Raw genomic sequence first — 72089 nt, forward strand, 5'->3', positions numbered from 1 at the left:
TTGAAGAAGACCCAACTTCACCGCCATCAGCTCTCTGAAATTCGAAGAGCTGGTCATCATTTCCTGGCTCCAGGACCCCTGAACCTGAAATTTTGAGTAATGAGCTCCCCATCCCCACGAGCTGGCGTCTGTATAAACCCTTGCTGGTGTTGATTGGAACCATTGACGTCCTAGAGACAAACGACTCTGGCAAGTCCACCACTGTAGGGATAATCGAATCTGATCTGGGCAGAAAACCTGTCTGTCCAAACTTTTCTGACTCCTGTCCCATACTGAAAGAAACCACCTTTGAGTGTCCCTTGAATGGGCCTGAGACCATTCCACTGCTGGAAAGGTTGATGACATGTGACCCAGAAGAGACATAATGTCTCGCAGAGATACCCTTTCCTCCCTTCTGAACCATTCTACTTTCTGAATTAATTTTATTACTTTGTCCTCCGGAAGATACACCATCTGGGTAGTGGTGTCCCATAGAAGCCCCAGAAACACCAGCTTCTGGGTCGGCTCCAGCCGAGACCTTTCTGTGCTTACGATCCAGCCTAAACTTTTCAACACCTTTATTGAAAAATGTAGCTGCTGTTCTAAGGCCTCTCTGGAGTCTGCCAGGAACAGGAAGTCGTCCAGGTACGGCAGAACCCTTACATTGTGGAGGTGAAGGAAGGATATTACCTCTGCCAGAACCTTTGTGAAGATCCTTGGCGCGGAAGTAATACCAAATGGGAGGGCCCGATACTGGTAATGGCAGACCGATTCCCCGATCTGAACTGCAAACCTGAGGAATTTCTGACACGACGGGTGAATTGGCACATGAAGATACGCATCTACTAAATCTAACGTCGCCAGAAACGCTCCCGGATACATTGCACTTCTGACAGAGGCAACACTCTCCATGCGAAATTTTTTCTCCACAATGTAAGGGTTCAGGGGTTTTAGATTTAGAATCATCCGAAATTTTCCCGCCGGCTTGCGAATCAGAAAAACTCTTGAATAAAACCCCTGGAAATGCTCGTGTAACGGGACTCTTGATGACATTCTTTTGCAGAAGAGATATAACTGACTCTCTCAGAGCTTGTGATCTCTGCGGGTCCCATGGGACCCCTGTCACTAACTTGCTGGGAGGAGGATGAGAGCTGAATTCGATCTTGTAGCCGTACTGAATCAAATTCAGGATATAAGGACTTTTGGTTATTTCCTTCCAAGCCGGACGGAAATAACTTAGCCTCCCCCCAACCGCATCCTGATTGTCACTTCGTTGATTTTGCAGCAGGGGTCTGGGATTTATTGAATAGGAATGATCCTCTACCTCTACCTGCGTTGTACATCCATCTTCTGGACTGAAAAGAACCTCTGCTTGAAGCTTCACCTCGAAAGGGGCTTTTCCTGTTGGGAAATGGCTTTTTGGGGATCTTTTTCCTCTTATCCGGGAACTTTTTACCCCTATCCGATGACCTTTCTAACACTGAGTCAAGGTTTTTCCCAAATAATAATTCACCATGGAACTCCATAGAACATAAATTGTGTTTTGAAACCGAATCTCCCTCCCAGGCGTTTAGCCAAACAGCTCGCCTGGAGGAATTTATAAGCGCTGCAGCTTTAGCCGAAGACCTCAAACTTTGACGCGGCATCGGCCAGAAACACCATAGACTTAGTAATAACAGGTAAGCTCTCGAGAATCTTCTCATGCGGGGTACCCGCAATTAAGTGACTCTGTAGGCCTTCTATCCATCTAACCAGATTTCTGGCCAAGCAAATAGAAGCAATCGCTGGCTTAAAGGAAAACGACACCGCATCCCATGCACGCCTGAGTAAGGCCTCAGCCTTTCTATCCATGGGATCCTTAAGGGATCCTGCGTCTTCAAACGATAAATCTGAATTCTTCGAGTATTGGGCCAATGCAGCGTCCAATTTTGGACATTTAGCCCAAGGAGATTCCTCTTCCTCTTTGAAGGGGAACCTCCTTTTGAAAGATCTTGGAATAAACAATCTCTTTTCCGGATCTTTCCACTGTGACTTAATGAGTTCCTTAATTGAATCATGTATGGGAAAAACCTTAGCCGTTTGAATAAATAACCCCTTATAAATATCATCTCTAATAGAGGTGACTGGTAAATCGGACTTAATCTGTTTGGAATCATATACTGCTTTTAAAATCTCCTCTGTGTCCTCTGCCGAAAACAAATAACGAGAATTTTTAATAGCTTTAGATTGTTCAGAAACTTCTGAGTCTATAGCTTCATCCTCTTCCTCTGAACCCTCAGAAGAAACCTGTATCTGATTCAGAAGGGAAGGTTGAGAATGCAACGGCTGCGAACCTGACAGTTCCTGGATGACTGAAGATTGGGATACAGCCTGTGCATTAATCTGTTGATCTACTGAAAGAGTATTCAAAGCGGATGCAGCAGAACGCGATTCCTGCCTCAGACCCTGGCTGGAATCCTGAATTACAGACAATGCTGACCTGAAGGCAGTGAATGTATTAGATATTTCATCTTTAACAGTCTGCATTAATTGAAGCAAAGCATGAGCAGTCTGGGAGCCTTCCCCTGTTGGAGCAGGAGGCTGTTTAGATGCTATGTGACAATCTTTACATATATTTCTAGCTGCCCCCTCCTGAAGCCTAGCATTGCACACTCTACATCTGACTTTCAGCTTTGCAGTTGCTTTCTGTAGGGAAAAACACAAAGACAGAAACACAAAGTTCCTTAAAAAACCTGCTGTCTGCAAACTGTGTTTTAAAATATATGAAATATTTCTTCCTTACATACCCGTGGACCTGTAGCCGAGTTGTCCGGAATGGCCCCCAGGGTATCATCCGCCGCCGTACTGGAGGACTGCGACTGCTCCATAGTGCAAGCGGGAGCGGCGTTCCATGTGTGCCCCAGCGCGGACTTATAGCCGCACTTCATGGATGAGGACGCCGCCACGCCTGTCCCCGAACGGCCGGAAGCGGAATGACGTCACCGGCGGAAGTCCCGTTCACGCGAGACTTCGCTGCCGGCTACTGCGCTCCCGGCCCCGACATGGAAAAACGCCGAATGAAGGGCGGCAAACAGCAGCTGTTCAGACGTCCTCGTCCGAGTCACAGGAGAACAGGTAACCCACGGCCCCTTACCATCTCCCGCCAGGCTGAAACCTTCCAGTTACCAGCCCCAACCACTGTTTAGGTAACCCTACTCTGCCTTATCATACGGGCGCCCCAGGCATAAACCCATACGAAGCAAACAAAATAACAAACTGCTACCTAGCAGGTGTCCAGCTGAGAATGGGAAACAACAAAAAACTGGGGAAGTTCGGAGGGAGGAGTTCCTTTATGGGCTCAGACTCAATTAACTTTACAATTTATTTCAGGTGTTTCCAGTTGTGAGAGGAGACAGCAATGTCTCAGCAGCAGCCGTCCTGGAGGACGATGGGAGAAATAGCTTGTGCAAACAAGCAGGGCATATCTGCCCTAAAGGCACACTTTTGACCCAGGTACAGTGTCTTTCGGGGACACCAGGCCCTAAATGTAAGCACTTAAACAACAACTATTTGGACATGGCCCTCTGAGCCTTGGATGAAGGAGACAGGGCAGGGAAAGGCTTGGCTAGCCCTATCCCGGTCTCCTTCATCCAAGGTTCGAAAGGTTGAAGGCCATGTCAGAGGGTGAGGACGATCATCTGCTGCAGCTGTGCCACTGCTTGGTGATGTTCCGCACGCAGCTGATCGAACTGTGCCCTGTGCATCATTTTATACTCCTCTTGGTAATGACCGTGCACAGCCCGTAGCTCGTTTTGTAGGGAATCAATGTGTTGCCTGTATTGTTCGATTAAATGTCCCGTCCCCATCCTGCAGCTGCCTGGTGATAAGGGCCTCATGGCTTTGTAAAATGCCTAAACGTCCAGACACCGCACCAGACATTTCAGCCTCAGTCTCCCTTCGGGTGTGGGGGGGGGGGGGGCAGGGGGCACTCGACGCCTCACTGGGGAGGGGGGGGTAGGTTCATCACCCCGGCCTCTGCGTTGTGTTGGCGTTGCCCTGCGTGGCTGTTGTGGTTGAATGGACTCTGCCGTTCCTTGGACAGCTTGGTCACTAGGTCCTGGCACCTCTACATCTTGTGTGTCTTCCCCCACGTCAAGATCAATTGGTTGATTCTCTTCCAAAAGATCTAGCACGTCAGTGCTAGACGACCTCCTCCTGAGCGCTGGGACGTACGTGCTATCCATCACCTCATCATCGATCTCCTCCTCTCTGGTGTACTCTGCCGCAGGTTGCTCTTGCTCCTCCTCAAAATTGTCTTGAGTCCTGTAGATAATAAAAATAATATTATTGGTTTGACAACCGACATATACAATGTTTTGTCAATACATGGTCAAAGTCATGGTAGTCATCGGTCAACGTCATATACAATGCCTTCTCAGTTCATGGTCACCATAGTGGTACTTACTCTCTCGGTTCCACACCTGAACGTAGGAATGACAACTGTTGAGCGTATTGGTAATCTTTGCGTTGGGAGGCCCCACTTCCGCTTCTTTCTTCCTTGCCTTTGAGCCGTAGAAATTTCACATAGGCGTCCCTGATACTATGCCATCGAATTTTGTACTTTTGACCTGCAAAGACATAAAAAATGTATTTTGATCATTTCTCTTGTAGGTACATCACAACTGGGAAAAAAAAAACAAAAAACCCTTATGCATCGCTACATGTCACTTTTCGCATTGGGAAGAGCACGGTGGCAGGCATCGTCGTGAGGACCTCAAGAATCCTTTGGAGAAGACTGAGGGCCACATATGCCAGTGCCAGACACCCAGAAATGGGAGGAGATCGCCAAGGGCTTCTGGACCCAGTGCAAGTTTCCCAATTGTGTTGGCATGCTGGACGGCAAACACATCCGGAATCAGAAACCCTCGGCGAGTGGCAGCCATTATTTCAACTATAAAAAATACTTCAGCATTGTGCTAATGGCAGTGGCGGATGCGGACTATAAGTTTGTCTACGCGGATGTGGGGTTGTACGGAAGTTCCAATGACTCTGGAATCTTCCAACGTACAGCCCTTTGCCAGCGGATGGAGTAAGGCAGACTGTATCTCCCCTGTGACAGTCCCTGGCCTGGGACTAGGGCACCGGCCTATCCCTATGTGTTTGTGGGGGACGAGGCCTTCGCCTTGTCCAGCCATGTGATGCGGCCGTACCCAGACAGGGGCCTTGATGCCAGGCAGCTCCACTTCAACGCTCGGTTGAGCCGTGCAAGGAGAATGGTGGAATGCACGTTTGGGATCCTGGTGTCAAAAGTGGAGGGTGTTCCACACGCCGATGCTGTTGAAACTGGCCAACGCAGTCGACGTGGTGAAGGCAGCGTGCATCCTCCATTACTTTGTGCACCAGGAGGAAAAGGACACTCCAGAACCCCAAACGTGCTTTCACTACTGCCGATGAGGAGGTATGCCACCAGGCCAAGGACAGTGTCCCTCCGCAACAGGGACCAAATGAAAGACTATTTCCAGACCCGGCCAGGACGAGCCTGAATACTTTGTTTTTACCGTTTGTTATATTTTTTTGTTAACGTTTGTTAGTTAAAAAGTTATAAAATGTTAAAAAAAATTTTAATAAAAATGTTGTTTTAACTTTTCAATGGGCAATCTGGATGTTATATGTGCGCAGAGCATGCGTGTCTAGGCCACAGGATTGCACTTGCGGCCCAGACACGCATGCTACAAAAGGTGTGGCAGGGCAACAGGTGGGTGGGCCATGGCACAGGTGGGTGGGCCACAGCACAGGTGGGTGGGCCACGGGTGGATGGGCAACACGTGGGTGGGTGGGTTGGCAAGGTGACACATCAATATCAAAAGTGGAATACATCACAATCAAACTAAACACAAATGAAAAGCCACAAGCCCCCCCCTCCCCCCTAACACCACTTGAAGTCAACATACCCTCTTGCATTTTATTTTTGCGGTTCAGGTCATCAAACCCCTCGACGTACGACTTGGCTATCTCCTGCCACAGTGTTCTGCACAGCCTGATATTGCTGTGGTCTTGGTGCCCCTTGTCCCACAAGGCAGGTAACTGCTGCACCTGTAGAATCAGGTCCTCAGGTGTGTAGGGCCTCACCTCTTCGTCCGACATGCTGCCAAATATCTCCAGCCACAAGTCACTGCTGCGCCACTCCTCAAACGCTGGGCCCTTGTGTCTCCATCCAAAATGGCCACTATGACCATAGAAAGCGCATAAGAAGTGGGTAGAACGTCCAGATTCTATAGCCAGTGTGTTGCGTCCTGTTTCATTAGTTTCAGCTGTGCGGATGGTGCAGTCAGGATCCAGTCCTGGTGCGGCGGCCAGATCCTACGTCTGTGAAAAATAGAGCAAGTTGGAAAAGTGTCCGGAGTCTGTATCCAGTCCGCGTGGAACAGAGGAGTATGTACACATCCATAGACTATCATTGCATTGCCAAATGTCGGCTCCGTTTATACAGTATACGTTCCGGAAAATCCTGACTACCAACGCAAATGTGAACCGGGCCTAAAGTGGCAAGTATTGCTATAACAGAACAGGGAGGAACCAAGCAGAGAGGAAGCACAAAGTGGATCCAAGATGAAAAACTAAGTATAACAAGTAACTTGTCTATATATCTTATCTAAAGTTTAGATAGTTTATACAGCAAATTTATCTGCAAACAGCTTTAATAGAATATGATTATTTCTTCCTATGATACAATGACGGCAGCCATGTTGTTTGTAAACATTACACAGAGGCAGGCTTATCTGCATCTTGAGCAAAAAAAAATCCCAATTCCCCCTCCTCCCCTCTGCCTCTGAAATCTCTGGCTAGTAATACCTCCCCCTCCTTCTGTCCAGGCTGAGCTCCCATGAGCCCTTGCTACTGTCTGAAAGTGCCTTGGCTCTCTGAAAACCTGTGGGCGTGGTTTATTTAGTTTATAGGGAATTAGAGTATTAAAAACAAAAAAGTATTTGGCTTGAGGAATGCCCTATAAACAATAGCAAAGGAACACAATTATGAAATGTGAAAAAGTTAATCTCGGATCCACTTTAAAAGCTGAGTTCAGTGACGTGATTGACAGCTCTGAAGAAGAGGGGCATATCCCTCGAAACGTAAGTGTGTTCGCTCAAACACTGATGTCACTGCAGGATATCCTAAACCAGCTTGCAGCGCAGAACTGTCTGACAGCCGTGGGGGCGGAAGAGCCTGTTAAGGATCCGACCTGCTATTCCAGCATCCCACACCGCTTATGGCTTACAGCCTCTCCCTGCTTTGTCACTGGGCACACTAGCAGTGGATTATGGCGGCGGTGGCTGCAGACCATCACCGGACAGTGGAGGGTAATGTAAATGCCTCTGTGATTATACCAGTGTACCAATATCTATGCTCCAGTGCATCCAATTATTGGCATCACATTTATATTCGAGGAATTGGACATTAGAATACATCCATTGTGCATTGTATTTGCAAGTTACAGATTTGCATAGATCACATGGACACATGATTCCTTATAATCAGGAGATTTAATTTTTCTCAGCAATATTTTTCACAGTGAATTTTATTTGTTTTCTGAGATCCCATACATTTTAACCATTTTTTTTGCCCTATCAACTCACTGCAGTGAGGATTGCATGTGTGGTTGCATGTGTTTGTATGCATGGAGGTAATTTGTGGTTTTAAAGGGGACTGGTGCTAATAGTTTAAGGTCTGATTTTTGCTGTTGATTGCAAGCAACAACAAAAAAAAAAAAAAAAAAAAAAAAAAAAGTACTACTTTTCTATTTTAGCACTGTGGACATTTACTAGTCTTTTTCCAGGTATTGGAGGATTGCCTAGTCCACATAGCTGCTGACCAAGACAATTCAGGCGCAGTGTCTTATTTTATATATGTATCAAATGTGAACATTCGATATTTGCCTTCAGATTACTTACATTCAAAAATTGATAGATTGCATTTAGTGAAACATTGCACCATTAATGGGCATCTATGGGGAAACATGGACATTACCTTGTACATCATTTGCCCTTCCAATTGTAGCTGACAACAACTGATATATAAACTGATATCAACTGCTATGTTTCAGTTCTGACAATCTTTTCAGAACTGGGCGGACTCATTGTTAGAAGCAAATGGTGAGCTTCTGAGAGGAATGGATGGTGGAGTTAAAGTATAAAGTATTTGCAGGTACATAGTGTGTTTATTTGAAATAACTGCTTGGCTCAGGTCCAATTCTTATTCCTGATCGGACAATTGAACCCCATGGTTAGAAAGGTTTTCTTATAACCCACTGCAATTTGTATTGCTTCACATAAAACAAATCTAATAGTTTCTCCAGAGGTCAAACGCATAAAGCCGATCTCTCTACTTCACCTCAGATGTCCCATGTCGGAAATAAAGTCACGCCTTGTTTGTAGTACAGTTAAGATTTTTATTGGACTTTTAACTTACTGAACCACTTTTGGTTAATTTAAAAAAAGAACAAGTTATTAAATCATTACATACATTTTGCAAGATATGCTTTAAAATAGGTTAGGTCTAAGTTACTATACACAAAAACAAAGTATGTACAAAGATAGTTCTTAACAGAATGATTGGTGCTGTACAGAAGTTCCGTTACTTAGCAACGAGTTATTCCATTCCAGCAATTTGCTAGAATATGAAGCCTTCTGCAAGAAGGAGGACAAAGATTGAGACATGCCAAACCCCAGATAATAGGTGGAATTTACAGGGAGCCCCCCTCCCTCCCTAATGCTCAATCTGCACAAATATCAATGGCACACTTTATATAAAATAGAGGCTAGAGCACAACTTGGCAGACATGACTACAAATAGACAGGACTTACTAAAAGCACACTGAAACGTCAAACAAACCAGGCTTAATTCTATTGCAGATGTGAAGACTTGCTCTGACAACCCACCAGCAATGCAATCAGCAGCTAGCACAGCTTTGAACATATGTGCTGGTCTTAGCCAGGCAAGCATGCTGACTGCTATGCAGGAGGGAAAAGGGGCAACAGTAGAATAGAAAATTCAAGTCAGCCAATTCCCCCCCCCCCCCCCCCCCCACTTGAGCCTAAGAACTTAGGGAACAACTGTACAAATAGTTGCCCAGTGATGGTGTAAAAGATCAGGCTGAGGGACAAATCTGCTATCTAAATGCAACCCAAGGGATGCTGACGTCGGGTAGTTAGATTGGCAGGTGGTTGTTGCTAGTGCATAGCAGGATTAAAAAACAAACAAACAAACCAAAAAAACCCACAAACAAAACAAAAAAAAAAATACATGTGTTCAAGGGTATTAAACATGGGTCCTTGTAGGACCCATAGGGAGAACCTGGAATCCTACCTTTCACTTTCAGATCTGTTTTTAACATGGTAAAGGATTACCAGTTTGCAGTCAGATATCTGTGTTTAGTTGTATTCAGGTAGCTTTGTACTGCTTGAAGCTGCACAAGGCTTGCTCAAGTAGGTGGGGAGAGGGGCACTTTCCAGATCAATATACAACTGACATTATCAGATGCCTCAGAGTTTCAGGAGATTTTAGATTCAATTCCCTTCTTCTAAAAACCTAATGTCTCAAACTAAAAGATCTGACACTGTATGATGGCCTTAAAGGTCTCCATTCTTGGCAGAATGCCTGAAGCATAGCTGGTGTGTGAATCAATGGAGAACGAAGCATGAAGACAGAATGGAGTTTGAGGATTCTACATAGTTCGGTTGAGCAATTGAGGCTCACATTCCCACCTCTGAGTCCAAGGTGAGATTATACAGATCTTCTGCAAAGAAAAGATGGCCAGCAAGACTCAAATAACGGGCAATCTAATTCAAATCAGATGCAACTTGGAACTGGGCAAATCAATGTATTTACTGACATTGTAACAGGCTAACTTTCAAGCTACATACAAATTCGTCATTATTTCTCCAAATTGGAGATGGCTTGCATGTACCAATTCAGAGAATCCTTTGAGATTTGCAAGAAGCCTTCCATCATGCCGCTTGCAAGCCACATAAGAGTATGGTAGCATCCTAGTCTTCAATTAGAATTTTTTTGTGCGGTCCAAGCTCCAATATACTGAGTGTATACACAAAGCTTTACTGCACTAGCTTTGGAATGTACAGTATTAGATGCTTCTGATACACCATAGACCCACACACCACTTATTGCTGTAAACCAGAACACATTTTGGAGAGAAACTGTAAACATAGTAACTATATTAAACAGGAATCCAGATATTGAGTGTTATACTACTCTACAATTTGGCACACACCAGTGGATCCTGCGGCCTACACTGGGCAGTGGCCATCCCTGGTCAGGGATGACCAATATAGTTACTTGTAAGTTCATATAGTAAAGAAAATAAAGAGAAGTGTCCTTTACCAAGCAAGCCCACAGCAGTGCGGTAGAATTACAGAACCGGGTTAGCATGGGAACATTCTTAGCGGATCATAAAATGATCACTTGAGTGTGATGGATTGCATACCATATAGAATATCCAGACGGATTGTCAGGGCATAAAATGGGAAGCAACAGTAACCAGCTAGGGAATCCCATGCCTGAAATAAAGGTAAAAGCTATAACAAGGGAAGGAATAATGAAACAAAATCAGAAAGCGGGATTTTAGAGAAAAAGCAATAGTAAAAAAAGGCAAATTATTTTAGAGTGGTATATCTGTCTACACACAGTTTAGTTTTGGTTGCATGGTTTTGGAGCCTCAGGTTTTAAAAGCCTATATGTAAAGATACTCTGTTAATGAAACATAGTAAGGGCCCGTTCACACTTAGAACCGCAGAACGCTGGCAATTACTGCTGGCGTTTTGCGGGAGTGATTTTCCTGCGATTAGCGCAAAAAAAAAATCACTGGACACTGCGGCGGTTTTGGAGCGATCATGCTTAGTGTGCTATGCACGCTAATCACAATCGCTAATCGCGGGACGCTAGTCGCCGGCAAACCGCTGCATGCAGCGCGGTTGCGGTTATCGCTAACTGCAACCACGGCAGTGAGAACACTGCCACTCGCTACATTGTGTAGCGGTTCTTGAGGAACCGCTAGTGGTTTGCCGTGAGCGAAATCCGCTCAGGTGCGAATGGGCCCTTAAGGATATGGAAGCTGCCATCTTAAAGGGAACCTAAACTGAGAAGGATATGGATTTTTCCTTTTAAAATACCAGTTGCCTGACTCTCCTGCTGATCCTGTGTCTAATACTTTTAGCCACAGCCCCTCAACAAGCATGCAGATCAAGTGCTCTGACTGAAATCAGACTGGATTAGCTGCATGCTTGTTTCAGGTGTGTCATTCAGCCACATCTGCAGCCATAGAGATCAGCAGGACTGCCAGGCAACAGGTATTGTTTAAAAGGAAACCTCCATATCCCTCTCAGTTTAGGTTCCCTTTAATCCTCATAAAAGCTGTCTTGCTGGTCATCTTGTGAGTGACTGGCCATATACAGATCACATGACTCAAGTCAGATCACTGGCTGCTTTGATGTTCCAAGTTTTATTTTCCCCTACTACTGAAGCCAAACTAACCATTGAAATACCCCTGTTACAGAGTTGTCATACTTCAAGATGGCAGCCTTTATATTCCTTACGCTACATGTGTCTTAAATGTTATCGATCTGGCTCCCCGTGATTACCTATAAGACATCAATGACACTGTGGAAAGTGTGTCCTGCATTCTTAGCAAGAGATTGTGGTTCTGAAAGGAGGTTGAACATAGTACCACTTCACAGTAGATCTACAGAGATCCAGCCATTATTTTGCAAACTTGATTCTCTACCCATTGTAAACACCACCCCCCAGGGAAAGCGAAAAAAAAAAAAAAAAAGAGAAAGTTGGATACTTTAAGCAAATTCCCCTAGCTGGTTACGCATTCAAAAATAAATGTGCTGCATACAGTTCTCCCACAATGCAACAAGAAAATCCCAACAGCCATATCAGTCCACATACATGTTGAATCCACAGTGAGAGGAGAGCCACCATGGCCGTAGCACTGCAGTAGACTGCACACTATCCTCTTGCAGAGATGGTTACACCAGGTCCAGCTTGAGCAAAACAAGGAATACTCTGTTCACATGACACTGGCTTGCAAAAGGCCACATAGCTGAAACTGTTCCTGCCTTATATGTAGGTCACTTTGCTACAAGATTAGGTAGGCTCTTATTCCCTGGAAACCACAGCAGAACCTGATCCTTGAAGTTGCCATGCCAAGTCCCGGGAAGAGCATACTTTTGGTCTATAGTTAGCAATCAGTGGACTGGGCTCTGGGTAATTTCAGTCTCTTCATACTGAGGTGGTATGTCTGTGTCATTTGATGAGGTCTGCTGCCCTGCCTGTTGCTCTTGATCCTCTTCTGGGCCATCATGTTCAGTGATGTCCTCCAGTTTCGGACCAGGTACAGAAGTGCCAACATCCCCACTGGGCTTAGCCATCTTTATGGCTTCTTCATAGGCAGGAGGGAGCTCTAAAGCATACAGGCTGTAAGCAGGGGGTGACATTGCTGTTCTGTCAGGCTCGCCAAATGCAAACATATGAGGATACTGTACTGAGCTGTATGCTGCATAAGAACAAAAATGAAAAAGAAATTAGTAAGGTTTGTGGCAAATTTCAAAAACAAAAAACATACACACAGACGGCCTCTTGAACTGTGTGCTCAGCAAGCAGTTACCAGACAGCAGCAAGCAGTTGCGAGAGTTTGAGAGGCATTTCACTGCCTGTCAATAGTCGGTGGAAAAGAGGCCTGGTAGTGATCTGCACTCTATAGATTTCTGTTCAAAGGGTATGTGAAGTGGGGAGTGGGGGGGGGAAAAAATTGCACTGTTTAACTTGCATTGGGTTTTTTTTCGAGCCCCTTGTCATTCTGGTCCCTTCCTAACATTACACACTGCTCCCTTCAGCCACTGTGCCCTTCTGAAAAATGGCAAACTGGGCCAGTCACAGGCTACTGCGCATGCCTTAATCACGTTTGTTGCATGTGCAGTAGAAATTTTTACTATCTGTGCAAGCGCAGACTGCTACTGGCCATGGCAGTGACGCACAGCCTGGGGCTATGCATGCACCTTTTACAGGCACTTCGTGGAATGACGGAGAGGGACCAGAACAACTACAGTGGGCTAGAAGAAGCCATAAGTAAATAGTGCAAATTTTCTTCTTCAACATCACAGATTTCAAAAGTTTGCCTTCTTAAAGGAATACTATCGATACCCAAGTGTTCTAAAATGACAGTGTGCAAATAATGTCTAAGTAGCTGTGTAAACATTTTCCTACTTTTCATGTTAAATATCAGAGGCAAAAGATGTAATTTATTGAGGGTAGGATTTAGCTATATTGGGACAAATCAATTGCAGAAGAGGTGTCTGCTTCAATGCACAGCCAGAGTTGCATATCAGACTACAGAAAGCAAACATAGCAAACTCGGGGGGGGGGGGGGGGGGGGAAAGAAGTATGAAAAAGCTGAGAATTAGCATAGGATCTGACTGCAGCTGTTGGGAGCTCTCTTCTCTGTCACACACAGAGCTACACATAGAGTTAACTTATCAAGTGTAAGGGGAATTTCCCCTCTCCTCATGGCTCAGTCAGCGTCAGTTTTGGCGTCAGTAAAGTTTAAACGTATTTTGATAACAGTAAACAAGAAGAAGTTGCTACTAAAATGTATACACCAGTACTTAGCAGCACTTCCCAAATAATTCCTGTGTCAATGGATAAAAAAATATGTGAATTGATAGAATTTGCGATAATTCAGGTTGGAGTGAGTACCGAGATGTCTCCCAGCGCTTCACTGCTGAAAATATGCAAATCAACCATAAGCTTCTAAGGGCAACAATGGTTAATTTGCATATATTCATCAGTGATGCACTGGGAGACATCTCGGAGCTCACTCCAACCTGAATTATTGCAAATACTTTGTTTTAAAGAGACACTGAAGTGAGAATAATTCTCGCTTTAGAGCTCATAGTTAAATGCTAAAACGCTGCTATCCCTTGACCCCCCCCAAAATCAACGACCAAATTGGTCATAGATTTTGCTGCTCCTAGAGGCAGGGCTAACTGCTGCAGCCCTGCCTCTAGTCGCGTCTATCAGCGGCGCATCGCCGCCTCTCAGCGAAGGAAGACTGAGAGGGGTAGGGGAGAGGCGGAGATACACGCTGACAGACGCGCATGGGGCAGGGCTGCGGCGGTTAGCTCTGCCTCAATCCAGAAGAGATCCCCGGCTGCACGGAGGGGATTTCGGGGGGGGGGGGGGGGGTAAGGGACCCCCTTTTAGCCACACGATAGCGGCGGTTTAGCAGGGGCACACATGCCCCTGCTAACTATGAGCTCTGAAGCAAGATTTATTCTCGCTTCAGAGTCTCTTTAAGAAAGCAAACGTGTTTTTCCATAACATTTTAGTAAGGGGGCTTTTTGGACCATTGTAGCCCCATACACACTCCAATGAGGCTGCTGGTAAGTCTATATTTCAAAGTGAAACTCATAATAAATACAAAAAAAATTTGAAAAGTTACTGCTCCCCTCACCATCACTTTATGGTTTGCAAGATTTGAGAGTTGTTGACTGGAACAAAGCATGCATCCAGTAAAATTAGTCTTGGCTTCATCCCTGTTGCAAGGGATAGGATGAACATAATCATGGAATGGGAAGCACAAGCCCCTGCTAAAGTGCTTCCCAGGAACCAGTGTTAGCCGTTGCACTCACCATGGTAAACATAGTGGAAGATTGTAAAAAAAAACAAACAAAAAAAAAAACACCCCTCCCCTTTACATGGAAGGGAGAGGTGAATACAGACAACCTCAGCAAAATGTCAGTCACTAGAACTTGGGATCACCTTTATATTGGTGGGGGGGAATCTGACATCTAATCAAACAGCTCATGTGTGGATTATTATAACAAGCCCTGCTACAGAATGTCTCTGCAAGACCAGAAATATATCTGTGTCTAGAGCTGGGCTTTAAAAAGGACGATATTTAAGTAAAAACACGCCTCCAAACATTTTTCACAAAGGCCTCAACTTGTTGCAATAGCCAGCTTGAACACCTCATGTTGTTCACAAGATGAATCTGCTGAAAAAAAGAAAAAAAAAAACAAAAAAAAAAAAAAAAACCCACACTTCATACCAGAATATTTTCCTTGGCACAAGGAAAGGTTTCAGGAGCCACATCAGCCTGTCTGATTACTCTCGCATCATGGTAGAAGAGCAGAGAGCACAGAGTGTTCCTTACGATGCTGGGCAGGGAATGGTTCTATGTACTCTATACTGTGCTTACTTTGCACAGAGCTTTAAATACTGGAGGTGCTGGCTGCTAGTCTGAGTTTCCCCTGGATCCAGAAACCATCCTGTGCTTATCACGGTGATGACAATACTTTCCCATATGTGACTTGAATTATAACTCATCTGATCAGTTTTCTGATCTTATCTCCCGATATGTGGATTAGATCTGGGCATAAAAATGTCACAGGATAGGAAGCAGTTGGCAGAGGTGTTGGGGAAGCTGTCAGCAGATAATACAACAGCAGTATTTGTGCTTTGCTTTACCATCAGTCTATGTTCAACAAATAGGAAGCCATAAGGTTCTAAAACATTCAGATGGGGATAAGCAATCTTTTCTAAATAAGTACAGCATGGATTCTACAAGACAGCTACTTACATGTGACAGTGCTGTGAATAGTGCTGTCGTTATCTATTGCAATCACAGTCACTTCATAGGGGTGATTTGGCAACGTCTGCACTGGAGGTTTCTTCTTTTTGCAGCAGAACTTGATGCAGCTGGCTGTGGTCCCGCAGAGCAAGAGAAGAAATATGGTGACCAGAATCAGCCTGGGAAGGAAGAAAGGAGACTCTGGGTTAATACAAACACAGACAGAGTAATGCTTCTCACTCTGGCACCACTATTATACAAGGCTTTAACACAGGGGCCCATCTGCTACAGCAGAAAGGAAAGTCAGTGGACCAATCTAATCCAAAGCTGGCATAGAAACAGCTTGGCAAAGCATACATGCCAACCACAGCAAGAGAAAAAAAAAAAACAAAAAAAAAAAAAGTCAACTACAGTACACTAGACTAATGCTGGGTACACCACACGTTTTCCTGCTCGATTTGACCATTTCCGACGTGCTCGATTCGGGCTTCGACCGTTCCTGCCGTCGATTTGCATGTTAAGTATGCAAAAATCAACGGCAGGAACGATTGAAGCCCGAATCAAGCACGCCGGAAATAGTCGAATCTGTCCCGATAGACCCGTGGATCGAGCGGGAAAAATGCATGGTGTGTACCCAGCATTAGAGGTATAAGGAAAAAAAATAAATAAAAATAAAAAAAAAATAATAATAAACTCCTCAAACACAGATTTAGTTCAAGCATAAGCTAGGCCCTAACCAGCAGCTCTATGCAAATCCATAGCTGCATTCTTCTCTAATCCCCTCAGCCACCAGGGTTTCCCCTTCCATGCTTTCAGGCCTAGTGCACACCAGAGCGGTTCGGTCGCGTTTTCAGATCAGATTGCGGATGTGGAAACGCTAGGGTAATGTATTTCAATGGGGTGGTGCACACCAGAGCGGGAGGTGTTTTGCAGAAACGCATACTCCCGGGCTGCTGCAGATTTTGGATTGCGGAGGAGTTTCTGCCTCCAATGTAAAGTATAGGAAAACCGCTCTGAAAAAAAAAAAAAAAAAAAGGCAGTTCAGAGCTGTTTTGCAGGCGTTTTTTGTTACAGAAGCTGTTCAGTAACAGCTTCACTACAACAATATCTGAAATCTACTACGCAAAGCAAAAAATAAATAATTTACAAAAAATGCTAGCTGAAACGCTACAGAAAAGAAAAACCCTTTTCAAAATCTGCTAGCATTTTGCGGATCTGCTAGCGGTTTTTGGTGTGCACCAGGCCTCAGTGTCCCAAATGGGAACCATTCAGCTGATAGGGATGGGTTAAAGGGAAGGTCCAGCAAAAAAAGAAAAAAAAAAAAAAAAAAAAAAAAAAAAAAAGGAGTTTCACTTACCTGGGGCTTCTACCAGCCCCATGCAGCCATCCTGTGCCCTCGTAGTCACTCACTGCAGCTCCAGTCCCCCACTGCCAGCATGCCGACCTCGGAGGTCGGCGGGCCGCATTGCGTACTTTTTTTACGCATTCCCGCTAGTGCAGGAACATTAACACATCCATTTTTACGTGTTCGTGGTTCAATGCATACATTTTTACGCATTAAACCACTAATGTGTAAAAATGTATGTGTTAATGTTCCTGCACTAGCGGGAATGCATAAAAAAATTTACGCAATGCGGCCCGTCGACCTCAGAGGTCGGCATGCTGCCAGCGGGGGACTGGAGCTGCAGTGAGTGACTACGAGGGCACAAGATGGCTGCATGGGGCTGGTGAAACTCTTTATTTTGCTTGGACCTTCCCTTTAAGATGGACAAAAACTAGAAACCCAACAGTAACAAACAAACAGAACATTTATATTGCGCTTTTCTCCTGGCTAACTCAAAGCGCCAGAGCTGCAGCCACTAGGATGCGCTCTATAGGCAGTAGCAGTGTTAGGGAGACTTGCCCAAGGTCTCCTGCTGAATAGGTGCTGGCTTACTGAACAGGCCGTGGTTCTGTTTAAATGCCATGTCCCTGTTATTTCACTCGGGACAGGAAACATCCCAGTAAGGACAGACAATACAATCAAAGGGTTCTAAACCTTCTCTGTGCTACCCAAAATATACTCAGAGTTTAGGTTTAATTATAATTAAAAGAAAGCCACCAACTTGAACCTTTAATTAAAATAAATATATCTGGGATTCTATCCACACAAATCATAACCCCCATTCAGTGATCCTAATTTCACAACCCACATGTACCCCTCACAAGTTGAACATCAACAATCCACAGCATGGAATATGGAAGTCTGCAGTTTCCTGGCAATTTCTATAGGGCTACACAATGGATTTCCTAGGCTTATTTTTAGGACAAACCAGGAAACAAAAGCTTAACATCTGACACAATCCCATTTAGTTTGTGCAGGGGGTCAAGTTCCAACATTGTAAACTTCCTTGCAGTTGTCACTACCCAGTCCCTGACCTTACACTAATCTGTTCCTTCCAACAACCGCTTCCTCATCTAGAAAAGCAGTTACTGCAACAGCTCCAGGTGCCGGCCATATACAAACGCTTTTGTGACATATATAGGACTACCTTAGTAAAACAGGAACAACTTTGTTAGGCTACATGTGACCTTTTTGAAATAGTTTTTATGGATTCTAGGGCGCAAGAGAAAGGTGTCAGACCACCTGATAAATACTGGCTTAGTTATACAGAAAACTTGTGAGGCAGGGATCAGTACAGCAGTCAGGCATATAGCATCATAGTCCTATGCAGGGGCGCTCTGTTGGGATAACAGTGCATACACTTTAGTTACAGGATGATGTGCATGTTTAAAATGGTAAGTGAGGCATACTTTCATAGTACTACTATACGCCTCACCGTCAAAGCTGTGATGCAACATTTTGCATACTACAGCGGATTCACACCACAACAGAATCTACAGAGAGTGTAAGAAGTCAAATAGTGAATTAGGAATCTGGTTAATTAATCGTAAATGTGATCAGTTTCAGGGCTCGTTTCCACTATTGCGGAACCGCCTGGATTCCACCGCTGATGAAATCGCATGCGGATGCGATTCCGTATGATTTTTTTGCCGCGAATTCGCATAGGTGAGGGTATGAGATTTTAACCATGTCACTGCCTGTGTGAATTTACATTGGTACCTATGCGAATTTGTGGCAAAAAACGCATGGGGAAAACGCATGCGATTTCCCTATTAAATACATTGTGTGCGATTCGCCTGCATTCCACACGCAGGCAAATTATGCAGGGTGTTCCGTGCAGATTTTCTCTGCAAAATAAAACGCTCCCGCAGACGCATAAGTGGAAACAGGCCCATTCACTTATATTGTCTATGCGAATCTGCATACGCAAGACGCATGCGGATTCGCGATAGTGGAAACGGGGCCTAAATCTCTACACTGCGAGGTATTGCTGCAAGCATTACACCAAGCTCACCTGACTGCTCCAGAGTGTAAGGAGAGTCTGTATACCCACAGCTATGGTTCTCCCAAGATGAGAAGAGTTAGAATCAATGTTGAGCTTGCATATCCTGACTAGAACAGTTTTTTCCCCACAGGCCACCCAGAAACCACACAATTCCCCTATATTACCATGATGGAAGGCTCTGTTTGGGCCCATTTCCACTATCTCGAATTTGCATAGCAATACAAGTGAATGTGACGGTTTCCACTTGTCAGGATTCCTTTGCAGTTTTCTGTGCAGAAAAAAAAATTTGCATGGCAGAGCCATCAGAATTCGCATGCCGCTATGCAATCAAAAAAAAAAAAAAAAAAAAAAAAAAAATCGCATACAATGTATTTCATAGGAAATTCGCATGCGGTTTGGGTATGTGAATTTTTATGCGAATTCACATAGAAACAATGGAAAAGCAAACCCAGCACTGCCATGGTTAAATTCGCATACATAGTCATCCATGCGAATTCGCATGAAAATTTGCATAGACTCGCATGCGAAATTCACATCCGCATGCAAATTTTTACTGCGACGATTCGCACTGCACAAGTGGAAACGGCCCCTTTAGGTTTTCTACACTGAAGCAGGTTGTATAGCCCTTGGCACAGCAGAGATTCCAGTTAACATTATCTCATAAGCTACTCTGAGCTCTCAAATAAGAGCAAAGTAAACAGCATAGGTGCCAGCTTCTGATGTTTGCTGCATGTCATAGGACATACTGCTCACATGTGACAATAATCACATGGGCTGGTGGATATCAGAGCGAGGGCTCACACTAAAAGCCTGTATGCATTAAAGAGTAACTGTCGAGCATAAAATCAAAAATCAATTCACGCTTTATTTTTATCTGGTAAACAAGTAATAAGGATGCTAATTATGCAATCCAAAAGTTAAATCACTATTACTTTTGTTGATAAATGATCATTGCCAAGTTTACATGACTTATTTGGTACACTTAAAAAAAAAATTGGTACACAAAAGAGAAGTTGCAGGGCATGCTGGGTTGTCTTTTTTGCTTCTCTACTTCCCCTCAGACTTAACTAATGCAGCCTGATTGGCTGAAGCCTCTTTCCCTCCCGTTTCCCCTCCCACACCTCTGTTCCTCTCTAATTGGCCAAAATTTCTCAGGCTGAAACAATGCACTTTCTATAGTGAAGGGCTGGCAAATCAGGCAGAGGAGACTAAGGGTGGAGATTACATCACGACTGGCTTTAAAATAGCCACAGTAAATATGGAAACTGTCTAGAATAGGATGCTCTATTTTTCCCTTGTAAAAAAAAGTCACAGGAATCATAACATGGACAGTGCAATACATATGTTATATAAGTAGATAAATACTTGCTCTACTTGCATATTTGGTTTTCTTTCCTGAGATAGTATGGCTGACAGCTCCTCTTTAACCATTTACCGCCATCCTAACGTATTAAAACGTCATGCTTACCGCTATTAACAGCAACATGACGTTTTAATACGTTGCGCATTCCCGCCGCTGCTACCGCCGTGTGTCCGCCGCTACCGCCGCCATTACCGTCGGGATCCCGTGCTGGGCGATTGGGGAAGAGGACTGAACAGTCCTCTACCCAATCGCAGTGCCTGGAGTGAATGGACGTGACCGCGAACAGCGGCTACGTCCATTCACATAAACAGGAAATGTAACAGTTTAATAAAGTGTGTTAAAAAAAAAAAAAAAAAAAAAAGTGAACACGTCCTATGAGTGTTCACCAGCGCCATCTTGTGGCCAAAAAGTATATTACACTTACAAAATACATACATTTTCAAGTATATACACATCATTAATAAAATTACACTTCCAACCCTCCCCCCCAAAAAAAACACTTGTAAAAAAAAAAATCAGCTTAAAAAAAATAAATAAATAGTTACCTTAGGGACTCAGCTTTTTTTATTCTATATTTTATGGGGGAAAATTAATTTTAATTTATTACATAGGGGCTTGTAATTATGGCCAGAACAAACAGAAAAATAACCACTTATATTTCAAAATAATATACTGTCGCCATACATTGTGGTAGGGACATAATCTAAACGGTTTAATTATCGGGACCACTGGGCAAATAAAACGTGTTTGTTTTATCCACAGGAGAATGTTTAATTTTAAAACTATAAAGGCTGAACACTGAGAAATAATGATTTTTTTTCTTTTTTTTTCTGTTTTTCTCATTAAAATGCATTTAGAATAAAAAAATTCTTAGCAAAATGTACTATCCACAGAAAGCCTAATTGGTGGCGAAAAAAACGAGGTATAGATCATTTTCTTGTGATAAGTAGTAATAAAGTTATTAGGGAATAAAAGGGAGGAGCGCTGACAACTGAAAATTGCTCTGGTCCGTTAGGATAAAAACCCTTGGGGGTGAACTGGTTAACAGCTCATGTTGCCTCAGTTTTGGGCACCATTCCCAAGTGTTTACGGGTGTCCCACCGTCTGAGAACGGTTTAGCAATCACATGGACTGGAAAATCATGCCCAGTTGCTTTTTGTTCAGCACTAGGCACTGACAGCTTGTTCCAAATCATCCTTCCACAGCACCAAACATGTATGCAAGGCAATATCTGAAAAACTACTAGAGCCATTTACTGCGCTAAAATGGGTAGATTCCATTGTTGAGAACATCTGTTATTTGGGCTTACAGGCTCTTTAAGACATAGCTGGCTGCAAACTGCAATTAAACTTTAAATTTTTAAAGCCCAAATGCCAGTATTTTTAGTTTTAGATTCTGAATGAATAATGCAAGAGGGATTATTTAGTGACTATTTTAGCTCATTAGCATCTCCAGCATCATGGTATTCTGCTCTCATTACTCCAATCCCCTTTTTGGCAAAGCACAAACCTACTGCATTCACAGGTTATTGATGGAACTGTGTTTCTGCTCTATTACATTTGAGGGCCTTTTTACACCTACAGGTAATTCCTGTGGTGTTACCCTAATTTATCTCAAGGGGCTACAAAAGCAATGAAAGTCTATGGAAACCAACGCAAAGGGCACCAGCACGTTACACCAAGCACAGTGCTTAAAAGGGAACCTAAACTGAGAGGGATATGGACGTTTCCTTTTAAACAATACCAGTTGCCTGGTAGCCCTGCTGATCTCTTTGGCTTCTGTATCACAGACCTGAAACAAGCTAATTCAGTCTGATTTCAGTCAGAGCACCTGATCTGCATGCTTGCTCAGGGGCTGTGGCTGAAAGTATTAGAGACACAGGATCAGCAGGAGAGTCTGGCAACTGGTATTATTTTAGAAGGACAAATCCATAGCTTCTCAGTTTAGGTTCCCTTTATCGCATGGTGCTTGGGGTAATGGAACTATGGGCGACACATGTAGTTTACATGGTGTAGTACAGTGCATCATGCATGCACAGAATGACAGGAATCCCAGTGATGCGCTTCCTGCCCAGCAGGGAGAAAGTCACTGAGCAAGGCTATGCATATTACCCCATCGGCGCACTCTGCCACTGGTCATACGAGCAAGGTTTTTTTTATGCTGCGATGCAGCAGGAGCATCCCAACGCTAAAACAAAGTGTAAAACTGGCGAAAAAAGGGAACATGGATAAGGATAACTTTTGCGATTCATAACTTTCAGAATTAAGCTACTGAAGTCTTTAGGTTCTTTACATTCCCTCCCTACCCAGCTGAGAACTTGAGGTGGTAATGCGTGATTCAGTGAGTCGTTAAATCCATGTCCAGTCAGAGCCGCAGCACCACCTGCTGGACTGAATGTACTGCGTCAGTCCGGAAGCAGTTAAAGACAAACTTTTAGATAAAACGTACTGCAGGCAGTGTGTCACTCCGCCGGAACTAGTCACATCGCAAATAAGCCCAATAAAGAGCAAGCAATTTTAAACAATTATTTGATTCTCCTTTCACCTTTTTGCTTGTCCAACTTCTTCCCTGGGAAGTAAGCCTACCATATATCAATAGGAGAGATGGTCAATGAGATATAAAGAATTCCAAGATGATGCAAAATTATGCAAATGTAGGCAGCTTGAAAACTGACCAAATGAAGCAGAGGTGGGATTTGATTGGTCCATACACAGGCAGCATAGATTAGCATAACTACATCAATTATTTATAGCTCATAGACCACCACCAATCATTTAGATATTTGTACTAGATTAGAAGAAAAAAAAAATAAAAAAATAAAAAAAAAACTGCCCGCACAGCTTTATATTGCATCAAGCAGTAGCCGTGTTCCAATCTGTATTAAGATTGCTCTGAACTCTAATCAAATATCTAATGGTGTTCAGCAGCAATCCAGGTAAACAATTACTATAAAGAAAGTATACAAGGAGAAGGAAAAAAACAAACACAAATTGATGTGATGCAGACAGGATACATTTCCTCAATACTCCTTTAATGATAGAAAACCAAAGCCAGATTTAGAAGCCTCTGTAAGCAGGATATCTGGGGGGTTTGAAATAGCAGGAGAGCCCATCATATGACCAGGCACGCGGTACATTATATTCATATGATATTCTGGCCACAGTTCTCAGGACACATGCTTGGGTCTATTTCTGTACCAGGCTCTAATGCCACTGGGGTCAGAGCAAACACTGGCCTCAATTTCACTGCTGCAAAGAAGCAGCTTTCAGGGACAGGCAGACAGATGGCAAAAAACACAGTGCAAATACCAGGAATAGATGTTAAGAGCTGCTGAGAAAACAGTGCCGCTTTTAGCGAAATTAACCTAGCCTCTAAAACTCCACTTCAATCTGTTTAAAGGCTTGTTTTAACAGCATTCTATAGATTGCTATTAATCTTCCACGTGGTTTTAGTTGCCATAATACCAGATCTCATAAAAGTTGTAATAAGCTTGTGCTACTCACCAGACATACCACAAGTTGACCCAGTTTGTACTCTGATGGCAATTCCTATAAAAAAAAACAAAACGACAATATATAAAATCAATCTACACTGAAAAATTCCTTTGATAAAACCAAACTACAGGTATCTGCTTGCTAAATTCATATTAAATTTGTGCAAACCATGTTCTCTGATCAATGAAGCAGTAATGAGGCAGATTTCTGAATTTGCTACCCATTCAGTGTTGTGACGGCATCCTGCTGGCCCTATAGCTTCCCCATTCTTAACATAGCCATACACTCAATTATGGCCAGCTTTGCCAATCCAACCGATTCCCATTCAGTTGGAAATGGATCAAAAACTGACAGATTGCAACACTGCACTGCAATTTCTATAGAATAGATTTCAGCAAAAATCTATTAAAGGAAGGGAACCAGAGAGGAACGGGCTGGAAAAAAAAAAAAAAAAAAAAAAAAAAAAAAAAAAGGGAGAACAAGATTTTATACATACCTGGGGCTTCTTCCAGCCCCATAAGCCTGGATCGCTCCCACGCCGCCATCCTCCGCTTCCTGGATCGGCGGTGCCGGGTCCCGTCACTTCCGGCAGACGTGGACAATTGTTCGCATCACAGGGGTTCCCTCCATACTCGTACGCATGAGCCTGCGCAGTAGGCAGCCTCATGCGTATGTGTATGGAGGGAGCCCCGTGTGATGTGGACATTTGGCCAAGTCTGCCAGCCGACTGGCGGCAATGACGGGACCCGGTACCGGCGAATCCAGGCAGCAGAGGACGGTGTCGTGGGAGCGATCCGTGCGTATGGGGCTGGAGGAAGCCCCAGGTATGTATAAAAGCTTCCCCCCCCCCCCCCAACCTCTCTGGTTCCCTTTAAGCATTAAAGTGTATCTGAGATGGCAGAATAAAAAAATTGTGCATGCACCAAAAAGCCGACTGGCATGACCAAGCCAGATTACTGGGCCTGATTGTGGCCAAATGGAGGCACTTGGGAGGACAGCTAGGGATGCATCGGTGCTCAAAGGGCTGGAAGAAGCCCCTAGTATAAAAAATTTTTATTCTGCCATCTCAGGTTTACTTTAACCAAACTGCAAGCTTTGGATTGATTAAAGAAGTGCAAAGCCCCATTGCTCTTGTCCTACCCCCTTGCAGACTCTTCCGCAATGTCAGATCCGACTTTTGGGCAATTAAGATCTCAAAATCAATCTGATAAGTTGGAGCAATAGAGGACTGGTAGATTTGATCAAATCACCCGGAAACAGATTTGGTGGTTGCCAAGACAAGACACAGACCATTTATATTGTGCTTTTCTCCTAGCGGACGCAAAGCACTTGAGCTGCAGCCACTAGGGCATACTCTAGTAGCAGTATTAGGGAAGTCTTGCCCAAGGTCTCCTCACTGAATAGGTGCTGGCTTACTGAACAGGTAGAGCCCTTAACCAGTACACTATCCATCCACTTGTAATTAAACTATCTAATACAATGATCAGTTGTCCCAGTGACTTGTTCTGCTGACCACTCAGGCATACCCAACATATAAAAAAAAAAAAAATTAAAAAAAAAAAAAAATCATGTTATCAGTCACATACAGCATTGAAGGTTTGTTGTGACAGCTGCCAATCAAAAGATATGAGTAGGAAGCCTGCTGGGATCAGACTGGGCGGGAAGAACCATACATTGATTTGGAACTTCTGTCTGATCAATTACTGACTGGGAAATTGAAAAAGGGGCTTGAATGCCTAAATTGTTTGCCAGGGATCTGCCTGTATGTATAAGGCCTTAGGAGGTTATGTGTTAGGTTATGTTTTTTAGCAATGCCCAAGTCTTCGCTCAGGAATAAAACAAATATACCTACCCAGGCTCTTGACATTGAGGATCATTGTCAGCCAGGCACAATGAGATCTAGAATGTGGGAAGAAAAAAACAAATTATTAAAATGTGGAACAAAAGGTGAAATTAAAACAGTTAGTCAGCACAAACTTAATTCACTTTTTTTAACCTGGGATTGAGCGTTTCTGAAGTGCTGGTAAACTACATACATTTCATTTGCTTGTCTCTTGTTTACAGTAACAAATTTGTTTCACTCTGAACTGATGGCAGTCTGCTCTAATCTGAGAGCAGAGTGAGCCCTGAGGCGAGTGGGAATTCCCTCACAGTGCATCTGTTAAACCTGTGTGTGAGACAGCGCAAAAGACAGTTTGCTAACGCCTTGACAAAGGGGACCGCATTGGCCCCAAAACGATAGTCGGTGTAGACGACTGTTGGTCTTACATGTGTGCATACGGAACAAGAAACACAGTTTGTTCCTGAAGTCTGTGTGCAGATCCCCCTTTGGATTACTGGATACGCTTCGCTCGTCTATTTCCGCCTTACCCGAATAAAGAGCTGCTAGTGCACCTGCACAGGATCACGGCAGGTAAATATTTACCTCGTCGCACTTCAGGGCGTCCCGACGCTTAAATGGAGGGATGGAGGAGGACAGGGGAAGCCTTGTTAGGATCTAGAGGCTTTCCCCCTCCCAAGGTAAGTATCCCCTATAGGATTTTTTTTCCAGTTACAGATTCTCTTCAACATGAAGAGTAGGAAAATGTTTACACAGCTACTTAGACATTATTTGTACATTGTCATTTTAGAACACTTGGTTTGATAGTGTTCCAGTAAAGTAAACTATCTGCCTTTCAGAATAAGGGACCTGCAGCAAGTGATTCTTCTCTCCCCTCCCCCCCCCCCCCGATTAGGTCAGTTGTCTATGCCACATTCACACACTATAAAACCATAAGGGCTTGATTTATTAGAAGCAGCAATTGACATGGACAAGGTCTGCAGATACTTGCCAGCCATATACCGGACAGTTTTTATTATATCATTTGTTATTTGATGATCTCTACAGTAGTGCGAAAGAATGCCTGTTTCTTGCACATGACAACATGTTCAAATTTATCAGTAAAAGGTTACTTATCTTCAGAACATTTACTCCAGTGTCATCTACACTTTCAGAGTTAAATCTGAAAGAGCGGGGCCAACATTAGGCCCATGACAGTAGCAACAGAATGCTAGCTATAACCCACTGCTAAAAGTTATTCATAGTCATTCTTCTAGGGCATACATGTCAAACTCTGGCTCACCAGCCAAATCTGGCCCACAGAGCCATCTAGTTTGACCCGCAAGATGTTTTCCCCCTTTGCATTATGTTTGGCCCACTCTAGACCACCAGGGAAGCCATATTAAGGAGAGGCGGAAAGCACCAGACACCAGAGAACTGTAGCGGAGACAGGGAGCCACGAGACAGTTAACTGTATAGGGGAGGGAAGGAGGAGGATCACTAGACACTAGGGAACAGTATCAGGAGGGTGTGGGCATTAGAGACCAGGGAGGGAGGAGGCACAAGAGTTTGGCCCATGACTTGGTCCCAGTGTTCAATTTCAGCCCACTTTGTATGTGTGCTCGACACCCATTCTAGGGGGTGATGGTTAGACACAATCTTCAAATCAGAGATTAGATTTGTAGTTCGCTGTTGGATCCATGCATAACACCTTTTGCAGCACACCATAAATGCCTGTCAAAGGGTTGAAGCAGCTTTCTTATTGCTGCTGAACCATATGGCAGCACTGGACCTATCCAATTGTAGGGGGAAAACAGATCTGTAGTCACAGCAGTCATGCTAGCTTTGTACTGTACTAACTAGTACTAAACTGTTTACCCCTAAACATTGAACACCTCTCCACAACTTTACCAAAAAAATAAATAAAATACTTGGCTACACATGTCTGATTTGTACAACTTAAATTTTGGCACTTGGTGATGCCCATAGTTAGAATATTGGTACATTTCCACAAAGGATATTCCCTTATGGGCTGTATTTTGGCTGGGGTGTAGGAAGCTCTTCCCAGTCAGGTGGCAATCCTTGAACAATGGCTTAACACACACACTTTGATGGAGTAGTGCACAGCATGCTGTGTGTTCACCGAGTAACGTGTGCATTAACTGTAGCGGTGAAGCGTGCTTTCATTGTATGCTTTATATTACACCATGCAGTGTGAAAGGACGCCAAGTGATAAATGTAGCCTTGCTTACCCTAGCATGCAACACTGACCCTACTAATAGTCGTACCCAAAGTTCAAACGCAAGCTGGAATTAACTCAGCCATAGCAGATGATAAAGACTGCCTCAGTCAAAAATCATGAGTGACTCCAGCATGTGTACTGCAGCAGCCCGATGTCTGCCAGATATCAGGCATACCATATCTTCTAGCTATCTTCAGTGATCCAATACCTGATCTCAATGTTTGTCTCACTCCCCTGGGAATCTGCTTTGTTTTATACTGCTAGCTTACACTCCGCCCCCTCCATAGCAAAGGAAGCATTGCTAGCCTACAGGCTAATGACGCATCCATATAGCATCGGCACAGCACTGTCGCCCAAGTGATCGTGTGCCAACCTCTACAGGTGATACACCAGTGCTTATCTTCTGCCACCACCTTATCAGATGCTCAATTTGAGCACCAGCACATGCCTACAGTAAAACAGAGCGCCAGCGATCAACGTCAGCATAGAAAAGGCACCAGCGGTGCCCGAATACAGCACGCAGTGCTGCAAAGCAGCCATTCCCTACTGAACTGAGCGAAGGCACCCAAATGAAGCATCGACATTGTGACCGACTAAGCAATAGCTACAAAATTTGATGTAATCTAAAGTAATCAAATTCAGTGAGGGTAAACATAGCTACCTTTAATAAAATAGGCCCTATGTAAGGGGTTTACCTTTCTACTTGCAGAATGTACAGTAAAATGAAATACACAAAGCTCTGCTGGGCAGTTACATATTACATTTACATATATACACCTAGTCATGATTTGGATATTAACCTCCAGCTACCATGAAAAATATGATGCTGAAAGCAGCCACATGGAAGGCCTCATGCAGAGTAACCAAGGAATACCCAGCAAACCACTCTCACTCCATTGAAAGTCCCCTTGACAGACCAGAATATAATATATATTTGGTTGGCAGAGGCTACTAAACACTGACCAAGAAAAAAAAAAGACCAGTATTCATACATAATTCTAACTAGGCCAGTAATGCCAGCAAGTTATAGCTTGTTTGCAGCAAAACACAGAGGCCATTCCAGACTGTAGCCATTGTATGCTAGATTATAGTGTGCAAGGAGGTGGAGTAAAAGCATAATAAGTCTATACATTAATAGCGTTTTTCACTGAGAGATATATACACAGTATATTTTTTTATTTTAATCAGGTTTTCATAAATCACCAAGTCTAGCACTGAGATCAGTTCAGAGCAGGAGAACAAGGAGGCCATAGAAGAAGGTAGAGGGGAGTTGGCCTCGGTAGAAGTAGATTATTTGTATATCCCTGGTGAAAAGCTACTTTCATGCTACAACTAAGGAGGGGATGGAGCACATTTGCAGCTACAGCAGCAGCACCTCCTTCCAGACAGGCCAACACTGCCAATCAGATCCCTGATAAAAGCTGTCAATTAGGACACTAGCACAACTGCTGCAACACCTCCTAAAGCCTGATATCCACATCGAAAATTTTGATTGGCCAATATCACCACCTCATACTACATGGAGGTGGCAAAATTAGCTGGTAAAATTGGATGGGTGTATCAACAAGCTATCAATCAGCTCTCTGCTGCTGCAGCACCTTCTCTGGCGATCAGCCCCCTAACTGCTGCAGCACCTCTTTCTGAACAGAGACTGACATCTGACCGCTTGCAAAGCTTCTGCACGTCCTCCCAGTATAGACGGACCTAACAGCTGCTGCGGTAGCAGCACACAGTGTCGCGGCGCTCCTGCAGCACCCCCGCCCAGGCACAGACCCCCTAGCAGCACTGCCGCAGGATAGGATGGGCTGCTGGCAGACGTGAGCCGCAGAGAGGCAGGCATGGATGTAGTGAGGTTCACGTGGCGTGACATTCTACATCCAGAGAACAAAGAAAACACAGAGTAGCTTCCTTACCATTAGCTGCAGACAGCCCAGCAACAGGAGCCCCCCACGGGCGCTAAATCCACACATCCTCATGACTCCTGGGAGGTACAGTCAGCGAATGAAGAATGCACCACGTAGACTCCCGGGTAACCACACACACAAAATAAGCCGATAGCCAGAGACAGCACTGCAACACGAGCTGACATCACTGGAGTTTATAACTGCTATCCCGCCCCTACCCTAATCCCCGCCCTTAGCAGCCTGGCCCCGCCCATCACTGTACTGTAGTCTTTGCTGACCTGCTGCCAGGCGGACTGAGGCTGAGTATGTGAGAGTAGAGATGGGAAGTTCGGATCTTTTCAATGATCCGGATGATTCGAATCGGATCATTGAAGAGATCCGGATCTTTGATCCGAATCTCGGATCATTTTACTACCGGAAGCATTCGGGGATGAAATGAACAGCAGGACAGGTCTGTGGACAGGAGACGGGGAGGGAGTGGACACACAGAGAAGGGGAGAAGATGGACAGAGGGCAGGGAGTGGACAGAGAAGGGAGGAGGGACGAGCAGAGAGCAGAAATGTTTGCACGTAATACCCACATGCTGAAGTAATATGCTTTACATATATTTCACCTATATGTTCATCTGTATACTTGAAAGAAAAGGTCGCACAGTGAAAGAAAGCATTCCCAGAAGATAAGTGCAGCTGTTTAGTGCCGAGTGCAGGAGGATTATATTGCCTTTCAATCACACTGTCTGCAAAGTTACTGAGCTGTGCTGAGCCAAAAGCTTCCAATGTGATCACTGTGCAGCACTACGGAACAGCCAGCCTATAATGGGCAGCACATTATAGCCAGTATGTGTGCTCTACACATATCTGGCAGTGGCACCCATGTCCCCTCTCTCTCATCTACCTGTCTCCCTGCAAGGCTGCCTCCCCTCCAACAGAGCGATCCATCTCTGCTCTGCTTCTAACCCCGCTGCCCGCTGAGAGGGGGCGTGTCGCTCCTGGCCCCGCCCCTTTTGCGATCCGAATCACTCATTTTGATGATTCGGATGATCGACTCATAAAATAGATTCGGATCAAAGATCCGAATCGTTCATGATCCGGACAACACTATGTGAGAGGCGCCTAGAAGAGGGGCTGCTGCTCTCTGTCTTCAGGAAAAAGCTATCCATAGAATAATGCTGACATTTACTAAAATGGGAATAATGCTGACATTTACTAAAATAGGTGAGATATCTTACAGCTTATTTGTAATTTTTTTTATTGTATTTTCAAATATTCAGGAACGGCTTCAAAGCAAACTTGAAGCAAGGAAACTTTTCTGCCCCAAACCATACCTGTTGAGAGGGATGGCTCTGGAACCCATAGAGCAGGGGTATCATAACTCAGGGGTGCTTCTAGCCTTTTTGTCACTCCAGGCAAGAAAACCTGTGGCGCCCCCCCCCCCCCCCCATTAAACTTGGCCCTCAGACTCGCCTCATCCTCAGCCTGCCATCCTCACACACAGATCATGCTCAGCCAGTCACTCTCACACTCAGCCCGTCACACTCAGCTCATGTTTAACCGGTCACTCTCACACTCAGATCATGTTCAGCCTGTCACTCTCACACACAGAAAATGCTCAGCCTGTCACTCTCACAATCAGCCCGTCACTCTCACACTCAGATCATGCTCAGCCCGTCAACCTCACACTCAGCCCGTTGAGAACTGGTACAATTGCTGACCGCTTGAAACGGTACAGTCCCCTCCTGTTTCAAGCGGTCTGCAATTGTACCAGTTCCCAAAAAACCCGGCAGCACTGAGCACAACAACTTCCGACCAGTGGCCCTAACCTCCAACATTATGAAGCTCCTTGAACGGCTGGTCCTTGCCCACCTAAAGAGGTTCAAGGACGCCCACCTCGACCAGCTCCAATTTGCTTATAGGGCTAACAGATCCGTGGAGGACGCCATCAATGCCAGCCTGGCATACATCACTGAGCATCTAGACAACCCTTCCTCCTACGCTAGGATCCTGTTTCTGGATTTTAGCTCAGCGTTCAACACTATCTGCCCATACATCCTGCTCACATATCTGGCGCAGCTCGGAGTAGATCCCACCCTTCGAGCATGGATCAAGGACTTCCTGACTAACAGAACGCAACAGGTGAAGCTCGGGAACTGCTACTCCAGTTAGAACCACTAATACAGGGGCTCCTCAAGGCTGCATACTGTCACCACTACTGTTCTCCCTCTATACCAACGACTGCATATCATCCGCGGACTCTGTGAAGGTCATTAAGTTTGCAGATGACACCACTATCATCGGCCTTATTGGAAGCAACGGAGAGCAGGAGTACCGCAGCGAAGTCGAGAGAATCTGTAACTGGTGCAGAGACAATAACCTAGTTCTCAATGCCGCAAAGACTGTTGAACTAGTCGTAGACTACAGGAGGAACCCTCCCCCCCTCCCACCTTTACTCATTGGGGGTACCGAAGTCTCTAGGGTGACATCCGTGCGGTTCCTCGGCACGACTCTCACTAATAACCTGAAGTGGGGGCAGAACACCACCAAAATTCAGAAGAAATCTCAGCAGAGGTTGTTCTTCCTGCGCCAACTAAAGAGATTCGGCATGCCCAGGGAACTGCTGACCAGCTTCTATACTGCCACGATAGAATCCATCCTCTGCTCCTCAGTCATTGTCTGGTACGCGGGCGCAACGGCCAGCGATAAACACAAACTGCAGAGAGTCATAACTGATGCAGAGAGAATCATCGGGTCTCCTCTTCCACCTCTTGATCTCCTCCACTCCGCTAGGACGCTGAAGAGGGCCACGGTGATCTCCCGTGACCCCTCCCATCCAGGCAATCGCTACTTCAAGCTCCTCCCACTGGGCCGTAGGTACAGGACTATACCATGCAAAACAACCAGACGGAAGAACACCTTCTTCCCCCAAGCGGTTCGGCTGCTAAACTCCAACTTCCCCCTGTCAGGCCCGCCTACTGGCAGGCCCTAGCGGTGGTCTCTCAGTCAGGTCCCGCTGTTGCCCTTCCTTGTTTTTGCCCAGGGACCGTATGGGGCCATCATCATCATCATCAACATTATTATTATTATTATCAATATTATTATGGGACTGCTCCTGCACGGCAGGAAGAAAACACTTAAGGACAATCCGGGTCTGTCTTGTATACCGTTACTATAGTGTGTATCTTGTCTTCTTATACTATGTCTATGCCATGTGTACCACAAATAATTCCGAATATAGCTCTTGCTGTATTTGGCGAAATAAATATGATTCTGATTCTGACACTCAGCTCATGTTTAGCCGGTCACTCTCACACTCAGATCATGCTCAGCCTGTCACTCTCATACACAGATCATGCTCAGCCCGTCACCCTCACACTCAGCTCATGTTTACCCGGTCACTCTCACACTCAGATCATGCTCAGCCTGTCATTCTTACACACAGATCATGCTCAGTCTGTCACTCTCACAATCAGCCCATCACTTTCACACACAGATCATGCTCAGCCCGTCACTCTCACACTCAGCCCGTCACACTCAGCTCATGTTTAACCGGTCACTCTCACACTCAGATCATGTTCAGCCTGTCACTCTCACACACAGAAAATGCTCAGCCTGTCACTCTCACAATCAGCCCGTCACTCTCACACTCAGATCATGCTCAGCCTTTCACTCTCACACTCAGATCATGCTCAGCCTGTCACTCTCACAATCAGCCCGTCACTCTCACACTCAGATCATGCTCAGCCCGTCAACCTCACACTCAGCCCGTCACACTCAGCTCATGTTTAGCCTGTCACTCTCATACACAGATCATGCTCAGCCCGTCACCCTCACACTCAGCTCATGTTTACCCGGTCACTCTCACACTCAGATCATGCTCAGCCTGTCATTCTTACACACAGATCATGCTCAGTCTGTCACTCTCACAATCAGCCCATCACTTTCACACACAGATCATGCTCAGCCCCTTACTGTCACACACAGATCATGCTCAGCCCGTCACCCTCACACTCAGCTCTTGCTCAGCTTGTCACCCTCATACTCAGCCTGTCACTCTCACACTCAGCTCATGTTTAGCCAGTCACTCTCACACTCAGATCATACTCAGCCTCTCACCCTCACATGCAGTCTGTAACTCTCACCCAATCACCCTCACTACATGACAATCATGCTCAGCCTGTTACTCTCACACTCAGCTCATGCTCAGCCTGTCACCCTCACACTCAGCCTGTCACCCTTACATGCAGTCTGTCACTCTCACCAAATCACCCTCACCGCATGACAATCACGCTCAGCCTGTCATCCTATCGCATTCACTCTCAGCCTGTCACACTCACCCTTAGCCACCCCCATTCCAGGACATGACCTGCAGTGGTCTTCCGGTTTTGCCCCACATATTTGTACAAAAGTATGAAAATGAAACAAACCTAGCATTCTCCCCCATCTTCCAACACCAGCACTGACCAACACATACTAGATCAACACCCGCCAGACCTACTGCAAGGAAAGGTCCATACCGGAGAGGGTGGAGCTACACCATGAATTCCGTGACTGAGGGTGCTCCACCCTCAGGGTGCTCCGCCCTCAGGGTGCTCCACATCTCAGTTGCTGTCAATCAGTGGTAGAGCACCTAACCCCCAGTATGGGTGTGCATTGTAGCCCCTCCCTCTGCCTCTGTCAGTCAGTGGACTGTGTCTGTGTAGTTCAGCCCCTAAAACAGTGAGGATGCTAGCTCCTAGCATCCTCACTGTTTTAGGGGCTGAACTACACAGACACAGTCCACTGACTGACAGAAGCAGAGGGAGGGGCTACAATGCACACCCATACTGGGGGTTAGGTGCTCTACCACTGATTGACAGCAACTGAGATGTAGTGCATTCCATTGTTGAGGAGGAGCCACACCTCTGACTGACAGCAGCAGAGACAGCCCACAAGTGTCGAGGGAGGAGCTAACGTTGCACAGCAACTCTTATGATTAATAAAAAGCAGAACTGACGGTTGGTGCCCAGATTTTTCTTCTGTTGTAAGTACTGTGACTTCATACAGCACGTATGAAGTCACAGTACGGGTAACACGGTGGCGTAGTGGTTAGCTCTCTCGCCTTGCAGCGCTGGGTCCCTGGTTCGAATCCCAGCCAGGGCACTATCTGCAAAGAGTTTGTATGTTCTCTCCTTGTCTGCGTGGGTTTCCTCCGGGCACTCCGGTTTCCTCCCACATTCCAAAAACATACGGATAAGTTAATTGGCTCTCCCTAAAAATTGGCCCTACACTACAGTACTTACACTACATAATATAGACATATGGCAATGGTAGGGATTAGATTGTGAGCTCCTTTGAGGGACAGTTAGTGACAAGATATATATATATGTATATACATTGTACAGCGCTGCGTAATATGTCGGCGCTATATAAATACTAAATAATAATAATAATAATACTTACAACAGAAGAAAAATCTGGGCACCAACCTTCAGTTCTGCTTTTTATTAATCATAAGAGTCTTCATTCATAAACTGTAGTCTACAGGAAAATGTCACATGATACAGGCAGGTGGGTGTGGCTAGAGAGACACTCCTGAAGGTTTGTGCCTGGATTGTCTCTTCTATTGTAAATCTGGGATCCATGAGAGCTCAGCCTGCCTGCATAGAGTCTGGACATAACAGTGTGTGATAACATCTTTGTTTGCTTTTTCCCTGGCTGATTTTCTGAGTGCCGATTCTCTACTCCACTTGTGTATCTCACAAGTTACACAGACAGAACTGATTGCCAGAGTGCACAAACTAGATCCAAAACGTAAGGCCCATACACACGTCGGATTTTTTCGAACGACGGGTCGTTTGAACGTCCCGTCGTTCGGCAGCTAAATCCGACGTGTGTACAGACTGTCGTTCGCGTGATAAGACTGAGTTTGAGCGATCCGCCCGACGGATCGCTCAAACTCACTCTTATCAAACGAACGATAGTCTGTACACACGCCCGATTTAGCGGGGCGAACAACGGGACGTTCAAACGACCCGTCGTTCGCGGAAATCCGACGTGTGTATGGGCCTTTACAGTGCCTCTGATTGCTGCCTCGCACAGTTCTCTTCACTCCTCACACTGATGGCTTGTTTGTGAGTCTCCATCTCCTCTGCTCCAGGCTGCAGCTCAACCCCTCAGTCACCACTTCTCTGCTGCAAGTGTCATACTCGGCGCAGGGGGATGCAGGAAGCATGCTGCTCAGTTCCAGCCTGGAGCCCCGATAGTCTGTCTGGCGGGGGGCGGAGTTTGAGGCGGGCCTAGGTCAGAGAGCTACACGCAGGCAGTACACAGACACTGCTCTGCGCCTGTGGCTTACAAGGAGCCAAAAAGGGATGGGCCATGGTCTTAGAGGCGGGGCAGAGAATGTTTGCTCTGTCTCTATTGGCTGGGGGGCTCATGAAGGCGTGCATCTGTGCAGGAAGCCAAGAGCCTCATCAGTGAGTCCTGCAGCGCGTACGAACCTGCAAAGTAGGGTCATTATTGCAAAATAGGGAGCTGGTAGTTGGAGTTAGCTCTTTAGTGTCTGCGCCTTCAGGCGCCCCTGTCATAACTCATTGATGTTAGGCCTCGTTCAGATCATTTAGCGCAGATGGCTGTGCGATCGGAACGCAAAGCGTACGATCTGCGCTGCGAATCCTGAAAAAATGCATGCAGCAGTGCGATAGTGCATCGCACTGCTGCACAGCGCATATGATGGGAACGGTAGAAGGGCTGTCTACTAGTGATGGGAATTCCGGCTCTTCTCAGAGAATCGGCTCTTCTGAACCGGCTCCCATTAAAGAGCCGGCTCTTACGGCTCTGAATCGGCTCTTCATTAAATATCACTAGACACCACTCAGAATCGGAATAAAAGCCCCGTCTCCATGACAACTCCAGACTGCTTCTCTGACTGGGGCAATGACTCCTGCTACTGCTCTGCTCCGCCCCATACACTCCTACAAGCTGCAAGAGGAGGACTACATCTCCCAGCATGCCTCAGCGCCTCAGCTGCCCCACACAGCAAATCAGAGCTGTGTGGGGCGGCTGAGGCATCGGCTCTTTTAAAACTGAGAACCGGCTCTTGTTGTTCGCAGCAAAGTTCGCGAACGACCTATCACTACAGTCTACGCCCTTCTACCGTTCTTGCGTGTCACACACTATACACGCTGCCAAAATGTGCACGGCAGCACGTATAGTTTGAACGAGGCCTAAAGGGCCAAAATCTAAAACCTAGTCTAAGTTGCAGGATACATTGTTTATTAAGATTTAACATTTATTAAGCAGTCTTAAATTAAGTGGCAAAACTCTAGTGACCATGAGGGGCTAGCTCCTCCCCTTCTGAATAGTAGCGCAGTAAAGTAGTTTTAACATTTATCTGTTCTAGTGCATTTTTGGCAGAAAGACTTTGAAATAAAATGTGGCCCAAGGCAAGATGCTAGCCACACAAGGCAGTTTGGATGCCAAGAGGGTGCCCCATGGTAATTTTTCTGAGGGATCCCATCGGTTGTGGCTGCACCCCAAGTCTAACTGACAATGTTTCAACCAGAAACTGTCGCCAGTGTGCTCCTCTGGTTGTCAAGGCAGTCATTGTCAGGATGCACATTTGAAGCTCTGGAGGGCTACATAAAATGGCAAGGAGGGTCGCATTCGGCCCACTGGCCTTTTGTTTGACACCTGTGCCATAGAGCCATCCCTGTCCTCGCTCCATCCCCTCCTTGTTCCACCGATGTCTACCCCTTTGAAGTTACGCTCCTTTGGGAGTCTTCAGAAGTACTGGCACCCCTGAGTGCTTCTGAAGATGAGCGCATCTGTGCTGCACAGGCTCAGACTTACATGTGCCTAGTACTGATCCACTTCTAAAGTACACAGGAATGTGAGTACTTTAAGATTGTCTGAGGGGGACCAAAGATGTATTCAATCAATTTGGTCAAAGAACTTCACCAGGTCCCAGTACTAGAACAACGAGACTGAGAGAGGACCAGGAAAGCCCCATGGGATCCAGGGCCTTGCCTCTACATATGTAAGTATATAACGATTTCTTATTTTTGTTTACTTCAGGCTGGTTTCTGACTAGAGATTGGCGGCAGCGATGTGGTGTGGCCACACCACCAAAAACAGGCCTTTGGGGCTTACCGTGGTAATACCGTGGCAGAGCTTATGTGGGTAGTATGAACTACCCCATAGACTTTCATAAGGCTGCGGTGGGGTGGGGTAAATTTACTGCACCACTCCAGTGTGAAAGGACCCTCAGGTTTACTTTAAAGTGCACCAGAGACCAAAGAATAGAAAGAATTAATACTTACCCAGGGCTTCCTCCAGCTCCATAAGCACGTCTGAGTCCCTCACCATCCTCCCGCAGTTTGCCGTTCAGCCGTAATCAGCCCCAGTAACTGGTTCAGTAGTGTCAGTCGGGGTCACCTGTGCATGTGCGGGAGGTCCAAATTCGGTGTTTCAAATGACAATGTATCTGTTTACCACCCGGAGTGTACCGCTCTCATATCTTCCTTGCAAAGTTGTGGTTTCCTTTCTGACTTGGTCACATGACATCTAGCCGGCCGAAAGTGAGATCGCGTGGCTCTGACAGGTCTAGGTTTCTCTCCTGCACCAATCCGTCTCCTCACAAACTCCAACAGGTGGGTCGGCCACTGCTGCAAAGATGAGCAGGAGAAATAGTGCAGACTGCGCCTGTAGTTGACCACACTGCCACTCAGCACTCACTAAACTTACAAAGTACTGCCACTCACTATACAAAGTAAAAGCTTAATTTATTGCACATAAAAAGTGGTGATTTCCCAATCCAGGATTTCGGCCTCAGCCTATGATCAGGGGATCATCTCCTAATGAAGCAGCCACTGCCGTGTGGTGTAACGCCTCTTAGTAACCACTTCTGAGGTGGTGTTTTATATGCATACAAGTTTTAGCATTTTAGCAGGAATTTTTCCTGCATACTGAACAATTATATGTGACTTTTTCTCTTAGCATGAATTTGGTTTTAGGAACTGGAAATCGCTGTGTTAGGTGTTATCTGCTTGTTGATTAGTGACTTGCATATTAGCGCTGGGAAACATTGACATTTATATTGATCTATCCTTTACTTGAATTCAGGAACAAATTCAGTTTTTTCCAGCTGCTAGTCCGGGACTGTGCCGCTTCAATCTATTGTGTATATTGATTCTTGCATATAGTGTCCACTTGATCAAAGATGATCGATTTGGCCAGAAAATTGAAACCTCAAATCAGACATTGTGGAAAATTTTTATTGATTGTGCAGGAATCAAATGCATTCTGTAGGATTTTGATTGATAATGGAGTGTTTCCATACTTTGGGGCATGTTCACTGCATGCCAAGATTGACCCTAGTTGGTGTGATCTTTCAGATGTTGATTGTCGAGTATGCAGGGCTGTGGAGTCGGTACAAAAATCTTCCGACTCCGACTCCTCAGTTTATGAAACCACGACTCCGACTCCGGGTACCCAAAATAGCTCCGACTCCAACTCCTCGACTCATACTCCTTAGTCTAATACTTAACAGAGCTGTGGAATTTGGACAAAAAACATCCGACTCCTCAGTTTATGAAATCAACGACTCCAACTCCGACTCCGGGTGCCCAAAATTGCCTCGACTCCGACTCCAGCTCCGACTCCACAGCCCTGCGAGTATGACATCTGATTGGTAACAGTTCGATCGGCTACAAATCGATCCATGTATTTAGACTAAGTGGCTTGGATTTTTCTTGGAAACCTGCTACAAACCCTTTCAATCATATCAAAAAAGTTCTGTTTGTCATTTTCAGGTACAATTGACATAGCTTGTTGTCATGGGACTTCATACAAATCTATTGTCTGGCTTTGGGTTAGGAGGTTATTTCTCACATCTAATCCTGATGACAGACCTAATGACAATAACGCTCCATTTCCACTTAGTGTTTATCGTGGACACAAACCTGGGCAAAATTCGCATTAGTGTGACAGCCCTCTGAAAATCATTGGGCTGGTTCCCCCTAATGCAGGAAACTGCACACGTTTGTTTCTGGAAAAGATATCTGACATGCAGTATTTTCCCAGGCCATGGATATTTTGCATACATAGACATGTGTCATCTGGAATGCTGCATTAGACCAAGAATGCCGACCCCTAGTGGAAAAAATATTTTGAGTAGTGTGGTTTGCCTTCTTAAAACAGAAGGTACCGTATTTGCGATAATTCAGCTTTAAGTGAACATCTGTGGTTACCCACAAGGTGCCGCTACTGAATATGCAAATTATGTCTTTATGTCCCTGAAGCCAGGCTTACATCCAGAACTGCTGGTGTATAGCAAGTCGATAGCTTTACATTTTACAGAGCCGCACCAACCCCACATGCAGACAGCTGTCCCCATAGTGTCCTAGTGGTTTTGGGTCACCCCGAGCTGCTTGGGTATTCTGTAGCCTGAGTAGCAATCTCTCTGGAATACCTGCAGCAATAAATAAAAAAAAAGAATACAATTTTGATAGGATAGGCAGGACCCGATTTAAATCTCAGGACCCTATAGGCACACAAAATGTCTGACACACTTTTTTGATGAATATAATAAAAAGTAAAACTCGCAGCAGCAATCAAATAGCACCGAAAGAAATCTGTATTAGTGACAAGAAAAGGAGGTAAAATTCATTTAGGTGGTAGGTTGTATGACCGAGCAATAAACCGTGAAAGCTGCAGTGGTCTGAATGGAAAAAAAGTGCCTGGTCCTTAATGGCCCATACTCACGGGCAACTTTTCTTCACTGTCGCTAGCACACGGGAGCGTGTGCGGGACAGTTCGGCGACAGCTCGTCGCCACGTCCCTCCGCGTACACACGTGGAAGAGGGATCATCGAAGCGACGGAAGCTGTCGCCGACGTTCCTCCTCCCCCCGCCGGAAGCTCCGTGTTCTCTATAGAGGTTGCTGTCGCTAGTCCGCATACACACGCGGACTAGCGACAGTTGCGGTGGCAACTGTCGCCAGACGATTGTCCGCACCGATCGCCTGGCGGCAGCAGCGACGAGCGACGGTTCGGGGGGTGCGCGCCCGTGTTGCGCCTCATACTCACGGGCGACAATTGTAGCCCGTGAGTATGGGCCATAAACCAGCAAATCCCAATGTGAACATGAAAATGGCACTGCAAGTGTGCTGGCTGCCACTGTTTACTGGCCTGGACATCACCTCTGTTTATCTTCCAGGCTTTCTCATGCTCACTATCCTGAAACCATGCCGATGTGACCATTATCTGGTCTCTGCTGAGGAAAGATGATGAAAAAGTTGTCAAACAAGGGAGCACTAGTATCATGGGCCTTTCAAATTCAGGGGCCTTTCAAGTTCAAACTAAACTGATACTCATTTAACAAAGCTTTTGTGATTTTTTTTCCTGTGGACCTACTTACTACTACTTTGGTAATTTACCCCAAAAAACTGCATAACCTTTCACAAAGATTATTATCTCATGCGTTATTCCATTTGGTATTCATGAGGTATTTCATTCCGTATTTAATGGATCATTGCAATGCATACAAAAAGGGTAAAAGAAAAAGATGTGATACAGATATAATTTTTAAAAATATAACGGCAAGTAAAGTTTTAGACCCGGTTCACACTAGATGTGAAACAAATCCATTTTTTTATCGGGCATCAGTTTTTGATCCGTTCTGTCAGCACATGGTCAGTGCAACACGTCCATCGCACCAAAATGATCGCAGCCTCCCCAAATTTGTCCATTCGTCGGACAGTACTACACGGATGTGTTCTAACGGACCGATGTGAACGGATCCTATTCATTAGCGAAGGAATTGGCAGCGCTCCTATTCAGGCTGCAACGGAAATGATTACCAACAGAGGCGTGCAACGCTCCCCCCCCCCCCCCCCCCCGAGACTTAAATACACACCTTGAATTCAAAACAGATGCAAAATATGCACTGAACCCTAAAACTAGATGAAACTGAATGCAAAATGATACACAATAATACATTTAGCCAAATGTAGACTTACACTTTTGTACAACAGTCTAGTACTAAACAAACTGTTTATTGGAAGCTAACATCCTCCATTTGTTGCACCTGTTTTGAATGTAAGTTGTGTAATCTTGGCTCTGCACCAGTGGCGTACCTAGGACGTTTGACACCCGGTGCTGGTTATTATAAGACACCCCCTCCCAACTCTCCCCCCCCCCAAAAAAAAGGACAGAATGTGGCATACTAAGCGTGCCACGGTGGGTAATGCCAGGTATAGGTGCTCCCTGTATAGTAAAGTGGGCAGCATTTCACCAGAAATCGTAAAGTGGGCAGCATTTCACCAGAAATCGTAAAGTGGGCAGCATTTCACCAGAAATTAATCGTAAAGTGGGCAGCATTTCACCAGAAATTACTGTAAAGAGAGCAGCATTTCACCAGAAAATAATCGTAACGAGAGCAGCATTTTGCCATAAAATAATCGTAAAGAGAGCAGCATTTCACCAGAAATTGTAAAGTGGGCAGCATTTCACCAGAAAATAATCGTAAGGTGGGCAGCATTTCACCAGAAAAGAATCGTAAAGTGGGGAACATTTCACCAGAAAATAATCGTAAAGAGAGCAGCATTTCACCATAAAATAATCGTAAAGAGAGCAGCATTTCACCATAACATAATCGTATAGAGAGCAGCATTTCACCATAAAATAATCATAAAGAGAGCAGCATTTCACCAGAAAATAATCGTAAAGTGGGCAGCATTTCACCATAAAATAATCATATAGAGAGCAGCATTTCACCATAAAATAATTGTAAAGAGAGCAGCATTTCACCATAAAATAGTCGTAAAGAGAGCAGCATTTCACCAGAAATCGTAAAGTGGGCAGCATTTCACCATAAAATAAACGTAAAGTGGGCAGCATTTCACCAGCAAATAATCGTTATGTGGGCAGCATTCACCAGAAAATAATTGCTATGTGGTAAGCATTCACCAGAAAATAATCGTTATGTGCGCAGCATTCACTAGAAAATAATCGTTATGTGCACAGCATTCACCAGAAAATAATCGTTATGTGTGCAGCATTCACCAGAAAATAATTGTCATGTGCGCAGCATTCACCAGAAAATAATCGCTATGTGCGCAGCATTCACCAGAAAATAACCGTTACTGTGTGTACGCAGCATTCACCAGAAAATAATCGTTATGTGGGCAACAGTCAACAGAAAATAATCCTGTAAAAAAAAAAAATTCACTCACCTGGCCGGCCTCACATACGCAGCTCCCTGACGATCCTCCAGCAGCGATCCTCCTGCAGCCAATGTTAATCTCCCGTGCTGACAGGCAGAGTGCAGGGCTACAGGAAAATGGCACCCGAAGCCCTGTACTGGAGACACAAATAGTCTCCAGTGCAGGGCTTTGGCAGCCATCTTCCCGTAGCCCTGCTCTGTGTCCGGGAGGCAGTCCCCGCAGTTGGCTGCTGGGAGATGAACCGGGCGCCGGCGGGCAGCGGCGGGGAGAGAGGCAGAAGGAGGGGACCCAGGTGAGAGAGGGGGGGATCTGTCCCCCCTCCCTGCCGCTGTCCCCCACCCCTCCTTCTAGCGCTGCTCTTCCCCTTCCATGGGGGGTCGTGGCGACACCCCACTTGGGTTTTAGTCACATAGGGCGCCACGCCCCCCTGCGCCCAATGGTAGGGACGCCACTGCTCTGCACATCTATGCAGCTGGTCAGTTCGGGTGCAGCCTGCATTTGGAAGCACTGCCATCTCCTCCTGTTGGATCCTTTTGATTAACATAGGGATAGTATTTAGCGTTAATGTAAACCAGGCCTAAGTCCAAGGTGCATACAATTAACATGAAATGTGTATCAGCTCAAAACCATTAGTAACATATTAACCATTTTTAATTGCTACATAATAGTATTGTGAAATTAGGGAAATATGTTTTTATTATTAACTTCCTTATTTTCCTGAATAGTTTCATTAGTTTTCACATTTTCTCTCCTCTGTTTCCTCCCTTCTATAACTTTCTGAAAGGCTGTTTCTTATTTAACCATAGTTCCAGGCTGGAGATAAGATAGTGAACACCTGACTTTTTTTTTTTTTTTTTTTTTACCACATGCTAGCTAACTAGTTACCTCACCATGGCTATCATTCATAAAGCATTTCTGCATGCGGAAATGCTGGAAACAGCTGATTTTACCGATTCATAAAGGCTGTTTCCGCACGAAAAGCTAACATTCCCGAGCAGAGCGATAAATTACCGCCTTGTGTGGTGATTATGTTAACAAATGTTCCTAAATGTCAATTCATAAAGATTAGAGCAAGTGCAGGGCTGGATTATCGACCAGGCAACAAAAGCAGTCGTTTGGGGCCCCATTCAGAGTCAAAGGGGCCCCATCAGCACATAAACCAGACCTTGCCATCCTGTCAGCGGTGGCTGGATGGTATAATGGTTAAAGGGACTCTGAGCAGTGCAGTAACTATGGAAGGATGCATATCATTTTAAAGCTCTCTTTCTCCTCTTTCCAATGATGTATAAACCGCCACCCAATGCCTTTTAGTTTTCGTTATTTTCGCGATCAAAATCGTGGCAATTTCGATCGTGAAAATATCGAAAACTAAAAGGCGTAGGGTGGCAGTTTATCTATAATTGGAAAGAGGAGAAAGAGAGCTTTAAAATGATATGCATCTTTCTATAGTTACATTGTATTACACGGGATGACTTTTCTCCAAAGTCGGCAGCTCGATTCAGCACAATCTAATGAAATACAAGGAACCCAGGGGGATATAATTACAAACATCATGCTGGTAGGTGTGAGGATGTAATTAATTAGTTGTGGGTATGCTTAAAGGCATAGCCACAGGCACTGCTGTGGCGCTTTGTGTCCGCCAGGAGAAAAGCGTGATATAAATATTATTTGTCTTGCCTTGTCAAATGATGCCGTGCGCTGCTGATTGTCTTCAGAGCCAGGCTCTCCTCCTAGGTCCCCCTCCTGCTACTGTGCGCTCTGCCTGAGTTCCCTCCCTTCCCACAGAGAACCACAGCTGCAGCAAGAATGATAGCAGCAGATGGCAAACGCTCACTCACCTATCCATGATCCAAGCGATAGAGATCCCGTTATCTGAAACCCATCTGTGTCTTCTACAGGGCAGCCGCTCGCACTGAACTTCCTGATTCTCAGATCAGACAGAAAGTAGGAAGTAGTAATAGTAGTAGTAACAGAGCGGTAGCACTCTAGAGGAGACAGATGGGCTCCGGATGACGGGACCTCTATTGCTTGGATCGCAATAGGTGAATGTGAGTCATCTGCTGCTGTCATTCTCCCCTGCTGCGGCTGCCTTCTCTGCTGGACTATCGTATTCACTGGGATGGAGGCTGCATGGTGGCTGTCTAGTTTGGGAGGAAATCAGTTGTTCGGTGGTGGGGGTGATAATATAATTCTGTCTGGGGAACGGCTTCCGGTTTGGCGGTGTCCAGAGCTTTCTGCTATTGCCAGGCTGGAGAGGCAGGGGGAAAGTGCTGCTGCTGTGATATCTGGCGCCCTCTTCACAGGGGTGCCCCAGCCCCTGAGTGCAAATGTCCCAGCCATTCATCTCTCACTCTGCATTTTGCCGCTGCTATTCCCTGCATTGTGCACCCACAGAGGAAAGCGGGCTGTTGCCCATAGCCACCAGTAGCTCGGCTGCCCCGGTGTGGGCGGCATGTTGCTGTGCAGCTGCATCTTCTGATTCTATTACGACATGATGGGGGGGCCCAAATCAGTTACTTTGCTTAGGGCCCCATTTAGCCTTAATCCGGCTCCGGTATGAGGACGGGGAATACCGCTCCCTTGGAAGTAGCGATAAGCATGCGGATTACATTTAAGTCAATGAAGGCAGACCTCCCAAGCAGCAGCAGTGAAAGCAGCGCACGGAGGGACTCAGGTAGCTTCTCCTGTTACGCCAGCCTACCGACAGCCTAGAGCCAGCCTAGTTCGGCAAATCACCGCACTGCTATCGCAACTGTAAACATTTTTTTGAATGAGTACACTGAAGTGTAAACTACCGAATGCGGTGTTTTCCTGCACTGATTTTATTTACCGAACAACCCCTTTATGAATGATAGCCCATGTGGTAAAAGCCTTATTGAATTGTCATTTCACAAAATGTTTGGTGAAATCAATTGTTTTCTGCTTTAAAGAGACACCAAAGTCTATTTTTTTACCATCATTTCTTATCCAGTCCGATTCAGCATTAAATCCTAAGCAGATTCGCTGCATCCGAACGGCAAACTGAGTTATTTATGGCTAAAGGTGGCCACACATTTGTAACATTTCAAAAATATGACCAATGTACCACACAAGTATGTTCAATTTTTCTCCAATGATGATAAAAATGATTGGAAACTCTTGACAAAATTGCTAGGGTGTATATATTAATAAATTGACAATCTAACACACACTATACAATCTTTAGAAAGATTGAAGAAAAATATCTGGCATTCCGGATCGATAAAAATCGAAGAAAACGGGAAATCTGATCGGATTTTTCAGTCGATCGAAAAAAAACTTTTGATTTTTTTCGGGAGATCCGATCGTTTTTATCGAATTGCCGTAAAATCGGATCATTTTATTGTATCGTGTTTGGCCACCTTTAGAAATAGTAGACCTGCAAAGTTCCACAACTTTGCAGGTCGCAGATTTTGCTGCCCTGGGCAGGCAGAGCTGTGTGCTGTAGCTCTGCCTCCTATCCAGTCAGTCTCTGCGGATCTCTGCCTCTCCCTGCCTCTCTCAGTGAAAAAAAGACTGAGAGGGGCGGGGAGAGGTGGCGATCTGCGGAGATTGACTGGAGAGGAGGCAGAGCTACTGCACACAGCTCTGCAAGCCCTGGAACTTTGCAGGGCTATTTGTAAGCCATAAATCACTACTTTTGCCACGTGGATGCGGCGAATCTGCTCAGGATTTAAGGCTGATTCGGACTAGATAAGAAATTAAGGTAAAAAAAGATACTTCAGTGTCTCTTTAACACATACGGTAATGCTTAGTGATTTTAAGCCAGGGTAAGGTTAGGGAAGGTTATTTTATCGATCAAGGGAAGGGCTTGTGTCAAATTACATGTAGGCAAGAATTATTGCTTAGGGTTATGTGAAAATACTGAGTTAGTGAAGGATTGTTGGATATGGTAATATTAGGTTGCTCTTGGTAATGAAAGGGGTACAGTTAGGTGATGGGATTAAAAGTTACATACTGGTAGTAGGTCGTTAAAGTGGACCTGAACTCTTGCACAGGACACAAGGAAAACATAACAGAAATGCACCCTGTATGTATTTAAAGAGAAAAGATTTTATCTCCCTCCTGTGCCTATGGCAGATAAGCCCATTTGAAAGCACAGGCTGTAAACAATATGTCTGCTTCCATGAATCAGGAAGTAGAAACTGTGCAGATTTAGTTAAGGATTTTCATCACCTGTAACAAAGAAATGTTTTTTTTTGTTTAAAGGTTATTATGCGGTTGTGTATTTTTTAGAGCAGAAAGGAGTTCTGAGTTCAGGTCCACTTTAAAGATAGTTTAATGCTGGGAATACACCATAAGTTTTTCCGATAGATGAGTTTGATAGATAATTTCCGGCATGTCCAATATTCCTTCCGATCTTTTTTGGGGTTCATTTCTCATAGAAGTAAATGGAAAAAGATAAGAAAAACGAGCGGAAGATAATATAATCGAGCGGAAAAAATGATCGGATGGAAAATCGAGCGGAAAAACGTGTCGTGTGTACCCAGCATTAGGCATATAAGAGGTGAGAGATTTTTAGGCACAATACATGGAGTAAGGTTAGTGTTAGATTAGTTAACAGGATTAGGGGAGGAGATTCAGGTATCCAAACATTAGATATTAGCAATACACACAGTGGCTGGATAGTGTACTGGTTAAACCAGGGGTAGGGAACCTATGGCTCGGGAGCCAGATGTGGCTCTTTTGTTGGCTGCATCTGGCTCACAGACAAATCAGTAGGGGTTGATTCACTAAGCTACACTGCTCAAGCAGCGCAGCTTAGGGTGGCAGCCAAAGTAAAATTTTCAAAGTAGGCACGCTACTGCTGTAGCATGCACTACTAACTTAATTACGCTACCCCCAAACGAACGGCTGCTCCAATTGTCCCACCCTGGACCCTGTCAGGTCCATTGACTTTGTAGGACGAGATCCCCGCACTTTGATTGGCCCAATAGGCTGCCTGTCACGTGCGAGGATCTCGTCCTACAAAGTGAATCAACCCAAATCAGCTAGCTAATTGTACAAGCTGTTAGTCAGTATTTCTCCTGTCTGGGAAATTGCTGATGCTGCTGAAAGCCAAGAGAAGCTGAAGACGTGTCTGACACCTCCGCTGACTGGCGGATCAACTGTATACACATCATCATAGCAACAGGCATGTGAGCCCTCTGCTGCGCATGTGCACTGCCCCAGTTTGAAACATATTGTATGGCTCTCAGGAAAATACACTTCAAAATATGTGGCGTTTATAGCGCTCTCAGCCAAAAAGGTTCTTGACCCCTGGCCTCTAACACAGACCTAGGTTTGAATCTCAGCTCTTCCTGTTCAGTAAGCCAGCACCTATTTAGTAGGAGAACTTGGAAAAGACACTGTTACTTCCTACTGAGCGTGCCATAGTGGCGGCAGCTCTGGCTTTTTGAGTCCGCCTAGAGAAAAACGCAATAAAAATGTTAGTTGTCTTGCCAATACCAGTTGCCTGACCATCCTGCTGATCATCTGCCTCTAATACCTTTAGCCACGGATCCTGACCAAGCATGCAGCAGAACAGGTGTTTCTGACATTATTGTCAGATCTGATTGGATTAGCCGCATGCCTGTTTATGGTGTGATTCAGACACTAATGCAGTCAAGTAGACCAGAAGGTCTTCCAGTCAACTGGTATTGTTAAAAAGGAAATAAATATGGAAGCCTCCATATTCTTTTCACTTCAGTTCTCCTTTAAAGAGAATCTGTATTGTTAAAATCGCACAAAAGTAAACATACCAGTGCGTTAGGGGACATCTCCTATTACCCTCTGTCACAATTTCGCCGCTCCTCGCCGCATTAAAAGTGGTTAAAAACAGTTTTTAAAAGTTTGTTTATAAACAAACAAAATGGCCACCAAAACAGGAAGTAGGTTGATGTACAGTATGTCCACACATAGAAAATACATTCATACACAAGCAGGCTGTATACACCCTTCCTTTTGAATCTCAAGAGATCATTTGTGTGTTTCTTTCCCCCTGCAGCTGTCTTCCACTGAAGTGTCAGGCTGTTTCTTCCTGCAGAGTGCAGACAGCTCTGCCTGTATGTAATTCCTCAGTATGTGAAAGCTTAGCCAGCTCAGAGGAGGATTTATCCAGCTTGTAAAAGATAAGAGAGAAGAGAGAAGCTGCTCTAATCCTAAATAATACACAGGCAGTGTGCAGAGAGGGGCCTGGAGGGGGGAGATGCATCACAGAACCACAACACTGAAGAACTTGGCAGCCTTCCAGACACAGGCTGACAAGTCTGACAAGAGAGAGATAAGTTGATTTATTACAGAGACTGTCATAGTAGAAAGTGCTGCAGTAAGCCAGAACACATTAGAATAGCTTTTGGAACTTGTAGGATGATAAAAAACAGGATGCAATTTTTGTTACGGAGTCTCTTTAAGGTATCTTAGGATGAGCTAGAAGTATTGAAGATGTGAACAGTTAACAGCTGATTGCTGTGTGATTGGAAGGTGCTGAGACTTGTGTTTCTGCTTATTTCCTAATTTTGCCGTTATTGTATTGCCTTATACCCACTTATTTATACTTCCTTGCAAATATACTTTCACGCATACAGTATATATACATACAGTATTTACATATACATACACACCACACTACTTATTACATTTTTTCTACTACTCCTACTGCACTTTCCTAATGTGTTTAAAAATGTCCCAACACTCCTGTGCCCAATGGGCACCAATCTGCTAGTTATTACATATGTCCAATTCCAAATAATTTGTCTTGAATACATATAGTTTACACTAATCATCATTGCTTTTAGTATTTGCCTTATTCAACTTTTGCTTTAGATGGGCTTCAAAAGTTGTTTTGACTTAATGTGTTTGCAAGTTAAATGCCATTGTGCACCTTATCTACTGTGATGAGCTGTAGAAATATAAGATTTTCTAGGCTACAGGTCAGGGATTCTCTCTTCTATGCCAGCAGTGTAGCTTCTGTGCCTCTTTCAGTATTTGTTTAGTAATGCTGTGGTTCCTCCCTTCCCTACTACCCTCTCCCTGGCACTGATACAGTAGTGCAACGTCTTGCTCCATTGATCCTGAGTTTCCTTTGTGCAGAACTAAATATAGTGGAAACTATCACAACACACAATCTTTATGGCTGCAAACATTCAATTGTGAGAACTGAGCAACAGAAGCAATAGAGCAAAGGCTACCAGCACTCCCAGGGCAACAGATCATTGTAGTGACAGCTATAATAAAGAGTTACATCATAGGAAATTATCACAAAATTTGCTACGTGTCGGATCTGACAGCCCATATACCATAAATCATGGGCTTGTTCACCTCCAATGCGACTTCTGCATGCTGGAATAAAAATGAAGAGCATTATTCTTATTATTGTTTTTTTTTAATACAGCACCGACATATTCCATAGCGCTGTACATAGTACAAAGCAAACACTAATTATATTTGCATAAGTCATAGGCATACATATGGCAATCAGGACATCTTACAAGCCATGCATCGTTTCCTAATGAATATCGTAGACAGTACCTGTGATTGTGCCAGGTCCCCATTGTTTCAATGTGTCTCAGATCTCTTACAGGGCCCAACGGCTGGCATCTCCAATACCCCATCAAACACGCTGAACTGCTGGGCCCAATGTGGCCCAATTTTGCAGCAGAGTTACAAGCAAAGACAATTTAGATAAACATTGACATATAATGCAATGTGTACATTGCCAATATATGATGTCACTGTTGGAGTGTCAGAAATAATTTAGGTGATTTTGATTTTGTAACAGACCCTACAGCATTAAAAGGCCCCACAGAGCTGTAAATATAAGGCCACCACTATAAGTCCCCCCCCCCCCCCCCATCCTTTTGTTCAATAGTAGAATCTTGCCCAGAAACATGGAGAGCTTCCCATGCTTGTTTTGGTATATTTTGCAGCTGTAGTTGCTCTCCAGAGACTAGAACAAACCACCATAATTTTTCTCCTTTCACTTTAATGGTGTTTGAGAATATTTTAAACTGTGTGTCTGAACTGCTCCTGAAGTGAACAGAGCCATGTCTGACCAGTTCTACCTGGCTTCAGAGTCTGATCTCTCAGCCAGAACCTACTGTCCAGCAGTGCATAGCCTCTTCTATACTTTTTTTTTTTGTATCTCAGTGGAAGCAGCACCCTGCTCATAGGCATTTTTTTTTTTCGAAAGGGGGAAGGGGGTGGGGGGGCTGGAGCCCAGAATCCCCTTAGACCAGGTCTGGTGCAGTGTCTGAGGACACCTTTCCCCCCCCCCCCCCCCCCCCTTAAAAAAAATCAACATTGTCTCATTCTACTTTCAACTACTATTATGTAATTACATAGCATGACATCTTCTCTAGCACATTATAGAGTACATAGTCATGTCACTGACTGTCCTAAGAGGAGCTCACAATCTAATCCCTACCATTGTCATATGTTCTAGCATATTATTATTATTATGTATTTACGGTATATAGCACTGATATCTCCCGCAGCACTTTACAGAGTACAATGTCATGTCACCGACTGTCCTCACAGGAGCTTAAAAATGGAATCCCTATCATAGTCGTACTCTAATCTCCTACTATATTATCATATTGTGCTTGGCTGAGAGAGACTTTTTGGGAATCCTTCCCCCCCCCCCCATTGAAAGTCCTGGGTTTGCTGCTGCTGCTCTCTCCATGTCCTGAAGCATAGTGGTAAGCTGTCGTAAAAGCCTTCCATTATGGGGGGGGTGACGACCAATTCCATATTAATGCCTATTAATGCTTATGGTTTTAAAATAAAATGCACAGCATACATTCAATGGCATGGTGTGCATGTGTCAACATATTTTTGGTACGTGGAGTAGTTTAGGTAGCCTCAAAACATAGATGTTGATAAGATAGCATCAACATTCTACAGTCCATTTACTGCATATGGACAGCAATCGTAGTGACTAACTGATACATGAAGTAAATTCCAAACTGGAACTGAAAGAGTCAGACGAGAAAGGTCTCACAGTAAACACCAACAACCATAAGTTAATATATTGATCGAGCATAAAGTATGAGATTGTCATATCAGTCTTGTAGTAAAAAGGAAAATGATAGCCATAGGTTAATTGCTTTAACACTCTTTTAATATCTCAAATGGAATTTCCTTTTAATGGAAAACGCATTACCCATTTGCTTAGCTCAGAAAAAAACATCTTCAAGTAGGAGGAAAACAAGTCAGACACCCAGTGCGGTGCGCTCTGCACAGATGGTAAGGAAGCAACATTCATCATAAAGACATCTGAACTGGACTGAATTTGTACCCTTGTGTACTGCTTCTGACTGGTGTTGCCATGGCAATACAGCCACGTACCAAACCCCAGGGAGATGTCTGACCTGACCTCTTGGACACTTGTATTGCTCACATTGTCTGCAACCGGGAGAGAGTACATATTTTCTGATCTCATATAAACACCAACAAGTGAACAACTACCTTACATTGTGAAGGCTTCAGTTAAAGCACATCGCCAACCAAAATCTCTATTTTAGATATGTTTTTTCTAGATAATGTATTTTGGCTTTTCCATCACTGTATGGGTACATTTTCTCACTTATCCAAAAAAGGAGTGAGGCTGGTTTTACACTGTGGCGTATAAAAAGCTGATCCTGTAAAAACGGATCTGTCTTTCGTTTAAATGGATCAGATTCTTACAATGGCATCCGTTTTTAATCTGGTTCTGTCCATTCTATTTTTGTGTCTCCACCCGCTTGGTAACCTATAGCCATTATGTTCACGTTCCTCCATGGCCGCTGCCGATCGGGTCCTCTACATGCTGGAAATGCCAGATCCCAAAGCCCTACTTTATTAGAATCATTGGTTTGCAAAAGACCAATGGGAATCCGCCCTGTGCATGCATGTTACCCCGCACTACTATAGCAATGCACACGGGAATCTGGTAACGCATATGATGTTAATAGGTTAACGGCCGCTGGTCTTCCTGCGCTAGTAACGCTAAAATTGCAGTGCGCTTCCTGATCATGGCAACTTTACTGGACTTTAGTGGATCAGGCCCACTATCTGTACAGGTATGATTTATGTCAGTACCTGTTTTATTTGCACATTGGTTACATCTGCATGTCACTGTTATCTGTCGATTGATTGATTGATTGATTGTATTATCTGCTTGTCATTGGTAATAGCTGCATCTCATTGATATCCGCTTATAGTTGACATTATCTGCTTGTAATTGGTAATATCTTAAATTGGATTGTTATTCACCTATCGTTGGTAATATCTGCATATCAATCTGAATAAAATATGCATATCTTTGGAATTAAACTGTTGTGCTTGTTAAACAGCTTAACTATGTATTTTAGTGATCGCTTTTTCAATTCAATTTTACAAATTTATGTTTTGTCACATTGCGGCATAGGGAGCAGTGAGGCTTGATTGTGGCTCAACAAAGAAAGGGTTAAGGAAGTACGGCACATTAATACTGTTCCCACTGCATTTCCCCCAGGTTCACATACCTTTCTGTTACACCCAACATTTGGCCCTGTCCATATTCTGTTGTGGCCACACCCACTGAACTGTGAACACACATGTAGCTATTTTTTGGGACTAAAGGTGGCCATACATTAGCCGACCAACCAACCAATCGGCCATCCAATTCGATTATTATAATCGAATTGGATGAAAATTGGTGCTGCCAAGTGCATGCCTGACCGACAAAGCGACCAATTTCGGGACAGAAATTGGCTGCACGGTCGATCGTGCATGCTGGAAGATGTCGTGCCGAAGTCGGTTGGTCGGGTGTGCGGCGGTACGGTGGCCGATTTGCGAACGAGTGACGAGACGACGAAACCCCCGCCGCTGCCTCCGCAATGTATGAATGTATGTAGTGTGTGTGCATTTATACATTACCTGTCCGGTGTCAGCCTCCACGCGGTTTCCGTCCATCTCGCCGGATTCCGCATACACGCCAGCGGCGCATAGCGTCTGTTACCTGGCGAGCTGCTACAGGGCAGGTATTGTATAAATGCACACACTACATACATTTATACGTTTTGGGGGCAGCGGCGGAGTGGATGCGGCGGGCTCAGCCGATTCCCTGATGATTTCATGCTGAAATCGGATGGGAATCGGCCTGTAGTGTATGGGCAGATTTGATGAAGAGACAAATTTATATCTAATCAGATTCGATTAGAGATAAATTTGTCTCTTGGTCGAATCTGCCCTTAATCTCCTAATGTATGGTCACCTTAAGAGGTGTTCCAGATCTTCTGGAATCTTAGCAACACCCTGTAAAACGTTCATATAGTGCTTGTACTAAACAAAGTACTTTAGTCACCGTAGTATTATTTTATTCAACAGCAGAGCGGGATCATCCACCAGGCACTTGGGCAGTTGCTTGGGGCCCAGTGGGCGTCATGGGGCCCACCAGCCACCTTTGACCTCTCTGCACTCCAGCTTACCAAAAGAACCACAAGGGGGTCCAAATCTACTACATTGCCTAGGGCCCTATTACATCTTAATCCATCTCTGTTCTACAGAGAGGCAGGGTTTATATTTAATAATCAATTGGGTACTTACATATTATACAGTCTGAAGAATTTAGCAGTTCCTTGTTTAAAGGGATACTGTAGGGGGTCGGGGGAAAATGAGTTGAACTTACCCGGGGCTTCTAATGGTCCCCCACAGACATCCTGTGCCAGTCAGAAAACCACTGCGCTTGCGTTGCCGTGTCCTCAATCCCGCTGATGTCACCAGGAGCGTCCTGCGCAGGCACAGACCATACTGAGCTTCTGCTATGCACTCCTGGTGACATCGGCGGGAGTGAGGACACGGCAATGCAGGCGCAGTGGTTTTCTGACTTTAAAGTCAGAAATTCCAGAAGTGAACTGGAGGCGGGGCCGGAGCATCGGTGAGTGGCTACGCCAACACAGGATGTCTGCGGGGGACAATTAGAAGCCCCGGGTAAGTTCAGCTCATTGTCCCCCGACCCCCTACAGTATCCCTTTAAGTTCTGTTTGCTCCACTACCAAGATTTTTAATGCTCCGTTGCCAAATGAAAGGGTCTTGAAGGAGGGGTGTCCCCTACATCTTTAGAGGTGAAGAGGGTGTATAGCTGGGCTGCTCCTTCGTCTTAATAGAGTCTCCAGCCTCGGCCAGCAACACACAGAGAGGTCAGGAGGGTGTATAGCTTGTCTGCTTCTTTGTCTTCTGTAATGAGACCCCTGCGACAGAAGACGACCTCCTGGGGGTGCTGCTGATCATCAATGTCAGGTTTGTCTGGTACTTCTGCAATCACGCTTTGTGCAGCCAAGATGCAGGGGTCATCCCTCCTTCAAAAGCCTTTAACTTGGCAACAGAGAATTACATGGACACGGGACCTGGTTTAATGGAAAGCCAGGACTTTCAGATTTTCAAAAAGGGTTAAATCTTGGCAGTGGAGCAAACAAAACGTAAACAAGGAACTGCCAAATTCTTCAGACGGTATAATACGTAAGTACCATCAATTGTCCTGTATAAGTAGCATTGTGTGTATGTATGTGCGTTTGTTGACAGGTTACCTTGCCTAGGACACCAGATACACAAACCTTGATTGATAAACATTGGTAAAATTGGTGTCCGGATGTAGACCAAGGAGGACGTGTGTGCCTATTGCTCTGTGCAAATTCTGATAAAATCCTTCGCAAACGGCAAATTCCACCTGAACAATTACCTTTACTGAATTCCTGAGACTGCAAGGATTCGAATGAGGTACTATGCCCCCTAAAAAATCCGATAATAAGAAAGCCGGGAACAAAAAATCTGCGGATGCATGCACTAGCTGTATTCAGTGCTGCCACGTGGCTAGCACCCGCCATAACTCCAGCACAATGGCAGAGTCCGGTGTGGAAGCTTCAGCATCTGCCTGCACCGCTGTTATCCTGGAAGCCATCACTGCCTCCCGCATAGCGCTTACCACCAAGCTAGATAAGGTAGAGGCAGACATCCAACTAATCCGCAAGGACATGGATAAACTCCGCGCACGAACTACGGAAGTGGAGAGGCGAGTCTCAGACACCGCTGCTACCCACACTACCGACATCACCACTCTCAAGCAGCAGGTGAAACAAATTATGGATCGCTCGGTGGATGCAGAAAACAGGCTGCACAGGAACAACGTAAGAGTCCTTGGGCTACCGGAGGGAATGGAAGGTGATAATCCTGCCGAATTCGCTGAGGCCTTCTTCAAATCCCTTCTGGGCCTAACTGATCTTCCAGCTACCTACGTAGTTGAACGGGCCCACAGGGTCCCCTCCCGCCTGGCTCCCCTCCGCGGCCATTCTTGAATTATAAGGATCGTGATCTAATTCTTACCGAGGCCAGGAAGCAGATGGAGCTCACTTATGAAAACGCCAAAGTAATGCTCTTTCCGAAATTCTCCGTCAAAATACAGAAGCAACGCAAATCCTTCATGGAAGTCAAAAAGCGTCTACGCGAAAAGGGGATTAAATATAGTATGCTGTTCCCTTCCAAGCTCAGAGTGGTGCATGGAAACTCTACTAAATTCTTTGACCTACCTCAGGATGTAAGTGACTGGCTAGACACCATTTAATCGGGTATAGTGTGCTGCAACTCTTAACATTAGCTGATGATCCTGCTAATGCACTAGTAATATGTTTTTTTTTTTCTCTCAACATTCGCTATCTAGCGCTGAAGTATCGCTCTCTATTACATTGCCATTCTTGTACTTTCTCCTATCTGTTGCACGGATCTCAGGTTGCTAATGGACGCTGTCACCTACTATTCCTAGTGCCCTGGGTTGCTATTGCGGAATCCAGGTACTGTTTTTCCATTATGTTGGGATGCAAGGCTGTATACTTCTCTTTTTCAGTATTGCAGCAGGGGTAATGTTATGCATAAGGTTGATGCGTATGGGTTTACTATGTGTACTGTTTTTCTTGACCACCACCATTTTCCCTCCTTCCTTCTCCTTTGCCTGTAATGCCACTCCCCCGATACCCTGGTCTCCTGCTAAAACCTTCCTCAAAATGCCACCTGATATAATCGGGACTGTACTAGAATAGAATCTCCTCTGAAAATACTTTCGTGGAACGTTCGGGGTCTAGGCTCCGCGTTCAAGTGATCGTTAACATTTCAATATGTTCAGAAACACAAACCTCATATTCTCATTCTACTTGAGACGCATATGATCAGCGATAGACTCCGCACGTTGCGTCGCCCTTGGGTTCAGAAGGTATACCACTCTACCTTTTCTACCTTTTCGAGGGGAGTCTCCATTCTGGTCAGCAAGGCGATAACTTGTAAAATTCTGTCTTCTGAGGTTGATAATGATGGTAGATATGTTATTTTAAAGCTGCAAATCTATAACGAGATATATTGCCTTATTGGCATTTATGCTCCTCCTGGTCTCCAGCCTCCTCTACTTTCCGAGCTCAGTGCCAAAATATCTAAATTTCTCCCTGCCAAGCTGCTCCTTATAGGAGACTATAATGCAATTCTAGATCCGACTCGTGATACCTCTAATCCTAATAGGCCTGTGAATCAGGAACTGCTTAATTGGGCCAGCGCCCTCTCCCTAACTGAAATTTGGAGATGGAAAAACTCTTCTAAATCCGCCTTCTCACTCTTTTCCACTACTCATAAATATGCTTCTCGGATTCACTTAGCTTTTGGGAACTCAGACCTTCTAACAAACGTGATTTCTGCCAACTACCTCCCAAGTGGTCTTTCAGACCATGCCCCACTCGAAATTAATCTCTCCCTCAGGCACAGTGCTGATAAGAGTATATGGAGGCTGGGTCCCAAATCGATCTCTGACGAGAGCATAAGCAAGCATATTTCACCCACGATCCAATCATACTGGGAAATTAATGAGGGTTCTGCCAATGACCTGTGTGTTTGGGATGCTTTTAAGGCCACTCTGCGGGGTGAATATATCTCACAAATTAGCACTCATAGGAAAGAGTTCAATCACGCATTACAAAATGCGGAATCCGCAGCTTCACAAAAATTTGCTGACTCTGGTGATGACTTCCTAAATTTATTACAAGCTAAACGAAATCTAAATTTGCACATGACAGATATAACCAAAGCTTCCCTCACAGAATGGCGACAAGAAATATGGGAAAAAGGTGATAAAAATGGCAGACTCCTGGCAAATGTCTCCAGGGACCAGTCTGCACAAACTGTGATTCCTGAAATCAAATTACCTTCGTGCGATGTCACCTCTGTCCCCGGCCTCATAGTGAATTGCTTTCATACGTACTACACCGATCTCTATCAATCCCACTTTACAAGTTCACATGCTAATATGGCCGCCCACCTGGACCATATAGAGCTCCCCACCCTGTCTGTTGAACAAGCTCAGCTCCTTGAGGCTGAGATCCAGGAGGACGAAATATTAGACTCCATTAGCTCCTTCCCTTGTAATAAATCCCCTGGTCCTGATGGGATTCCCATAGAATTTTATAAAAAATATTCCCGCCTTCCTTCCTGCCCCCAAACTTAAAACCCTGTACACCTCCTCTCTCTTAGGTGGCTCTCCTCCTCCCTCTTTTTATCAGGCCCACTTAATTTTAATCCCCAAACCGGATAAAGATCCCCTTGAGTGCCACTCGTATAGACCAATATCCCTCCTCAATAATGATCTCAAGATACTCACTAAAATTATTACCACAAGGATTAACAAATTCATTACTGAGCTTATCAGCCCGGATCAGACAGGATTTATTCCTAATAAAACAACAGATATAAATCTTAGAAGACTTTTCTCACACATCCAACTTAACCTAAACTCCTCCACTCCCAAAGCTCTGGCTTTTGTTGATATCCAGAAAGTCTTCGATTCTGTCGAAATGGCAATACCTATGGGCTGCCCTTAGTAAGATGGGTTTTGGTCAGAGGTTTGTCTCATGGATACAGGCTATAAACAAATCTCCCGCAACTATTATTAAAATGGGAAATATCCTCTCAGCTCCAATCATGCTCTATTGTGGTACTCGGCAGGGGTGCCCTCTTTCTCCAGCCCTCTTTGCTCTCGCGATGGAACCTCTTGCCGCTTCTCTCCGGCAGTCTACTGACATTCTGGGCTTCCGGGTCGGGGGGCTGCAGGAGAGGGTATCCCTTTATGCTGATGACCTTGTCATATATTTGGATGATCCGGCTTATTCTCTAAAAGGTGTCTTAGACATTTTTGAAAATTTCCTGCATTTTACTGGTCTGGGAGTCAACTGGACGAAATCGAAGCTCCTTCCACTTACACCACTAAACAGTGCATCGTTCACTTTAGAAGTGGTCCCAAGAACCAAGTACCTTGGCATACTGATTACAAATAATATAGCCGACTTCTATGCGGACAACCTTCTGCCTTTAATCACCCATACCAAACATTGTTTACAAAAATGGCAAATTCTCCCATTATCCTTAATAGGTAGAATTAACCTAATCAAGATGAAAATATTACCCCGCATATTATATGTGTTCCGGAATTGTCCCATATGGATCCCTAAAAGGTTTTTTGCCCAACTCAACTCTATATTCCTTAGCTTTATCTGGAACCAAAAGTCCCCTGGAATAAGCCTTAAAAAGCTTCAGATGCCGTAGACAGAGGAGGGCCTTGCCTTTCCGAATTTGCAGAAATATTATCTTGCTAGTATTCTTGTCACAGCTCACTGGTGGTTATGTCCTGATGATGAATCTAATGCAGCTACAGTGTTGGAAGCAGCTCAGCTTGGCTCCTATGAAGCACTAACCCAGCTTCTCTACAGGGGTCTTCAGGCTCCATACCCCCTAACCACATCAATGAAAAAAGTTATTAAAGCATGGAACCTGGTGCATATTTGGGACTCTCCCTCCTCCAAAACTTATTCACCCAAAACTCCTCTATGGAACAATCCTACTCTCAAGAACTTTTACACTATACCCGACCCTATAATCTGGATCTCAAAAGGTTTCTGCCATATTTCTCATATTGTTACATCCGGATCTCTTGCAACTTTTTACCATCTGAAGGAAGCCCATAACCTTCCTAATTCTCACTTCTTCCGATTTCTTCAGCTGCGCCACGCCTATCAGGCCCAGTTTAGCTCCTCTCCCCCCCGCATTCACTCATCTGAGGTTGAAGATACCCTCTCAACCAGTAACCTAACCAAGGCATTATCCTCCATCTACAAAAACAGTATACTTATTACTGAACCTCATGTCTTAACGTTCAAGTCTCCTTGGTTGGATACACCCCGCATTGATGACGAAGACTGGGAAGATGCCTGGATTGTTCCATTTCAGCACCTGATTGCCACCAGAGACAGGCTCATTCAATTTAAAATATTGCATAGAGCATACCTGACGCCAGCTAAGCTGGCTAAATTCAGTCCAACATACAGCAACACCTGTTGTCGCTGTGGCGCCCCCCATGCGGACTTCGCCCATATCTTTTGGACTTGTCCCAAAATTGTTCCCGTATGGGCCAGCATTTGTGACTTCATATCGCACTTCTCACATATTGCAATCCAACCGGATCCCACCTGGTGTCTTCTAGGCTTAACTTGCTCCCAGCCGAGCTCAAAGAACCTTACTTGGTCTCACTCTCTTTTACTATAGGAAGGCTATTGTCCTGAACTGGAGGGCCACAGAGCCCCCGTCTGTCCAACAGTGGAAATCTCTAATAAATAACTCTTTGCCTCTTTATAAAGCCGCATATACAGCTAGAAGTTGCCCTCAAAAATTTAAGAAAGTTTGGAAACCCTGGACAGATAAAATGGAATCCAATTGAGTAATACACCTGGATTAATCACTACCTGCTATCCATGCTGACTGAACGCAACTCTCATTGGTGGATCGGGTGGAGGGGTGGGGGTGATGTTGGTCCTTTCTGTTGGGGCAGGCTTGTCCCACAGTGTGTTGTGTTACTTTTTAGTTGTTTCAGATGCCCTCTCGCCTGCGTGTGTTGTAGGCTGCCTCTAAGTCTGTCTACTTGTTTTGTTTAAAACTGAAAACTCAAATAAACAGAATTAAAAAAAGAAAAAAAAAAAAAAAAAACATTGGTAAAATTGCTGTGCATAAACACCATACAGCAATTTTGTTGGCATCTATTGCATTGTGCACACAGTGCAGCTCATAGGTGATGCGCACATTGCTAATATATCACGCGTTACGTGCATAGTAATTTTACAGTGCATGAAGGATAGTTCAAAAATTGTGAACAGTTATCGCTGATACTTTAATTTAAAATATACGTTCTAAAAATAACATGTATTACCTTAAGGTATGCAACAATAACAGTCATAAAAGCACTTCCCTAATCATTTTAGATAACTAAGAAGCGGGAAACAAAAAACAGCAATTATTTAAATTTAATGATGATAACTCAGGTTCAAAGCTGATTAGTATTCTTAATGTGTTAGCAATCTCTTTGTTTTATTATACAATTATTGAGATTTATTTGTTCCTTCTTGACACAGCCAACATGTTTCTTGATTTAGACATTTACAACTACAAGTTGTTTATAGCACAGCTACTGCTTCTGATAAGACTTATGTATAGCAGAAAAACTGCAGTTGCTCATCAAAGTAATACTGTCTCTAGAGGCTCACACACGCAATGACAGATTGTAATGAAATAATTTCAAATTTCAAAGTTTTGGTCCCCGAGCCACTTAGTTATCACTTTTGCCTTATGACAAGGTGCTCCATCATGCTGGAAAATGCATTGTTCTTCACCAAACTGTTGTTGGATTGTTGGAAGAAGTTGCTGTTGGAGGGTGTTTTGGTACCATTCTTTATTCATGGCTGTGTTTTTTGGCAAAATTGTGAGTGAGAAGTGGCTTCTTTGCTGCCTTTCTTGACACCAGGCCATCTTCCAAAAGTTGCAATGGAAACAGAGGCGCCAGCAGAGTAAAAATTGATCATAGGTAAAAACAGATAAAAGTTGGGGGGCAAGGGTGGACTTACCTTCCCAAAACCGAACACAACCACTATTTATGGTTTAAACAAGAATTAATTTGTACTCCAGAACAAATGCAACGCGTTTCGTGGGTCTCTAGCCCGCTTCCTCAGGCAATAATACAGGTAGTAGTAACTCAGAAGTGTGTAGCCAAGTACAGCGCCTCTGTACTTGGCACAGAGGCGCTGTACTTGGCTACACAACTTCTGAGTTACTCCTAACTGTATTATTGCCTGAGGAAGCGGGCTAGAGACCCGCAAAACGCCTTGCATTTGTTCTGGAGTACGAATTAATTCTTGTTGAAACCATACATAGTGGTTGTGTTTGGTTTTGGCGGGGTAAGTCCACCCTTGCCCCCCAACTTTTATCTGTTTTTACCTATGATCAATTTTTACTCTGCTGGCGCCTCTGTTTCCATTGCAATTAGGGCCCTTTTCCACTGAACAGCTGAATCGCAAAATCATAAATCGCTAGTGATTTTTAAATCGCTAGGATTGTTACTTTATCATAGAAATCATGAGAAGTATTTTCCACTATAGTGATTTGATTTGGAAATTGCAAATCGCAATCGCTTTCTGGAGCAATTTTTAGAGTGATAATGCAATGCAAATGAAAAATCGCAATCGCTGGCGTTTGTGATTTGTGATTGCGATTGCTAGTGGAAAAGGGCCCTTATTGTTATCCCCCTGGTGAATGGGTGAACACCCCTTCTTTCCTTCTACAGAGAGCGCCCTTTTAGCCTGAGTGGGGACAGGCCTAATATCCCCATAATTTCTTTAAGTGGTTGCCTGAACCCGGCAACCCATACTTGTGAGTATATTTTTATTTGCCGCTACCTTAGCATTCCTTTATCATCAATAATACACTATTGGAGGCTCTGTATTTTTCCTTTTACGTCTTCCAAAAGTCTTCGCCTCACTGTGCGTGCAGATGCGCTCACACCTGCCTGCTACCATTCCTGAGCAACCTCTGCACTGGTTGCACTCCGATCCCGCAACTGAATCCTCTTTAGGAGACGATCCTGGCACTTGCTGGACTTTCTTGGACGCCCTGAAGCCTTCTTAAAAATAATTGAACTTTCCTTGAAGTTCTTGATGATCCTATAAATTGTTGATTTAGGTGCAATCTTAGTAGCCACAATATCCTTGCCTGTGAAGGCATTTTTATGCAACACAATGATGGCTGCATGCATTTCTTTGCTGGTCGCCATTGTTAACAATGGAAGATTAATGATTTCAAGAATCACCCTCCTTTTAACATGTCAAGTCTGCCATTCTAACCCAATCACCTGACATAATGATCTCCAGCCTTGTGCTCGTCAACATTCTCACCTGAGTTAACAAGACGATTACTGAAATGATCTCAGCAGGTCCTTTAATGACAGCAATGAAATGCAGTGGAAAGGTTTTTTTTGGGATTCAGTTAATTTTCATGGCAAAGAAGGACTATGCAATTAATCTGAACACTCTTCATAACATTCTGGAGAATATGCAAATTGCTATTATAAAAACGCAAGCACCAACTTTTCTAATTTTTCTAAAGTCTCAAAACTTTTGGCCAGGACTGTAGTCTCAGGACAGCGCTCGACCGGTTCAGCAAACCCACTTAACATCGAGAAAAAAGGAGAAGGTCGGCACTTGTCCAATAGAACTATTTATTGCTGGACGTATACAGAAGTCCACAAAATCACAGCTGACATGTTTCAACGTCTATTCCTTAGTCATAACTAAGTTACATTGGCATCTGCAACACATATATATGTCTGGGACAGAGAGGACCTCCCACCTACAAGCCCACAAAGGGGCGTATACAAAGCAGGCTGGAGTGAGATGAGATACACATTAACACATTACACTCAATTAAAAACAGTATAAAGTAAAACTATGCGGTACATTAAAAGACCGTCCGAAATGCAAGGAAAACAAAAAAATCTTTCATGCAGACGCCAGCAAAAAGAAGCAACGACACTAAGATAAAAAGAGAGAAAGTCATATACTTAGGGGGGCATGCATGACTGAAACGCTTTTATAAGGCAAATATCATGCCCTCAAAGCCAAGTCCCAACTTATGTGGAGCTCTAGTACCCAGGCAGAAGATCCATAAAGCCTCTTTTTTGAGCATCTTTCCATACATGTCCCCTCCTCTATGAGAATGAATAATCCTCTCTATCCCCTGGTAAGAGAAGCCAGTTACACCGCCACCATGTACATCTCGAAAATGTTTGGCGACATTAGAGATGTTGTTGGAGAGCCAACCTTGTCCCAAATAATGCTCCGCAATCCTCTGTCTCAATGGTCTAGTGGTACAACTCACATACTGTATGTTACATAATTTACACGTGATAAGATAAATCACATATTTAGTACCACACTGAATACATTGTTTTATAGTAAAACTCTGGCCATTAAAGACAGAGACAGCAGAGCGCGATTAACAATACACATGCCAATACCTACAGGTGGATAAGCCACATCTATAGGAGCCTACCGTCGTCAGCCATGTAGCTGGTTTAGGTCTCGACTCAAATAGGCTAGGGAGTATCAGAGTAGGGGCATGTCTACTGGCAAATCTTTTGATGATGATGATGATGTTATCCATTCAGTCGTATCCGGCTCTTGGTGATTCTATGGGTTAGCTCTCTCCATGCTGTCCGATCTTGTACCATTTCTGCCAGTTGCCTTAAACTCAATCCTGTGTCAGCTTTGATGGTGTCAAGCCAACACATTCTCTGGTGGCCTTGTCGCCTTTTGCCACTGATCAGTCCTAGCATTAGGTCTTTCTCTAAGGAATTTGATTGCATCACGTGGCCGAAATATGTGAGTCTGAGTCTGGTGATCTTGCCTTCCAGTGATATGTCTGGTCTTATACACTCCAATACTTCTTTGTTCGTCATCCTTGCTGTCCAGCCGTGCGGTTGCTTGCAGCCGTTGCGCCAGTCCCAAGCCCCAGATAAATGGGGAAGTTTGAAGAAAGACGCGGCGACCTACTCTGTCAAAAAATTCGCCAAGAAAATTTTAAGGAAAGGCAAATCTTATACCTTGTTGCAAATATGGGCAAATATATGTGTGTTGCAGATGCCATTGTAACTTAGCTATGACTAAGGACGAGACGTCCGGAACTTGTCAGCTGTGATTTTGTGGACTTCTGCATGCGTCCAGCAGTAAATAGTTCTATTGGACAAGCGCCGACCTTCTCCTTTATTCTTGATGTTAAATTAGTTTCTTTTTAGATGTTTTTGATTTGTTGGATCAAATATGATCACATTGTAATGTGTGTGGCTATCATAAGACTATTATTATTATTATCATTTAGTATTTATATAGCGCTGACATCTTCCACAGTGCTGCCCATATATTGTGTGGTCGCTTGACTGCCCCCCAGAGGGGCTCACAATCTAATTCCTTCCATAGTCATATGTCTATGCAGGTGAACAGAGGCGCCAAAAGGATAAAAGGAAGCTAAATGAAGAGGTGCCTGGCTCTTCTACTGACCACATATGCTATTGCTCCGTTGTTATTGCCTGATGAAGCGGGATCAAACCTGCGTAACACGTTGCATATTTGGAGTTCATAAATAAAATATATTGACTGCTTTACTATAGTCATTGTGTGTCTACTTGGAGGGGGGAAGTCCACCACTACCTCCTGTATTTACCAAGAATTTGTTTTTTAAGCTCATTTAGCTTCCTTTTATCCTTTTAGCGCCTCTGTTCTCCTGCATAATATTGAGTCCACCCTGGGTGGAGGGCTGAACACCCTTTTTCTCATCTACAGAGAGCGACTTATTCCTGAGTGGGGTCAGGAAAATCTCCCCACCTGCCTTTACAGTGGTTGCCTAGTGGTAACCCTGGTTTGTGAGTATTAATATTTACTCTATCTAGTAACCATTTACCAGTACATATTACACTATTGGGGCTCTTGGTGTTCCTTGTTTTTATAGTCATATGTCTATGTATGTATCGTGTAGTGCATGTATCAAAGTCTGGGGTCATTTTAGGTGGAAGCCTATTAACTTATTTGTATGTTTTTGGAATGCAGGAGGAAACCGGAGTGCCCAGGGGAAACCCACACAGACACGGGGAGAACATACAAACTCTGGCGGGGACCCAGCGCTTCAAGATGAGAGAGCTATTCACTACGCAACAAACATTAAATGGATGTTGCTCAATTTCACCATTTTCTTGATTGAACCTTATGGTATTACACACAAATGCAATATGGCATTATGATTATGCTCTGTGTGCCTGACTATAGGTATAGGTTGTTTAAATGATAACTTTGTTATTTATATTATCATTAATCACATTGTACAGGCATTTACTCAGCTGGGCACATTTTTGACACAATAAATAAATATCACTAGTTATATACACTCCAAGTATCTTAAAGATCTTAAAAAACACCTGAATAGAGAAGCTGGTGACTGCATATTTATTTCCATTTAACTAATACCAGTTACTTGGCAGCACTGCTGATCTCTTTGGCTGCAGTAGTGTCTGAATCACGCACCTGAAACAAGCATGAAACTCATCTAGTCAGACTTTGGTCAGAAAAACATCTGACCTGCATGCTTGTTCAGGGTCTATGGCTAAAAGCATTAGAGGAAAAGGATTTGAAGGACAGGTAGGCAATGTGCATAAAAGGAAATACTGTAAATATGGCAGCCTCCATATCCTCCATAAAGCCTCTCTTAGGTCAGGTGTCCTTTAACTCTAAATTACTAACTCAAACTCATAAAATGAGCTTTCTCCTACTCTAACCTGTAAACCCAACCCATCCAAGTTTTCACTGCTGGTGTCAAATGAAACCATCTCTAGCTAAAATCTTTAGTGATGGATGGACATTTAGACTTTCCAAAAGGCAGAATGCTAGTTAACCCCTGGCAGCAGGGGTGTAGCAATAGGTGGTGCAGAGGTAGCGACTGCATCGGGGCCCTTGGGCCAGAGGGGCCCCGAAGGGCCCTCCCTCAACTACAGTATTAGCTCTCTATTGGTCCTGTGCTCATAATAATCACTTCTATAGATACTTTGAATAGTGGTAATCATTAACAAACTGTTCCCCATCCCCTTCTTGCACCTCTGACACTGTAGTTGCCATTGGCAGGTTTTGGTGCGCCGTAGAAATTATGTATTGAGTGCTTGGGGGGCCCCATTATAAAACTTGCATCAGGGCCCACAATGCCTTAGCTACGCCACTGCCTGGCAGCCAAAAACAGTACTGACTGATTTGCCTGTGTAAATGCCTGACACCAAAAATAACCTTTAGCAACTGAAAACAACATGTGGCTGTGTAATAGTCAAATGCCAGCTGTCGTAGCTGCTGAACTGGCACCAAACAGAATAACACTAATTTTGAGTGATCCTAGCAGAAGTTCTGAGATCCAACAGACAAATCTGTCTCCGTTATTTTAAATTTGGTTTTACTAAAGAGAAATTTTATTTAAGTATTTGTATAGCGCCGACATATTACGCAGCGCTGTACAGAGTATATTGTTTTGTTACTAACTGTACCTCAGAGGGCTCACAATCTAGTCCCTACCATTCATATGTCTATAGTCCATGCCAAGGTGAAGGGGAAGAAAGCAGTTAACTAGGCTAGCATTGACTATCTTAGCAATAAGCTGATTATCTGAGCCACAGTTGCCTCCAGGTCTTGTTTCTGCAGTTTGTATAAAGCTCTTCTATCTTTGCGTGAAAATGATATAGTCAGTCTGGTTGTAGTATTGATAGTCAACTGCTATCCTAGTTATTATTATGTATATAGCACCATCATCTTCTGCAGCGCTGTACAGAGTATATTATCACTTAACTGGCCCTCAGAGGGGCTCACAATCTAGTCCCTACCATAGTCATATGTCTATATCGTGTAGTGCATGTATCGTGGTCTAGGGCCAAGTATAAAGGGAAGTCAATTAACTTAACTATATGTTTTTGGGGTGTGGTAGGAAACCCACACAGACAGCATACAAACTCCTTGCAGATGTTGACCTGGCTGGGATTCGAACCAGAGACCCAGCGCTGCAAAGCGAGAGCGCTACCCACTATGGCACTGTGCTGCCCATAGCATCATTTGTTTACAATGCATTGCTGCATTGGATAAAAAAAAATTTTATTGGTCCATAGCACGACACAAAAAGAACATTTTTAGTTTTTAACATAAAATAATAAATAAAGACCTTGACAACACCAGTTCTCAGCTATATCTTTTTTTTACAGCAGTCACTGAACAGCAGTTGGTCAGACCAACTGCCAAAATAGTGTGCATCTTTGTGTAAATCATTTCCAGGTATTGTTTTTGTAAAGACTAAAGGTAATGCTGAGAATCCTCCATGACCAAATGTCCTAGTCCAAAATCTGTCAGACGAGTCAGCTTTCTACTACCTACTATAAGTGACAGCAACATAGGAAAAAAGTAATTCGTGGTGCATTTTACTCTGGGAGAAATGTACATATTATATGTATGTATTTTTACATTTTATATTTTTTATGATAGTGGTCCTTTAAGACCACCTTAAAAAATCATATTCCTTTCATGTTGAGCTGTGGACTGTATCTAAAGCGTTTATAAGGGTTGGTGGACTCCAAAGTCCTCATTATTTTTGTGCATATGAATCAAAATAGGCAGCTATGGATGGAAACAGGCTAGAGGTCATTGATAGACACAGGTTGGTTGAACAGACAGACACAGACTGACAGACAGCTAGTGATAGATACTGAAAGGGTTACACATAAGGTGCGTACACACGCACTATTGTAACAAACGACGGGTCCGTCAGACCCTCCTGCGGTGCGGTTGTTCTGCTGACAGTTGCACGTGAGTACAAGCTGTCGGCAGACTGATAAGACCGGTTTCGACTGATCAGTCTACTGACAGCCTGTACTCACGTACTACTGTCGGCAGAACCACCGCACCACAGTAGGGTCTGACGGACCCGTCGTTTTCTACAATAGTGCGTGTGTATGCACCTATAGAGTGCTAAGGTCAGATACCCACTGACAGACACAGATTCTCAGATTACATTTATCTCTGTTTTTTCCCCTGCTCTCAAGCACATGATCTTAAAGACTTGAGAGGCTAAGAAAGAATGATATGATACTTACCCGGGACTTCCTCCAGCCCCAAAAGCACCGCTGAATCCCTGGGTAAGTATCAAATCTTTCTTGGCGTCTCAGGTTACCTTTAAGACAGTGGAGGTATTAATGATGTGCTTGGTTCTTACCATGACAGTTGGCGTTATTTGACATCATGGTTCCTGTTTAAGTGTTTATAAACTGCAAGCTCAGACTAGGTAGTGCGCCATGGCACATGACAGAGGGTGTGTATTATATTTATGTCATTGTTTGAATACATTTCTGGCTGTTCCTGTTGTGTTCCGCAAACCAACTTCCTATTTGTAACTTCAGTTACGTAACAGTGATCACTGCGTGCTATGTTTGATTTGGCAATGCTTTACCCTCTAATGAATGTTTTTTGTTTTATCAGGATTGGAAACGGTCGTAGCAAAATCTTATTGGAAGGTTACCGCAAGTGCTATTGCTATGCCTTATTACATTTCTGTTGCATAATGAAAATTGTGTCCTAAGTTAATGAACGCTGCTATATTTGCCCTTTTTGCCTCGCAGCTAATCTTCTGCCATGGATTCAGAAGTGAAAATGCTCTCAGAATGTAATTTTATTTTCTTAGAAGAACAGAACACACCTAAAAGGGATATATTCCTTCAAATGTTCAACAACCCTTTGATAGGAGATTATTCAAGGAAGTAAAGCCCCTCTCCAGACACAATCGGTTTCCTAGGTTTATGTAGACACTCAGCCACAGAGCTTGTTTTTGTCTACAGAAGCTCCCATTTTAGCTCATATAAAATAAATTATACTTGGTGTAGAGACCAGTCATTGACCACTTTCTGCACCTCAGACTGTCACTTCTGTAGGCTACAATTATCTAAGAACAATTCCATCTGTGCCTCCTCTATTGCAAGCTGAACAGCTATATGATGCAACCCAGGTAGCAATAGCCCTACCCACAGACCCTAGAACAGGCTTTCTCAACCAGGGTTCCTTGAGTAGGCGTTCCTTGGCATTTCCCCTATCGGGGGGGAAGTAGAATAGAGCACACTATAATAGGTGGTACCGTAACAAGAAGCACTAAATTGGGGGCTCAGGAGACAGTATAACGAGTGGCAGTGTAATAGGGGTAGTGAAATAAACAGCCACACACACTTTTAAAGATCATGCATCCTGCAAAATAAATGCAGGGGTTTCACAAGATCAAAAAAATGTTTGCAGGGGTTCCTTGAGATCCAAAAGTTATTTGCAGGGTTCCTCCAGGGTAGAAAGGTTAAGAAAGGCTGCCCTAGAACTAACTCCCTCTACTTAGCAATGTATTTATAGATATGTGTCTGGACACAGTCTGAACTCGAGGTGAAAGTGATATGGTGACTGCCATATTTATTTCCTATATCAGTTGCCTGGCAGTCCTATTGAACTTCTGGCGTCAGTAGTGTCTGAGTCACAACCTTAAAAAAAAGCCTGCAGCAAGTCCAGTCAGAGTACCTGATCTGCATGCTTGTTCTGGATCTAGGGCTACAAGTATAATGCTGGGCATACACACTTCGTCTAAACGCCGGTATCGAGCCAGCGGCTCGATGCCGGCGCGTCACCGCTCGTGCGCGCGGATCGATTCCCGCTCAGCCCCGCGGGCGCTTCTTATCAGCGCTTCGTTTTTTTCTATTGTCCGCCCTCCGGGATCGAGCGCAGTATCGATCCGCGGCGGTGATTGGACAGGTTGGATCTTATCAATCGAGCCATCAGCGGCTCGGTTGATAAGAACTATCTTACCATGTATGCCCAGCATTAGAGACGGGAGAGCTAGGCATTGTTTACAAGGAGATAAATATGGCAGTCTCCTTATCCCTTTCACCTCAGATTCCCTTTAAGTGAACCTGCAAACCTGGCCTAGATTTGTTAAAAAAAATGTCCACTAGGTAGCAAAGACTTACAACCCTCACCAGGGAAGGTAGACACATCAACACAGTAATTCATTTGTGCACATTGTCCTGATTGCCATATGTTATAGCAACACATTTCCTAGTTTATTGTGTCTAAATTGGGCAGCGTCAATCAGAATATCCTTTGGGAATAGTTATCGATGTACTAAGAGTAAACAAGTGCATAGCAACTTTTAGGTACATTGTGCTACTTTTGTACTGCCCCCCTGCAGTTTTCAAAACTATCTACCGATTTTTCTGTTACCTGACAAGATTGGGTCATAGTTATGGGTGATTTCAATTAACCAGACATCAACTGGGATATTGAAACAATTCGCTCTAGTAAATGTGACAGATTTTTATCAACATTTCGAGACCATTACCTGACACAGATGGTAACCGACCCAACCAGGGGAGATGCTCAGTTTGATTTGGTCATTTTAAATAGACCATCAAATTAGTCAAAACAGTGACATAACAATGCAGAATGCTTATATAAGGAATGTTCAGCTTCGGATGACGTAGTTACCATGGAAGTTAATGTCAAAATGGCTAAGATGAAAGATATAAGTGGCTTTGAACGAGGGATGATCGGAGGTGCAAGGAGAGCTGGTGCTAGCATCTCTGAAACAACAACTCTTCGAATTTTCTCACGCAACTGTATCTCGGGTGTTTAGACAGTGGCAAACTTTAGGTGATAAGACCTATTCTGGTCAAAAAAGGCTGGTGAACTAGAGAGGTGAAAAGCAAGTAGCACGCATAGGGCTTGATTCACAAAGCGGTGCTAACCTACTTAGCACGTCTAAAGTCTTTAGACGCGCTAACCAGGGTGCTAAGTAGGGTAGCACCGGATTTATCAATCAGATCGCGCGGTAACTTTGCGCGCGCAAAGTTTTACGCGCGCAAAGTTTTATGCGCGCTAAGTCCCATAGGCTTTAATGGGCACTTCGCGCGGAGCGCCCTGCGCTCTGTGCAGTACGCGCGTAAAGTTTTACGCGCATAAAGTTTTGCGCGCGTAAAGTTTTATGCGTGAAAAGCTTGTTTAGACGTGCTAAGGGGGTTTTCACAGGCGTGCTAACAGTTAGCACCGCTTTGTGAATCAAGCCCATAGTCTGCAGCAACAGAAGGGCAACAACACGACAAATCACAGCTGAATACAATTCCGGTG

The 72089-nt window shown here is 44.4% G+C and overlaps 1 protein-coding gene across 1 annotated transcript; it reads right to left on the minus strand.

Annotated features, from left to right (window-relative positions):
• Window positions 1-9027: 9027 nt before the first annotated feature.
• TMEM52 (transmembrane protein 52) lies at window positions 9028-29996 on the minus strand. The gene is made up of 5 exons (XM_068240648.1): window positions 29822-29996; window positions 25700-25746; window positions 23857-23901; window positions 15611-15780; window positions 9028-12526 (listed from the first exon to the last, which is right to left on the minus strand). The coding sequence occupies exons 1-5, from the start codon at window positions 29882-29884 to the stop codon at window positions 12219-12221; spliced, it is 633 nt and encodes a 210-aa protein (XP_068096749.1). The 5' UTR covers window positions 29885-29996; the 3' UTR covers window positions 9028-12218.
• Between the last annotated feature and the right edge of the window lie 42093 nt (window positions 29997-72089).

Source organism: Hyperolius riggenbachi, chromosome 6 (assembly GCF_040937935.1).
Source record: "Hyperolius riggenbachi isolate aHypRig1 chromosome 6, aHypRig1.pri, whole genome shotgun sequence".
NCBI classification, from domain to species: Eukaryota; Metazoa; Chordata; class Amphibia; order Anura; family Hyperoliidae; genus Hyperolius; species Hyperolius riggenbachi.

What these genes read in the sequence shown, in the direction of transcription:
- TMEM52 (XM_068240648.1), bottom strand. Translation starts at nt 29,884, where the DNA reads ATGAGGATGTGTGGATTTAGCGCCCGTGGGGGGCTCCTGTTGCTGGGC. An exon ending in TGGGCTGTCTGCAGCTAATG is followed by an intron (nt 25,747 to 29,821) that starts GTAAGGAAGCTA and finishes CCCACATTCTAG; the next exon opens with ATCTCATTGTGCCTGGCTGA. An exon ending in GTCAACTTGTGGTATGTCTG is followed by an intron (nt 15,781 to 23,856) that starts GTGAGTAGCACA and finishes CTTCCTTCCCAG; the next exon opens with GCTGATTCTGGTCACCATAT.